At 33.8% G+C, this 72,089-nt stretch overlaps 2 protein-coding genes, 4 long non-coding RNA genes and 1 other non-coding gene across 10 annotated transcripts in view; 4 read left to right on the forward strand and 3 right to left on the reverse strand.

The window, feature by feature from the left end:
* The window catches only part of LOC108469502 (uncharacterized), a 1,942-nt gene extending 749 nt beyond the window's left edge, over positions 1 to 1,193 (forward strand). Inside the window, exons 2-3 of the long non-coding RNA XR_001869115.2 lie at positions 1 to 28; positions 858 to 1,193. The exon at positions 1 to 28 is cut by the window's left edge and continues 67 nt beyond it. This is a non-coding gene — a long non-coding RNA (uncharacterized LOC108469502). The remainder of the gene's footprint in view (positions 29 to 857) is intronic.
* Positions 1,194 to 15,919: 14,726 nt separating this feature from the next.
* LOC128279592 (small nucleolar RNA R71) lies at positions 15,920 to 16,026 on the forward strand. The gene has a single exon (XR_008269794.1). It is a non-coding gene; the product is annotated as a small nucleolar RNA R71 (small nucleolar RNA).
* Positions 16,027 to 19,196: 3,170 nt separating this feature from the next.
* LOC108469004 (guanine nucleotide-binding protein subunit gamma 2-like) lies at positions 19,197 to 21,598 on the forward strand. Of its 2 annotated transcripts, none has more exons than XM_017769880.2 (5): positions 19,197 to 19,405; positions 19,528 to 19,682; positions 20,855 to 20,907; positions 21,163 to 21,207; positions 21,302 to 21,598. In XM_017769880.2, exons 2-5 carry the CDS (start codon positions 19,557 to 19,559, stop codon positions 21,384 to 21,386), a joined length of 309 nt encoding a protein of 102 aa, XP_017625369.2. In that variant the 5' UTR covers positions 19,197 to 19,405; positions 19,528 to 19,556; the 3' UTR covers positions 21,387 to 21,598. The 2 variants fall into 2 exon arrangements, with proteins under 2 accessions (XP_017625369.2, XP_017625367.2); XM_017769878.2 differs by having other exon boundaries at positions 19,199 to 19,405; positions 19,525 to 19,682.
* A 229-nt stretch (positions 21,599 to 21,827) lies between these two features.
* Positions 21,828 to 24,487, reverse strand: LOC108468073 (uncharacterized). Of its 2 annotated transcripts, XM_017768929.2 has the most exons (4): positions 24,142 to 24,487; positions 24,019 to 24,046; positions 23,148 to 23,592; positions 21,828 to 22,899 (listed from the first exon to the last, which is right to left on the reverse strand). In XM_017768929.2, the coding sequence occupies exons 3-4, from the start codon at positions 23,547 to 23,549 to the stop codon at positions 22,150 to 22,152; spliced, it is 1,152 nt and encodes a 383-aa protein (XP_017624418.1). In that variant the 5' UTR covers positions 23,550 to 23,592; positions 24,019 to 24,046; positions 24,142 to 24,487; the 3' UTR covers positions 21,828 to 22,149. The 2 variants fall into 2 exon arrangements, with proteins under 2 accessions (XP_017624418.1, XP_017624419.1); XM_017768930.2 differs by lacking the exon at positions 24,019 to 24,046 and having other exon boundaries at positions 24,142 to 24,483.
* A 1,068-nt stretch (positions 24,488 to 25,555) lies between these two features.
* Positions 25,556 to 26,903, forward strand: LOC108469022 (uncharacterized). Its single transcript, XR_001869024.2, has 3 exons — positions 25,556 to 26,218; positions 26,336 to 26,398; positions 26,481 to 26,903. It is a non-coding gene; the product is annotated as an uncharacterized LOC108469022 (long non-coding RNA).
* A 24,098-nt stretch (positions 26,904 to 51,001) lies between these two features.
* Positions 51,002 to 51,535, reverse strand: LOC128296556 (uncharacterized). Of its 2 annotated transcripts, none has more exons than XR_008287181.1 (2): positions 51,335 to 51,535; positions 51,002 to 51,096 (listed from the first exon to the last, which is right to left on the reverse strand). It is a non-coding gene; the product is annotated as an uncharacterized LOC128296556 (long non-coding RNA). The 2 variants fall into 2 exon arrangements; XR_008287182.1 differs by having other exon boundaries at positions 51,002 to 51,102.
* A 2,250-nt stretch (positions 51,536 to 53,785) lies between these two features.
* On the reverse strand, positions 53,786 to 54,553 carry LOC108469389 (uncharacterized). Its single transcript, XR_001869083.2, has 2 exons — positions 54,313 to 54,553; positions 53,786 to 54,075 (listed from the first exon to the last, which is right to left on the reverse strand). It is a non-coding gene; the product is annotated as an uncharacterized LOC108469389 (long non-coding RNA).
* Between the last annotated feature and the right edge of the window lie 17,536 nt (positions 54,554 to 72,089).

Below are 72,089 nucleotides of genomic sequence, written 5' to 3' on the forward strand. Positions count from 1 at the left end.
TTTCGGCGACTAGGCGAGAGCACGAATGGTGAGTATTTGGAATCGCTGCTAGTAGACACAATTTATAGCATTAATTGTGAGCGTAGGAGTAGCCTAAACCCCTACTCTAAGTTCCAAGTGTAAGATTTCTTATACCCCTCGTTTAATTTGTGAAATATGTGATTGTGTGTTGTAGGTTGAGTATTAAGATGTGATAATGTGACATGCGAAATATATTTGTAATGGTTGTTGTGAATATGATAAATGTAGGCATGTTATGCATGTCAAATGACAACGATGATGTTGTGCTTATAATGTGAATATGCAGTGAATATGTAGTGAAAGTGTGCAAAAAATGGTAAGTGAATGAGTGTATAATTGTTGATATTTTGGCCTTATAGTTGGCATGTCATAAGATTTGTAAGTACTCCTTGTGTTGTGTTTTTGGGGCATTAAGGCCTGAGACATTTTTAGAGAGATAATGGAATGTGAGTTCAACTCCATTCACCGAGATATGTTGGTGTGTTGGAAAGAGTTAGCTAAATGCTACGCTTTTGAGATATGTTCGACTCATCAAGTCAATGGCGTGTTGGAGATCCAAGTATCCAATGTGTAGTGATAGAGCCCACTTTTATATTTCATAGCTCAAGTGTCAATTTGTCATAAAAATGTGATGTATGCTTGATTATGTGATGGTAAAGCTAGATGAGTTGGTAGACATTGTATGAGTATTTCAATATAACATTATAGTAAATTATGTAAGAATTTGTGATTGGGTCGTTTTCTTTTAACGCATGACATCATGTTTTTTTGATGGTTTTCCAAGCATTCACTAAGCTGGTTTAAGCTCACCCACTCTTTTTAAACCTTGCAAACAGTTAGCAATGCAGTATGAGCGATGCAGAAATTCCAAGGAAGTGATCCAAGTTAGGCTCAGTAATTTGAGTAAGTGATGTTATTATTCTTTTATACTGCAGAAATAAAGGCAATGTGGCTAGAATGTTGCTGAATATGCATATTATGTCTTGATATTTTGATGTGTTTATAGACTTTTAGGATTTGATGAATGTTTATCATTATTTTGTTGTATTGCTTTAGCTAGAATATTTGAGATTGAAAAGCTGATTTGGGACTAAAATTATGGTCATTTTGATGCTAGAGGATGTGTTAGTTGATGCATGATGAAGAGGTAAATGTTTGAGTGTGTATTATGCCATGTTTTGTTGTAATTTTTGCTATTTTATACTGTGGTATCCATAATTGGGGCATTAGTATCGAAACCCCCATATTGTAATGAATATGCAGAAAAATAGTAGCTCAATTTGGTATTGATACCAAATTTCGAGTGTCGATACTCAAGGTATAAATATAGAAACTTTTTTAATTGTATTGATAATTTGCTGGGTTTTAATTTTTGTAGAGAAACAGAATGCTAAAAAGGTACTGATTTTCTAAACAGTACCGATACCCTTTATGATAAATATCAATATCATCAAGTGTGTATCGATACCTACATGACTTGTTTGGCAATTTTCGTTAAGCTGTAACACCCCTAACTCGTATCCGTCATCGAAACAAGGTTACAAAGCATTATCAAACAAACAGAACAGTAAATCATTCAATTCATACATCAATGCAATACATATTCTGATTTCATTCAAATACATTCATAACGTCCTTTAATAGAGCCCTCGAGGCCCTAAAAAAATACAATAGAAACAGTCTGGGACTAAATGGGAAACATTTAGAAAGTTTGATAAAAAGTTAGAAAATTTTATACTGCAGGGGTCACATAACCATGTGACCAGGCTGTGTGGCTCATACAACTGAGACACACATCTGTGTCTTAGACTGTGTAACATTCGAAATAGGGACACACAGCCGTGTCTTAGCTCGTGTCTATTCCTATGTAACTCACTGACTTGGGTCACACGGTCAAGCCACATGCCCGTGTGCCAGACCGTGTAACTTTCGAAATGCAACCTTTAAAAACCTATAGGGGACACATGACTATGTCGCGTGGCTGTGAGTCACACATGGTTGAGACATACCCGTGTCTTAGGCCGTGTGGACAAAAAAAAAGCCAATTTCAAACCATTCATTTCACCCAAATCAACCTTGAACCTACAAGCCAAAAGCATCTATGAACAAAGCACCAAAACATACCAAAATATGCATAATAAGACCACTTTCAATATGCCATTAAAGCACCTCAAACACAATTCATCAAATTCACCCAAAACATATACATAATTGATCATTCATTTGGCATTTATATCTAATCTATTTCCATACCAAAACTTACCTCAAATGACCTCAATGAAACCTCATCATCACATACCAAGTTTGGTCATAAAACCTTGCATTAACTTGACCAAATAAACATCAACCATTTAACATCAAAGTACCATAAACATACCAACTACCAAGGTATGAAAATACCACTAATTCCACACTTTAAAACAACATTACAAGTTATAAACATTAACTAAACCTTAAACATAAGTTCACCTATACATGCCATTATAACCATGACCCAAACGTCAAAATCTATTGATATTATTGCTGAATAGTGTGATAGATCTCTAACGAGCTTCCAACTCGATCGATCTTCCGATAATCTGTAAAGTAAGAGAAAAACAACAACGCAAGCAATGAATGCTTAGTAAGCTTGTATAAACTTTAAACATAACAACATCAATTCACTAATTAGTATATTTATTCATATCATAGGTAAGTTCATCCATAACAAGCGTAATTTCTCATATATAAGTACATCTTTCAATTCATCAATCCCTTTTTCTTCATATCATATTTCAATAATGAACTTACCATTTCACTACATTTTCTTACCCGTTTCATTTGTATAATACCAGACATAAGCATAGACATCAATTATAATCTCAAGCTTGACATACGCCTAATCACTATCATCAATACACAAGTTAGTGCATTTATGTATACAACTCATTTGGAGACAATCACATGATAAACCATTTTATAAGAAAAATACACCTTTTGAATCATACCACGTTCTCATGAACATAAGCAGATTCTCATTTTTTTCATTTACCATTTCAATGCATATCATTAATATTAAACATGATATAATGTATACTTAAGCTTAACATAAACCTAAGCATCATCTATAGTCTCAACTGTTGAATTCATTTATGCTTAGATCAATATTCAATAAATAACAAATCTTTCAAATTCATGATATAGATTATCTTACCGAGATTTTCCATTTGAAGAACAACTTACAGATAAGAGTACATCGTCAATCCAACCAAACACACCAAATGCTCACACAAGCCAATCCCTCCAACACACCAATGCTCATAAGAGTTAATCCAACCAACACATTAATGTTCATAAGAGCTAATCTAACCAACACACTAAACAGAGAGTATAACACGAGAGTTCGCAACAAATTTTGAACCTCGGTTTACTCGAATAATATGAATATACATCACTCCATAGCCATCTCCACTACAATCCCCCGTAACACACTAAATCATTACTGTACTCTATCCCGCGTTCAATCTAATCTGAACATCAATTTTCAATAATATTTCTCAAATAATGATTCATTATCATCAATTGAATAGATACTTATTATATCATGTTATACAATTCAACAATTCATATAGATATTAAATTTTTAAACTGTACGAACTTACCTGGCCAAATCGCAGAAATGTCAAAATACAGGGGTTATTTGGTAATTTTTCATTCTAAATTAATAATTTCATTCTGTTTATAAATTTAGAAAGTAAAACAATGTATTTTATTCAATTTATAAATTTTTAATATTTTTACAAAATTGCCCTAAAATTTTACTTTTATTCAATTTAGTCAATGAGCCTAAAACATGCAAATTAACCATTTTTATTGAAATTTCTCAAATATTCATGGCATAACAAAGAGCCCATTTTTGAAATAATTTCACAACAAATACTTGTACTTCTATTATTTTAACAATTTAGTCCCTAATCAAAAAATTCATCAAAATTACTTAACAAAATACTTTTAAACATCAACCAACATTTCAAATTCATCATTTAATAACTAAAATCACTTAGATTCATCAATGAAAATATTAAATATCTTTAAAACCCAAATTTAGCTTGCATGCAAAGGAGGGATTTAGCCGCATGCTTAAGCTATCATCCACGGCTTTTTCATTCTTCAATTTCGACAAAACTCATGTAAAAAAAAAATGATAGCCTAATTGTTTTTGTTTCTAATATAATTTAATTTATCAAATAATCATTTTAATCTTGGTTAATAATTAAAATAAACATCAAATTCAAGCCCATAATTATCCACTAACTCCTTGAATGGTTTACTTACCATTTTAAGTCTATTTTGCTTTATTAAATAAGCTATTTATCACTCAAATTAAATAATGATCAAATTTTATATCTTTTACAATTTAGTCCTTTTAATTAATTAACTATCGAACATTAAAATTTATTAATGAAAATTTAATACAACCTTAATGAAACTCTATAAATATTTATAAAAATATTTATGGCTCAATTTATAGAAACGAGGTCCCGATACCTCATTTTCTAACACCACTTGACTTTAGGGTCTTACCACTTAAACTTAATAAATCGTTTATAATACATAAATTATCAATCAAAAACCTTTAAAAACCATATTTAACTCATAAATATTAAATAATAGCATTTACGAACTTACTCATCAGATTTGGTGGCCCTGAAACCACTGTTTCTGACACTACTGAAAAACGAGTTTTTACATAGGTGGTCTTAAAGCATGCTTCTAACTCGTTATAAGGTCATTTAATGTATGTTTAGTCATTTTTAACATCACCTAGGGTATTTTGGACTTAAAACTCCTATAATTGTTTAACTATGATGATGTTTGTATGTGAATGAGACGTGGTGTAATGTGTGATGATGTGATATTAGTGTAGCATCCTATTACTCAGGCTCGATGATCGGGTCGGGTATAGGGTGTTACAATACGTTAACTTATTCTTATATTAGAAAAGTATAATTATTTGTGTATATAATATGTAAAAAAATGGTGTTATATCAATAATGATGTTAGTAATTTGTGAAATTTGAATCAAATTAAAATGTCATGTATAAAATTACACGTAATTAAAGTTCATCTATAACATTGCATGTTAAACCAAAGTTCATTTATAGTTTTGAGATTTATCTATATTAAAATTATTATTTTACTAAATTATAATTACATTATAATGTTTAACATATCTAACATTATAATTAACATTCACTAATAATTTTATGATAATTTATTTGTAATTTTTATGATGAATATAAAATATCCTTAATTTAGTAAAATAGTAATGTTTAATATATCATTATTAGTAGACCGCCTATGGATCGAGCTAGATCCTAATAAAATTTTAGGCCCGTTTGATAGACCTAGGCTCGATTCAACCCAAAAAATGGGTCTAACTTTTTGCCCAAGCCTAGCCCGGATTATAGATGCTAAACTCGAGCCCGGCTAGTATAAAAAAGTTTTATGTTATTTTTTTATATAAAAAAATTTAAAAGTATATTACATCAAAAACACTAAAAAATGTTTCCCAACAAATTAAAAATAAATTAAAAAAAAGTCTTTATACTTAAATAACTAAGATAGGTGCAACTTAACAAACAAATGCCTCTAAAATAGTAACAAAATTAACAATAAAACAAGAGTTATACAATATCCAAACAATAACAACAAAATAGTAGCAACACAATAGTGAAATGACAACAAAATAGTGGGAAACAGCAACAAAATAATGAGAAAATAACATTTTTTTTTTGCAAATTCGGGTCAGGCCAGCCCAAGCCAAAAACCCTTACACGAGGCCTAGCGCGTCTTTTAAATGGATCTTTTTTTTTCCTAAGCCTATTTTTCGAGCTTATATTTTTGTCCAAACTCTCCCACTTTTTGAATGGACCTTTGGGCCGGATGGCTCGGCCATGAGCAAGTCTAATTATTAATAATATTTGAAATTTTAATATACATATAATAATTAATGGGCAAAATATAAGAATATTCACTAAATTATTGACTTGATTCTATTTTAGTCTCATAACTATTTTTTTTTATTTTATTACTCAAAACGAAAATCTAATAAATTGACTAATTCAAAATTTTCAAATTAATGATTTTTTTATTCTCGAATATCCAACTCGCCAATTAATTCTTCATAATGTCTTTGATAAATAAGATAGCAGCCGTTGACATTTTCCTAGAATTTTACGTAAACCTCTCTGAGATAAATAGTCTTTTTTGTGTAATTCCAAATATGAAGTAAGTCTTCATATCTTATTGTCGAAACTAACTATTTGCAATTCAACAGACCCTTGTTTTCTTCTTACTGAGATGAATGAATTTTTTACCATAAAACTAAAAACTTTCCTCCTTTTGTTGAATGTGAATTTAACTGATCAATAATAATAATACCAGTCATTTTGATATACACAATGATTTTAAGTTTGCTATGAACTTTATCATTTCTTTTTCAAATAAAATCAATCAATTCGGATTTCAATTTGATTTGTATATGGATAGAAAAGAGTGAGAGATTTCTACACAAAAAAAATTGAGAGTTCAAATAAGAGGATTTTATTGATTCATTTATCGATCTAATTGATAAACTTTTTGAAATTAAATATTTTAATCCTACTCCCCGTTAATTCTCCTTTGATTTTTCTTACAGAAAGTTGTTGTGGAATTTTGATAATTTTCTCAATTTTCCATGTGGGTAAGTAATTTTTCCTTTCTTTACTCTTCTTTCTTTCACTGAGTTTAGGCTCTCCTTATTTCTAATTTATTAATGATCACAGAAAAAGCTAGTACTGGTGGACTCGAACATAACCTGCAAGTTAGCAATGGGATTATTTCTACTCCTAACCAAAAAAGTTAAAAACTGTTACGTTTGGCAAATTACAACGAAAGATGAAGCTAAATCAACTCATTTGATGACAATATTTGAAGAGTGACAACAATGGGGCAAAGCATTGCCCACCGTCGCCCCCTCCACTCGACCTCATTCTCTCAACCCATAACAATCTCAAATAAATAAAAAAACCCAACCATTCAACTATCCAGAAACCCAACAATTCAAAAAAGAACCATACACATTAGTTGTCAGTAAAGAATGAGAGGAACACAGAGTGAGAAGCCTGCAGACACCCCAAAAATTCAGAAGAAATAAGATACAAAAGAAGAAAATCTAAAAAAGAAGAATAAAAGTAGAAGGCTCATCTCGGCAGCGTACGACGGGGGTGGCTTTAAAGCAATAGGACAATTCTATCATCAGAAGAGACCACTGACGACGGTAGTTTAGGGGGGCAATTGTTGGCGGTAGTAACAAAGGGGCAACTAGGTTTTTGATTGAAAAAAGTAGGAAAGAAAAATGAAAAGAGGTCGAGAGAGAGAGGTGGAGTCCGAGGACTTTTCAACGGTGATAAGGAGGCCAGCGATGGACGGCAGTGTTCGCGACGGTTGGAGAAGGGTGCATAGTTTGGGTTTCTATGGTGCAAGGAAAATGAAATAAGGAAAATTCAAAGAAGAAAAGCAAGGCAAAAGAAGCATGCCCAAAAGTAAACCAATCTCTCGGACTACTACGAAAAACACCATCGAATTTCAAAGTAGCACGATCTAATTCAAAAATTTAACCCAATTGAGCACGTCTAGCATATTTTTTCATAGTAACAGGATTATTATAACTCACTCCATTGAGTTTGCCACCATAAAACTCAACAGTTACACCTACTTGTTCGACACTATACTTTGATTCTGCCCTTCTAAAAGGGACATTTGCTTTAACAATTCTGTCTCCGTCTACCAAAACAACCAGAAATGTTTCAAAAAAAGTAGGCATACGACGTACAAAAAGTTCACGCCTGTCTTTATCTCTAAAGATAGGGTGCCCTAACCACCCAACGGCTATAAGAAGAGAAAAGAGAGGGAAAAAAGGAAAATGGCTAAGGACGACGGTGGCTTGAGGCGTTACTAGACAGTGGTGGCGATGGAAAAAGAAAAGAAAGGAAAATAAGATTCAAAATTCAAAAAAAAAAACACTTACGTGGAAAATTAAGAAAATTACATGGAAATTTCCAAAATTCCATATCAACTTCCTCTAAAATAAAAATTTTAAATGACTAAATCAAAAAATTAATAATTAAGTTACCAATAATTAAGTGACTAAAATAGAATGAAGTTAATAATTTAGTGATTATTTTTATACTTTACTCATAATTAATTATAAGTACATGTTTTAATTTATGTTTAACATTGGTTTTACTACTATTGAACTCACGATATTTGTTTTTGAACAATCTCATTATAGATTCTGAATATATCTTCTCTTTTTGACACAATACCTAAAACTACCCATAGTCCCTCCTCAACCCATAAATAAAAAGATAATGTGCTTCAACGCACTTGAACCCACGTCTTCCTGCATTGGTAATAATGTCCATACCAATCGAGTTAAGACTCAGTCAACTTTAACTCACGATATTTAAATGCAAACGGATTATTAATTTTAATGTTTCATTCTCTTCATATAACAAAATTTAAAATAAATTTTAATTGTTTATTTCTTAAGTCATTTAGAGGTCAAAATTTTCCAAAGACTTGTAATGCACTCAAAAACATGTTTCAAATGTGTTTTAATCTATCCAAATGTTTTTGAGTCATACCAAAGTGTTTCTAAGGTGCTTAAAGTGATTTTAAGGCACTTTGATAGTTCAGTCTCAAGAAAGGTAAGTTAGTAGCCAAACATTGCTCTAAGAGTACAAAATCTTGAGACATAACTTCCCAATAGCTACTTTTCAACCAAGTCTTGAGACATAAGTTGTGGGGACACTTTTTAAACTCAGATTTAATGTTTGCAAAGGTTAGATTTCACTCTCAATGGTCTCAAATGTCCACAAACTTGTTATTTGGCATAAATACTCATCAAGAACACTTCAAGACTAAAGAAAAACATATCCCAACATCAAAATCAAGAAAAAAACCTCAATTTTTTTATTTTTCCATTTTCTCTTGTACATATATCTAAAAGCTTATGGCTAGATCTTTTATCAGTTCAACTTAATTTTTGTAAACACGCACATTGTAGAAGTCTTTTTGTTTACTCATATCACCAATTATATATTGAGAGGGTTTTTAACTGAGTATGAAAAACTAAGAAATGTTATAGTTTAGCCATAAAAACTAAGAAAAAGATAATGTTATAAATGTTATACCTATGTATCAATTCTATTAATGAATTGGGAATTTTTTAATAATGAAAGTTAAGGTAGTGGAGTTAGGCAATTAGGATCGAACTACCATAAATTCATTATGTTAAGTTATTCTCTCATTCTTGTTTAATTTAGAATAGTTTGTAGAATTTTTAAATTTATCAATTCACTTCTCTTAATATTTATGCCCTAATATGTATACACAACATAATTAATTTTAATTTCATTATTATAATATTTAATTCTTAAAATATGTAGGAAAAAACTTTATGAAAAAATTAATATAATATAGATTGCTCTTGTAAAATATTAAACCCTAACCAAGACTTTATCAATTATATTAAGAAAAAAAAAGGGTGTTTGATTTAATTTGTTTAAAGAAAAACATCTTGATTTCTTTTAATATAAATAAATTATTATAAATATTAAATTCGACTTTAATTAAATAACTAACTAATCAAAATAAATCACTATCATAGGGTAACTATTAACACAACTAATTAAACTAAAAGTATTGCTCATTATGTTTGAAAACACATTTTAATTACAATTATTTTACAAAATTTGAAATAAAACATGGTAGAGAATTTGGTTTTTTAAATATTTCAGGAGAGAGTGCTATTTTCGTAATTTAGTAAAATGGCGACTTTTTTAAAATGTTATTGGTTTGACTCTAATTTTCAATTAAAATAAGGTTTAAATGTCAAAAAAACCATCATAAAATAATTAAAAATTTATTAAACCCTAATCAGAAATTATAATAAATTAAGCCCTTCATCAAAAGTTAGCAAACAATTAAGCCTTTGAATATAGCTTTCCATCGAAAGTATAATGCGGTGGTTGATATAGTGACTTAGATAAAAAAAAATGATGATATGAAGACTGACGTGCCATTTGATGTGGAGGGCTTAAATAATTTTTGTTTCTGTTATTAAGACATAATTGATTATTAAAATTATAAGATGATATGAAAAAGTTCAAAATTATTAGATTTATAAAAGAAATAGTAATTTTATATGATTTTAATAATGTTTTAAGAATTATATAATTTCATATAATTTCCCATTTTTATGCTTTTCTAATTTTTCTAACATTTTTTTATTTATAATAATTTATAATAACTTTTAATAATAATCTACTAATTATTTTTATTTTCTCTTACACTACCGATCGATGTCTCGTGCTAAGTTTTATATTTATGATTATCATACTTGAAAACTAACTATTATCACGATGAAGGCAATCGCACCTATCGAATAATAGTATAGTTTATAGCAAGACCGGAATGTTGAACCCACGGGAACTAAAAGTACTAGTATTAACTTTTTTTTTTATCTAGCCTAAAAATAAGAGGATTTGTTTTATCTAAACTAATTAACTAAACTAAGAATGCACAGGAAGTAAATTGGGGAAATACTTTTGAGAAAACTGATTGATTTAGACAACACCCAAGGGAAATTCCACCTGGACTTCACTTGTTATTTGACTCTGAATTAGACGATTTATTCACTTGACTTGATCCATAGAAATCCCTAATTTATATTATAATCTCTCTCGAGACTAACAACGTCTAACCCTAGGTTAATTAATTGAAATCTCTTTCTAATTAAAACCCATAGTGTTGCATTAACTCGATCTATGGATTCTCTTATTAGGGTTGACCCTAATCCGGTAGATTTATGTGTCCCTATGTCTAGGGGTGCAATCAACTCCGCTTAATTATGCTAGATCTACTCTTAGATAAGAACTTTTGCTCCTTTGAATAAGCACATCAATACTTGAATTAATATCCTGGAATATTAAAGCAAGAATTAAGAATACATAATTAAGAACAAATTAAATATTTATCATATAATTCAGAAAATAATAACAATATTCGTCTTAGGTTTCATCCCCCTTAAATATTTAGGGGATTTAGTTCATATATGTAAAAGAAAACATCTCATAAGAACAATGATAACAAAACATAAAGAAAACCCAAAAACCCCTGAAGGAAATTGAAGGGAGATCTTCAGTCTAAAAGAAGAATTTGGCTTCTGAGATGGATCAATCGGCTTTCTTCAAGTAATTCCTTGCCTCCTACTCCGTGTGTCCCCCTTAATCCTCCTCTAGGGTGTTTATATAGGCTTTAGAATGTCTCAAAACCCTTAAAAATGCCCTTTTTCAAATAGAATTAGACTTGGGCTCGACAGGGACACGGCCGTGTACCACGCCCGTGTGCAAGTGCTTTAAACCGTGTTAGAGCCTGTTAAATAGACACAGCCATGTGGTTTACCCCTGTGAGGAAGTCCAGGCTGCGTTGATTTCCCACGTTGACCCATTTTCTCCGTTTTTGGCCCGTTTCTCGCTCTTTTTACTCTCCTATGCTCACCTAAGTATAAAACATGAAATAAAAGGATTAGGAGCATCAAATTCCACAAATCTAATGATAATTCATCCAAAAATGTGCTAAGCATGGGATAAAAATATGTATAAATTACGACTTATCAGATACCCCCACACTTAAGTGTTTGCTTGTCCTCAAGCAAAATCCTCAACTCACAACCAAAATAAATTCTTTTCAACTTATAATTCTCATTAATAATGTCTCAAAATAATCCACACGCAGTCATGCATTGAAAATTTAACTAAAAGAACATTAAAGTTTCAAATAGTCAAAGTCGAGCATTTTAATCATAAAATTATAGTTATCCCCCTTTATCTAAGTAATTATCTTTGATTCCAAATTGACGATGGTTGACATCCTCACTAAAGTTTCACTCAAATCACTTAATGTGTTTAAGGTTCAAATTAAGCACTCATTAGTCAAACATGAAGAGTTATTACCATAGGCTTGCATGAAAATAGAATCTCCACCACTATAAATGAGATGATACACAAATCAAAAGGTCTTTGAAAGGTTGTAACGGGGCTTTGGGTTAAAGGTGTGGATAAAGGCCGAAAAAGAAACGGTTAGAATCGAGATTAACTTGATAAATTACCTAATTGGAAAAACAACTAATATCAATTGAATAAACATGAGCTTCATCTCAGAATATGGAATTCAATACTTAAGCTTATAAACAAAGAATTACTACTAATATGTATGTATATATGTTTTTTTTAAAAACAAGCATAAATGTGGAAAGTACATAATAAGAAATAATTCAGGGACTAAAAAGAACGAACCTAGCTAGGTAATAATTCAAGTTAAATCTCAATAAATAGGGAGTTAATAATCATGGGAAAAATTCTTAATGAATTAAAAAGGGTTAAGTTATGGGTTAAAATTTAGGTAAATTAAAAAAAATAGTTTGTTAAGCTCAAAGGGGTTCACTAAGGGTCAATTGTATAGGTAAGCTTTTTATGAGGAAAAAAATGGGTTAAAACCTAAGTGCCTTTATCATTTTAGTATATCAAATCAATGGTGTGGTCTCGACATATATAATCGATGCAAGTTCTAGAATAACAAATCAATGTTGACATACTCATGACCAATAAAATCAGTGAGCAAGAAGAATATATGCTCTAAAAGGCTCAAAATCTCATAGAAATTATAGATATTTGATGTCAATCTTGTAAATTCAGAACTTCAAGATAATACCTCAATTCAGGGAAACAACATAGTAATTTTAATTCTCAAAAGTTTCAACTAATCATACTCAATTCTCTAATGTCTTAAAGTGTAAACAATCAATGCACAATTACCTATGATTTAATTTAGAACATATCAATAAGAATCATAAATCAATCAAAATTTACTCTAATAATGATATGAGAAAATTATTTGAGAACAAGATTAAAATTCAGGGATTTTCTGATAATCACATAAATAACCTCCCCACACTTAATATGTACATTGTCCTCAATGTACAAAGATATATAATATCAATATAAAGATAATATCAAAAGAGGGAGAGAAGCAAAACTGCCCTGAAATTGTGGATGAAATCCTTGGATTAGTGATAGTGAGAATTATAGGTAAAGCTTATGAAAGGCATAATTCTGAGAAAGTAAACACCACTATGAAAAGAATTAAGGGATAATTCGATAATAACCTTAAGGATAAGCAGGGTTTGAAATATAACATAGAAGTCTTCAAAAATAAATAAGAGATAATGGAATTTTAAATAAAATAGAAATAAAAATAAAAATAAAAATAAAAATAATAGTAAAATAAGCACGCCCGTGTGCCCTTATTTCAGCTCGTATGTTTCATGGTTTTTCAAATTTGGGCGTGTCCGAAATTTGGCCCACGCCTGTGTTCATTGGGCATGTTGGTGTACACAGTCGTGTCACATGGTCGTGTCTTGCTTCATTCGCTTCTCTCACGCCCGTGTATATATGTGCACACCCGTGTTATTTTGACAGTTTCGACCACGGGTGGTGGGCACAAGCGTGTCGGATGCCCATATTAATTTTGCAGGATTGCCCATGGGCATGTCGCACGACCATGGCAACGTATCGAATCCCGTGTTTTGGAAAAAATTTTACTCTGTTTTCACACGACCGTATCGCACGGTCGTGTCGTAGCCCGTGGTGTGAGCACGACCTAAGGCACGCTTGTGTGCCTGGTCGTGTGGGTTTGGAAAACCTGTGTTCAAGGACTCGGTTAATGAAAAAAACTAAAATTTAAAGAAATCACACTGTTAGTGCTCGGGTTGCCTCCCGAGAAGCACTTATTTATAGTCTAAGCTCGACTTACCTCAATTTCGTGTGATTACGGTAGATTGAGGAGTTGAAACTCCTCACCTCTGCTATCAATTTTATCAAAATAAGGTCTGAGTCGAGTATTATTTACCTTAAAAGTTCTGAATACAGTATGTGTTACCTCGACTGTACCATGTGGAAAGATGTTCATTACCGTGAAGGGAGTCGCTCTATCTGTATTGTGTTCTAAAGTAGCAAATCGGGGGTCATTTTCATCTAACAATACTTTTTCCCTAACTTTAATTTGCTTTGTTTCATCCCTATTCTCATCATGGTGTCACTTCAATTTTTCGTATGCTTTCGGTCTCTGTGTACGCCATTCATCTAGTTTCTCGATCTGTAGCCTTCTCTCTTCATAGATGGGCCCTTTGTTGTTACTTGAACATGGCTTATGTATGCTCTTAGAACGTGTTTCCTGCAAATAAGGTTGTACCACATGATTAGTATTAGTAGCATGATTTATACAACCACCCTCAAAATTCGATTTGTTACTCAAATTACGAGCTTGAAGAGTGATTGTTTCATCACCCACACGAAGTGTGAGTTTGCCTGTACCAACATCAATAGTAGTTCTAGCAGTTGCTAAAAAAGGTCGTCTTAAAATCAAAGGTATGTTACTATCCTCTTCCATATCTAGAACAACAAAGTCTACTAGGTATATAAATTTATCGATTTTAACAAGAACATCTTCAATGATACGCCTAGGAAATCTAATGGTTTTATTAGCCAATTGAATTGTCATCCTAGTTTGTTTGGGTTTCCCAAGACCAAGCTGTTTAAAAATTTTATAAGGCATAACATTAATGCTCGCCCCTAAATCAGCCAATGCATTATTAACATCTAAGCTACCAATTAAACAAAGAATCGTAAAACTCCTTGGATCTTTCAACTTGTTGGATAGCTTATTCTGTAGAACGGTTGAGCAAACTGCGTTCAACTCCACATGCGACGCCTCATCCAACTTCCGTTTATTTTCTAAAAGCTCTTTTAAAAATTTAACTGCGTTTGGCATCTGCGAAAGAGCTTCAATAAACGGTAAGTTAATATGTATGTTCTTTAATAATTTAAAGAATTTACCAAATTGTTCGTCCGTGTGGTCTTTCCTTATCGCACTGGGATATGGTACGCGAGGTTTGTACTCTTTACTTACCGGTTTTCACTTATTGTGGTCCACCTTACCTTTACCTTTACTTACTACACTTTCTTGCCTCAGTTCGGGTTCAGGTTCAACTAACCCTTTTTTATTTCGAACAGTAATCGCATTAAGCTATTCCCTTGGGTTAGATTCAGTATTACTTGGCAAACTACCTTGTGGTTGTTCAGAAATCAGTTTGGCAAGCTGGCCTATCTGAGTTTCGAGCCCTTAAATCGACGCTTGTTGATTCTTAAGTGCGGTTTCGGTATTCTAAAAATGAGTTTCTGACACCGAGATGAATTTTGTTAGCATCTCCTCAAGGTTCAACTTTTTTTCCTGTTGGTAAGGTGGTTGCTGAAAGCCTGGAGGATGTTGTGGCCTTTGATTTCCCTGGCCACCCCATAAAAAGTTGGGATGGTTCCTCCAACCTACATTATAAGTGTTACTGTATGGGTTATTTTGAGATCTAGAATTATTATTACCCATATATTGAACTTGTTCCTCCTCGGTGCTAGGGTTGAAGGATTGATATTCTGTGTGTACTCCTCCTCCATTTGAATCGCACCTCATCACTAGATGTACCTGAATAGAACCATACAAACCATCAATTTTTCTATTCAAAAGTTATACCTGATTAGAGAGCATAGTGACTGAATCAACGTTAAAAACGCCGACTGCTTTCGTCGGTTTTGTCCTCATTACTTGCCACTGATAATTATTCAATGAAATCTCTTCTATAAATTCATAAGCCTCTTCAGGTGTCTTATTATTAATAGTTCCACCAGAAGTTGCGTCAATCATCTGTCTAGTCGAAGGATTCAGGCCGTTATGAAAAGTTTGAACCTGTAGCCAAAGTGGTAACCCATGGTAAGGGCACCTTCTCAATAGATCCTTGTATCTCTCCCATGCATCATAGAGGGTTTCTAAATCCATCTGCACAAAAGAAGAGATATCATTCCTCAACTTAGCCGTTTTAGCAGGCGAAAAATATTTAAGTAAAAATTTTTCGGTCATTTGTTCCCAAGTTGTGATTGACCCTCGTAGTAACGAGTTTAACCACTATATAGCTTTGTTCCTCAACGAAAAGGGAAACAACCAAAGGTGAAGGCATCGTCAGAAACGCCATTAATCTTAAAAGTGTCGCAAAACTCCAGAAAATTTGCCAAGTGAGTGTTTGGATCCTCGTCTTGCAAACCATCAAATTGAACAAACTGTTATATCATTTGAATTGTGTTAGGTTTCAATTTAAAATTATTTGCAGCAATAGCAGGTCTAACTATACTCGTTTCGGCTCCTATTAAAATAGGTTTAGCATAATCATACATAGTACGAGGAGCAGGATTCTGATTTATTGGATCTACGGCAACCATAGGAGGAAGCTAATTATTCTGATTTTCAGCCATCTCCTCTGTTGTATTATGGATATAGTCCTCTTGTCCTTCCTCTATGTTTCTTAGGTTTCACCTGATTTCTCTTCGATTTCTGCGAGCTGTACTTTCAATCTCACTGTCAAAAAATAGTGGTTCTGACGGGTTTCTTCTAGTCATAAACTATAAAAACCTGTCAGAAGAAAACAAACAAAAATTTATTAAAATTAACAAAACTAAGATAAGATTTAAATTGCAATAAAATAAATGGCTAAAGTAATAAAAATTAAGCGTTCCTAATATTTTAGTTCCCCGAAAACGGCGCCAAAAACTTAATGTGCTGTCTCGTGATAAGTTTTATTTTTATGATTGATTGTACTTGAAAACTAACTATTATCACGATGAAGGCAATCGCACCTATCGAATAATAGTATAGTTTATAGCAAGACCGGAATGTTGAACCCACGGGAACTAAAAGTACTAGTATTAACTTTTTTATTATTATCTAGCCTAAAAATAAGAGGATTTGTTTTATCTAAACTAATTAACTAAACTAAGAATGCACAGGAAGTAAATTGGGGAAATACTTTTGAGAAAACTGATTGATTTAGACAACACCCAAAGGAAATTCCACCTGGACTTCACTTGTTATTTGACTCTGAATTAGACGATTTATTCACTTGACTTGATCCATAGAAATCCCTAATTTATATTATAATCTCTCTCGAGACTAACAACGTCTAACCCTAGGTTAATTAATTGAAATCTCTTTCTAATTAAAACCCATAGTGTTGCATTAACTCGATCTATAGATTCTCTTATTAGGTTTGACCCTAATCCGGCAGATTTATGTCGCCCTATGTCTAGGGGTGCAAACAACTCCGATTAATTATGCTAGATCTAATATTAGACAAGGACTTTTGCTCCTCTGATTAAGCACATCAATACTTGAATCAATATCCTGGAATATTAAAGCAAGAATTAAGAACACATAATTAAGAACAAATCAAGTATTTATCATATAATTTAGAAAATAATAACAATATCCGTCTTAGGTTTCATCCCCCTTAGGTTTTTAGGGGATTTAGTTCATATATGTAAAAGAAAACATCTCAGAAGAACAATGGTAACAAAACATAAAGAAAACCCAAAAACCCCTGAAGGAAATTGAAGGGAGATCTTCAGTCTAAAAGAAGAATTCGGCTTCTGAGATGGATCAATCGGCTTTTTTCAAGTAATTCCTTGCCTCCTACTCCGTGTGTCCCCCTTAATCTTCCTCTAGGGTGTTTATATAGGCTTTAGAATGTCTCAAAACCCTTAAAAATGCCCTTTTTCAAATAGAATTAGACTTGGGCTCGACAGGGACACGGCCATGTACCACGCCCGTGTGCAAGTGCTTTAAACCGTGTTAGAGCCTGTTAAATAGACACAGCCATGTGGTTTACCCCTGTGAGGAAGTCCAGGCTGCGTTGATTTCCCACGTTGACCCATTTTCTCCGTTTTTGGCCCGTTTCTCGCTCTTTTTACTCTCCTATGCTCACCTAAGTATAAAACATGAAATAAAAGGATTAGGAGCATCAAATTCCACAAATCTAATGATAATTCATCCAAAAATGTGCTAAGCATGGGATAAAAATATATATAAATTACGACTTATCACTACCATACATTATATTTAGTCAATTCTTATCAATTGTCGTCATATTACCTCTCCTCAATCAAAATCATCATTGACCACTATCTTAAGCTATCAAACACTAAGCACATTGTTAAAGAAGTGGCTCGAAATCCTATACTAAGTCCAATAACCATCATAGGTCAAACTCTCCCATTAACTTTCAAAATACATGTTTTTAATTTTTTTTAAATTTTTTTACCATTTTAATAATTTCTCTATAATTTTTAAAATTTTTATAATATTTTCATTATTCTTTCATATTTTTATTAAAATTAATTTCTCTATATTTTATATATTTTTATAATTGTTTTATAAATTTTATATTTTTATATTTTTTTGTTTTTATAATATTTATAGATTTTTGTTTTTATAATATTTATAGATTTTTTATAAATTTCTAATTTTTATAATATTTTGATAATTGTTAGGCTTAAATAATTTAAAAATCAATTAAGCCCTCGTAAAATAATTAAAAATAATTAAGCCTCCACGTCGATATTTTTCCACGTTAGCTGTCACACCATTATTTTTTCATGCTAAACTATCATTCTTCTACCTGATCATCACTTAACAGCCCTTCAAAAGCTTTAATGGAAAATTATATTTTAGGAGTTCAATTGATTGCTAATTTTTAATTAATTTTAATTTTTATTAAGGGTTTAGGATTTTTTAGCATTTAAGCTTAAAAACAAGTAAAAGATTCAATTCTTAAAAAAGAAGAAGAAGAAGAAGAAGATGTGCAGGTAAAGGTTGAGGCTCTAGGTCTTTGAATACTTAAATTTGAGTTCCACTCTATGCAATTATCATGTGTGAGTCTCTAGTCGAATCGTATACAGTTGCCATGAGTGGGTTTTTGTCTAGTTGTATTTAGGTTTTTCCATCTGTTTGTTGTATTAATTTGGTCCTAATTTGTTATTGCTCAAAAATATTATGTTATAGTTATAATTGCATTGTATGTGGAAATTTAATTGGGCTTTAGCTTAGTTGGTATTCAAGCACGCATTTTCTTCTGATTTAAGTGTTTCAAGGATTATAGGTTGAAAATAAAAAGAGATGGGAGTAAATTTGAAAATATAGAAGAGTATAGGGAGTGAGGGAAAGTTAAAAGCATTTTATTTTTAATTGCTGGGGGGGCAAAGAAGTGGAAATGAGGAAAAGAAGAACAGCTTTCGAAGAAAACAAATAGTAAACGAAGAAAAGTCGTTTACTCGTTTCCGTTTCCAGAGTTTTTAGAGAGAAACAGCAAAAAATTAGAATTAAAAAAAGATCAAAGCCTTGTACGACAAATTCAGATCTGCAGGTTTGCTTCATTGCATTCAAATTTCCAAATTCTACAAGAAATGAAATGAAATGAAACAAAACGATCCGCGTCGTTTTCGGGAATGAGCAAATTGTATTGAAATTTTTGAATATTTGCAGCAGCCATCAGGTAAGCGAGAGCGAGAGCAGCAATGGAGTCAGAAACGGCGTCGTCGGCGGATGAACAGCAAGCGGCTGGTTCAGCAGCTGATACTAGAGGCAAACATCGGATTCTTGCCCAACTCAAGCGTGTCGAACAAGAATCCAAGTTCCTCGAGGTTAGCTTCTCCTTTTCTTTTTTATTCTTTTCCATTTAAGGTTTGCTCTATACTCTTTGAGAATGCCGTTAAGAATTTTGACTTGGTCTGTCTTTTGATAAATTTAAGGATTTCTTTATAAAAAAAAACGGAGCTTGAATTTTCCGTAGAAAAAGTCTTAGAACATGTCAGGAGAAGAAAGTGCAAGCTTTTTCATAAGCTTTTCTTCTTAAGATAATAGAAAAAGGAAGCAAAAATTTTTTAGATTCTTGTATTGGATTATCCATTTAGTTGGTAAGTTGAGCTAAGTAGAGGAACATAGTGATGGCTTAGAGTCATTGGAAGGGAAAGCTAAGATCCTTGTAGTGCAACTATTCAAAGCAGATCTTAAAATTGGGTGTTTAATAGTTCTTCTTTTACTGGCGATCCCAATTCAATAGGCTTTTGATCATTTTTTGGATCTTATACTAGGATACTGTAATTTCCTTTTTTGCTAATTTGTTGCAAAAATTGGCCAAGATCTTGCCGATATGCGCTGCTCATCTGTTTATACTGATGCTTGAGAAGTCTGTCTAGGTGGCGGAAGAAGTTCTGTATCAATCTTGCTATGGCGGCTCTACTTGTGGAAAGTGCTAAACACTGTTTGTTTTGTTGTTAATGAATTAGTCTTTTTGGCACCGTGAACACGATAAGCCAAATGTCTTCCTATCTAGTGCTTATTAGTGGTGGTGGAATCTGTGTGTGATAGGCAAAAGAGCTTTCTTGAATTAGTTTTGACTTGTTCTTGGTCTTTGCTAAGCTTCACTTTGATTGGTCATGCTTTTCCATGAGTTGCATAAAGAAACTGTTAGCAATGTTTGTGCACTTTCACCACATAAAAACCTCTATGGTGGCAGCTATTGGCCTTTGATTATACTATCCATTACTACTCCACATGAATAGATTTCCATTTAGAGTCTGATAATTTATAATGCCCCTTTTGTTCCTATGTTTGTGTGGTATTTAAATGATGTGTGCTATATCAATGGTTGTAGGCCATTGGTTCATAGACACTGGTATTGTCCCATCCCGTTTGCACTTATCTTTTGCTGCAGGCAGATGATGAATTTGGTTTTTGTATCAGTGTAAAAGACACCATATTACAGCTTTGTATGTCTTATGTTTCTCCCCCCTCTTTATGTATCGTTTTCCAGGAAGAGATGGAAGAGCTTGAGAAAACAGATAACGTGTCAACCTTGTGCAAGGAGTAAGTTTTAAGAAATAAAATTTTCTTTCCCATGAACTTGCGAAACTAGAAACTGTTACTTGTCTGATTCTAAAGCATTTTCATTTATCAATATATTTTGCTGTTGGACAAGATTTTCCTGATCTAAGTATTTGCTCATCAGCTGTCGGTACACTTCTCATGGTATCGACATACTAGCATGTTTGGCATGACGCTTCACGCATATATTATATGGTAACTTGTTTGACCCATATTAGCATCGGCCTTTTTTTACAGATTGCTGCTTAGCATGGAGACCAGACCTGATCCACTACTTCCACTGTAACTACTAAAACTTGTCTTGTTTTTGTATTCTGTTTTAGATAAATTTTTTTTCTCTAAACCTCTAATGCTTGGATTTGTTATTTGATTACAGAACAAATGGTCCCATAAACCCATCATGGGATGTATGGTTTGAAGGGCCTCAAACATCACAAGGTTGCAGATGCCAGATTCTGTGATTTGAAGGCAATCTAACATTTGTTTTGTTGCCAAGATATGTTATATAACATACATGTTTAACATTTTACATCTCTCAATTGTTAACAAATATTCAATTCACTCATGTCCACATTGTGCAATACCAAAATTTTGGGATGGCTCAAACTGAAATGTAAAATCTACTCTCTTTTTATTTAATGTTGAGATGAAATTTGTAATATCAGATATATAATTTACTCTTCTTTTAATGTTTAAATTATGATTTCCAACTATCTCTATTCGATTTTTAAAGGAATATAAATATAAATATAAATATAAAAACATTAATTAAAATATATTACAAAAATAAAATTTGGATTAAAATCTTCATATATTTTCATTCTTAAAAGTACAAATAAAAATATCTATTATATATATATATATCATGTATAGTATACTAAAACTGAATTAACCAGACAGAATTATCGAATCCAGTCCTCATTTGAATTATCAAAAAATAGGAATCCGACGTTTTTTTTTCCTACATATGATCTTTTATTACAAAACAAAATGAAATTTCTTCAGCCAAATCACCCTTATAATAAGACATGAACTCCTGCTATTGGCTCTAAGGCCTAAGCTTCAACATGTAAAACCTCAATTCCTCCATATACTTTACATGTTATGTACACCTGAAAGGTTTATAACGAGGAAGGTTAAGGTGCCGCCACCCACCTGCAAGAGAGCCTCAAAGCAATTAAATCCATATGCCGTGACAAGACATATGAGACAAACATGACCGGATCATAAAACGTGAGCAGACAAAAGGTGTCTCAACTGGAGTAGGTGTTCCCCATCTGAAATGTTAAGGGAGAGGCGGAGATTTGTTAACAATGCCTCCTGCTCCCAAGTTAAAGGACCCGAAGCATACAATGCCTCTACTGTCGACTTGTAAGCACGAAGCTCTAGTTCATGGATATTGATGACTTTTTCAACAGGGGATGAGGGTAAGTCTCTTTTGCCACACAAAGATGGGAATGACGACTTGGCATCGGAATGATCAGATGTGTTTTCCAACGGTTTAGGAGAAAGTCGGCCACCAGCAACACCATTGAAACTACAGCTAGCAACTGAGCATTGGTTGCTATTTTCAGTATACTGAACAGACCTCGAAGAATGATATACACAGTATGGACTTGCGTCTTCCATCCTGTTATTCCTTTTAGTCGATTGCTTAATTAATGTTTCATCAATCCCTGCATTCGGGTAAGAAAAATCATCTACCTGGTTAAACCAAGGAAGTGTTCTCTTAAGAGGTGATTTCCTAGTCTTGAGGTTTCCTCGAAAGTGCTTCTCAATGTTGCATTTTTCAGATTGATGTGCGTAGACTTTATGTATGACATTATGAGCCCTGGTCTTATGTTGTCCCTCTCTATTCTTCTCTTTAGACCGCAAAGCTTTGTTCATAAGTAATGGAGTCTTGAAACGCAAGCCACTGGCACAGTACGGAGTTTTCGCTGTAAAACTGTTGGCCAAATCTTTACTTTGAGCAACCTGCAATCACATGTAGGCTGATTCAGATATATTGATAATACGGAAAAAAACAACTGCAGCTCAAGCAAGAATCAAGTTCATATCATAAAGAACAATGTGGAAGGCAACAAGAAGATATTTTCTTGAATTCATTCGAAACGACTTATCACGAGTTATGCTATGCTTTATAGAGAGAGAGCTCTAATAAACTTAAACATTTAGAAAAGAGAATTTAGGTCCAAAGCACGATGAATGCAAGGGGCATTTACCTTCCCAACCACCATCCATTTGTTACCATGCCAAGCCTGCCTAACCCTTAAACTTGACACATGGAATTCTTTAAGTAGGATGGACCCAAACAACTTAATGACAAATGAATCATTGTTCTTTAACACCTTTGCAACCTTTCCTATCCTCCAACACTGGATATCGAACACCTCAGCTACATCCCCGACTGCCCAATTCTTCCGGTTTACATATGGAGGCAATGGTCTAACGTCCTTCCCTTTCACCGTCTCCACCACCCTTCTTCCTTCACAGTCTGTAAACAGTTTGTACCTAACAATATAGTAGTCACCATCTGCTGAAAGAATATTACCAGTAAACCAGGAACCACATGGATCATCTTCTCTTCTCAAAACCTCCACCAAGTTCCCTTTTCTGAACTTCATTTTTCTTTTGAACTCTTATTATGCTTGATCCCGAAAAACAAGACTGAAATATAAAACAAAATTAATACCACTGATATTGTGATTGCTAAAAGAGATCTAAAAGTGATCCTGAGTCGAGTGGAAAGGAGCTCAATGCCAAGCAAAATTTTGAGATCGAATCTTGTGAATGGAAAGAAAACAGTGGAGAGAGTTTTATCCCGTTTTGGGGGTCTAATTCCCAAAACATTCAATTGCCAAATAAGAAAATTGTAATCTTCAAGAACTCCATGAAGCTAGTTTATATAGAGATATAATCAAATCTAATTAGAAAAAATAAGATTGATGCTACAAACAGGGAACATTCTGCAACCAAACTCAAATGAACTCATTCAGCCAACAGTTTTCAAAAACATCAATCAACCCATGGTTTTGCAATCCTCAAAAACACCCAGAAAAAAGAAACTGAAATAATTAAAAAACTAGCACTTACCCAGAATTGAACATCCTAAAATTATGAACTATAATAAGACAAAAACAAAAACAAAATTAGAAATTGAGAAGGAATTCCAATTCAATTCAATTGAAAACTTTTAATTAATTGAATGGGACTGACCTGAGAGTAAAAGTGAAGAAATGAAAACGAACAGGACGCAGTTTACTTGCGGTCATGACCACATCCTTACGCAAAATTGGTTTATTTTGCGCTCTCTTTTGATTATTATTTAAGTAAAAAAAAAAAACCCTACTAATCAAAGATTAACTCATTTTTGAAGAAATAAATGATGGGGATAATTCATAGTTTTAGACAAAATCTTTGCCATGTTGGACCATTGATTTCATTACAACCTCAGCATCGACATGCCTTATGAGACCATTAAAAAAACAGGTCTTTAGTTCCTGTACAAAATCAAAGAATACAGAATCATGATTAAGCATAAATTCCATCATGATTATTTGGATTTTGATTATATTATATTTTTTAAAAAAAATCCTTGTTATTTGAAATTAATGCTACATAACTAGCTTCTTGTCTTTAAACTTAGAAATAGTTTATAGTTAAAAATTACTTCAAAGCTTGACAATAAGGTCATTTCCTATAAGGGCATTTTGGACTATGTTGCATATGTATGACGTAAGCTGTAACCGTAACATAAAATAACAAATGCCCTTATCATATCTTTTCCATGGTTTTGAAGATTTTGAAATTCCATCTCTAAATAAAATGAAATTACCCCTTCTTAAATTTTACATGTGCCCGTAAGTAGGGCTAAATAGCTAATTAAAAAAAATCTAAATATCATTTTTAATCCCGTTTAATTTTATTAAATTTGGCTTATTATAATTTAAATATATTTCAACCGATTTTCGGTTTACAAAATAAAAAAAAATGATATAATAATAAATTTAATTCTTAATGTTTATATTTTTTTCAAGTGACTCTTACTTTTTAAAAGCTAAATTTAGCCATCAACTTTCAAAAATAGTTGTATCATTTTTTTCTAAAGGAAATGATGATTAAAACATTAAATTTTAACATTGTTGGCGTGATAACTTACATGTCAACCTATTCATGGGCCAGGCCATCTAGTCTAGTCTGAAGGCCCGTTCGAAAAATGAGAGGATTTTAGGTCTCGAGTAAGGCTTTTTTGGCCTAAGCCCGGCCTGAATATGCAAAAAAAAAATTGCATTATTTTTCTATTTTTTATTATTTTATTGCTATTTTATTGTTGGCTTTTTCACTATTTTGGTACAATTTCACAATTATGTTGCTACTATTTTTTTGTTATTATTTGGATATTGTATAAATTTTATTTTATTGTTAATTTTATTACTATTTTAGAGACATCTGTTTGTTAAGTTGCACATATCTTTTTTACTTTTTGCAAAATAGACTAGTATATTAATGAAAGAAAAGATAGGAATGGGCTAACAAAATTCACAGGCCCACCAAAAAATGAAAACAAAACCCAATAATGGTAAAACCTTAAAATTATTACCAAAGAAATAGACAAATTAAAATTAAACAGAAAATTAAAATAAACTTCCAATCTGATAACAGTTGGAGTCCAATTAGCATTTCCACAATTAATGCACCGATTCCAGTCCCAGAAAAGCGGTTTCCAAAATCCCACTTTCCTGTTTTCTTTCTATGCATAGACCCCCTATCAAACAACCCTCAGTCAGGTTCCCTCATTCTCCGTTGATCCACCTCCAATGTTCGTTGCTCAGGGACTATTCCGATCAGGTATGCTCACGCTCCTTTCATCGCTTCTCTAGCTAAGTTGTGACCGATAATATTTGCAAATTTGTATGTATGTTGAAAGGTTATTTGGTGAAAAAATTGTTTTTGCTGCTGAATGTTCCATATTATATCCCCAATCACTGATTTGTTAGTCTTCTCTGAGTTACTTTTTTTTATTACTAATATCGAGTCTCCTTCAATGATAACTGATGCGAACCCCATCTATTTTCCCATAAACATTGCTTGGAGGCACACAAGGGCCTCTCCTGCAAATGAAGAGGCCACCTCTCCGTGAGCCACTGTTTAGAATGCGAGGACCTCCCCCGAAGCATTTCTAACCACCACCCCTAAGACTGATTTTACCCGAGAGTCATCAAAAGCAGTGTCGAAATTAAGTTTGACAACAGAACCAACTGGTAGCCACCAAACTATGGACTCGTGCCTCGTGGTAAAATCTCGAACCTCATACCCCTCTAGTTCCTTAATATATTTGTTTATCCATGCAACAATTTCCAGGCCCATACTTTTCTTTCCTTCATGTAATCATTTGTTTCTGTCTGTCCAGATCGCCCACAAAGGGTAGCAAAATACTCGACATTAAATGCTTGAACTACTCTTGAACACCCAGGTAAGCCACTCCTAGTGTGACAAAATCAATTCTGTTAATACCCATTCCAGATTCAAGCTAATCCAAACTTCTCGCCTCACAGGGCATTCTTCGAAGATATGGTCAATGTTTTCAGTAACTGCTCCATATTTGGGACATACTACCACCGAGAGCAATCTCTTGCACCAAAGATTAACAAAATGAGGATTAAAATTTCAAGAAAATTTCCATAATAGGATTTTAATTTTCCTTGGAATGTGAATATTCCATCATTTTTTGTAAAATAAATTAGCCTCAGTTTGTAAATAATTAGGAAGAAAGCCATGTAAAAGTTTATAAGCACTTCGCACAGAGAATTCTTTAGAGGCTTGCCCCTTCCATACCATGAAGTCCGCATGAGGTTCCATTGCTAAGGGAATTCACACAATTCTGTTTGCCTTTTCTCTAGAGAAGGTAGAATAAATAAAATCAGACTTTCATTCTCTCTTTTGTTCATCAATAAGATCTGCCACTTTACTTAGCTCAATGGAATTCCTAATTGATTCTGCCTTATAACTTATAGTTCCAGGGAGCCACGCATCAGCAACAATTGAAATATTCTAACCTATTCCCACCTTTCAGCAAATCACATATTTCAGCAATCCTTTAGCTACCCATACACTGTTCCAGATATATGAAGGTAGTTTTCCTAACTCAAAATTAAGAAAATTTGTATTTGTAAAATACTTAGCCTTTAGAACTTTCGTTAATATTGAATCTGGATAATTAAGAATGCGCCAACCTTGTATAGCTAATAATGCAACATTGAATTTGGATAAACTACGGAATCCTATACGCCCATTCTGGAACTGCTCCAATGAATCCCTTTTCGCCTTTATCCTTTTTGCCACCAAAATTGAGCCATTATGCTGTCCAATTCCATACGCAAGGACTTTGGAAGTAAAAAATAGGTCATAGTGTAAGTGGGTATAGCCTGTAAAATGGCTTTAATAAACCCTTCTTTACCTCTTTGAGAAAGGAATCTCAAATTCCAATTCCCAATCCGTTGCTTCATGCGATCCTTTAAGAGTTGAAAAGAAGCTTTTTTATTTTTCCCCACAACAGTCCCACAACATTTGGCAAACCAAGATATATTTCCATATTATTTGAATTTCTCACCCCAAGAATATTGAAAACAACTCACCTAGACTTCTACAAAGTGTTGCTACTATAAAAAATCGTTGATTTGTCGTAATTGATGCTTTGCCCTAAGCATCTTTCGTATTCCCTTAGGATTGATTTCAAAACTTATGCACCCCTCTTGCTACCTTCTCCAAACAACACACTGTCATCAGAAAACAATAAATGAGAAATCGATGGACCCCCTCTACTTGCTTTTTCTCCTTTAATCGACCCATCCATCAAGGCCATCGTTATAAGCGCATAAAGGCCCTCACTAAACATTAAAAACAAGAAAGGACTAAGAGGGTCCCCTTGTCTAATTCCTCTCGCCGGTTTAAATGTCTAGCCACTTTTTCCATTAATAATTACTGAATATGAAACTGAAGTGTTGCACTTCAATATATTTTTCACCCACAAAGTATGAAATCTCATCTGTAACATCATAACTTTTAGAAAATACCACTCCACCTTATCATACGCTTTGCTTATGTCTAACTTAAATGCTGTAAAACCTTTCTTCCCAACTCCTTTTTGTCTAAAGGTATGAAGAATCTCATAGGCAAGGAGCACATTATCCGAAATTAATTTATCCAGCACAAAGGCACTTTGGGCACTATCAATGCAATTACTTATTATACTTTCGAATAAATTCGCAATCATTTTGGCCATTATTTTATAAAGAACATTACATAAACTAATAGGTCTGAAGTTTCCTAAGTTCATTAGATTAAAGACTTTAGTTATAAGCACAATATTAGTAAAATTACAACGATCCACAGGCAGACCTCTGTTTAAAATCCCCAAGCAATAGTCTGTAACCTTGCCGCCCAAAATATGCCAAAATTGTTGAAAGAATATAGCCAGAAAACCATCCTCCCCCGACGTTTTCATAGGACCTATCTCCTTAAGAGCCGTCACAACCTCCTCCTTCATATAATTCGTTATCAACTTCAAATTTTCTTCTTCAAAAATACATCTTTCAATCCCAACAAGGATATAGAAGAGAATAGTTGTTAAAAATAATACCTTGCAATTTCCTCCATCTCTCCATCATCACAAGTCTCTCTTCCATCGTCATGCCTCAAACTATGAATGGTATTCCTTCTCCTTCTTGGTAAGGTATAATTATGAAATAAATTTATATTTTTGTCCCCTAATTTCAACTAGTTTACTCGAGCCCTTTGTTCAAATTTGTATTTTTGTCCCCTAATTTCAACTACTTTACTCGAGCCCTTTGCTCTCAATACATCTCGTTTTTATCAATCTCCAGATTAAGATGTACTCTAGTATCAATCAATTTAGCCATACTCTCATCAGTTCTATCTTGATTTAAGAGAAACTCTATTTTTTCTGTCAATTCCTTCTTACGCCCTTCCTTCTTCTATCTAAGCCCAGTTACCTATCTCATGAGCCCACTCTGTAAAACCTTCAACTTCTCTAAGATATTGCCTCTACCTGATTGCCACAGTCGTCTGACCTCATCCGCACAGTTTTCCTCCTTAACCCACCACCTCTTAAATCGAAATACCCTTTTAGACATGAGCTTCAATCCTATATCTATATCAAGTAGAAAGGGATAATGGTCAAAAAAAGAATGCGGCAAATGGTAGATTACTGCTGATGGAAATATATTCCTCAATTCTAAATTTTTTACACCCCTATTAACCTTTTCACAAATATTAGTCTATGACAAATTCCCTTTTTCCTAAGTAAACCAAGTACCCAAGAAACCAACATCCGTCAGTTGACACTTCTCCAAAACATCACTAAACTCAACCATCCTCCTCTCTTCTCTTGGCGTGCCACCACCTTCTCAAAAGAATAAAAAATCTCGTTAAAATCTCCACAAACCCTCCAAGGTAAACCTTGGAGTCGACTCAAGTTTTTTAGCTTTCCCCAAGTAGCGCCTCTATTTTGTGCATAAAGGGAGTCATAAAACCTTATAAACCTCCATTCCTTTCCATCATCATTTTCCTTCAATGTGACATGAATGTGATAAGCCAAATAACTTTTTAAACAAATATTTGTATTATCCTTTCATGCCAAGCGTAAACCTCCTCTTGAACCATCCACTGCAATATCAACCCCATTTAGAAAACCACACTTCCTCCTAACATTCTCCATTCATATCTTAGTTTAGTCTCCATGATGAAGACCACCTGGGGATTGTACAGTTTAAGCACATACCGAAACTTTCTAGTAGCCCATAGACTCCCCAATCTACGAACATCCCAACTAAAGATTTTCATTGCGACTACCCGACTTGCCCCTTGGCAATCGCTGATATAAAGTGACATTTTTCCAACATCTTCTTATTCACCAAGGACCCCATCTCTTCCCCTTTCATAGATTTATCACTCTCCATTTTGGGCCTCTTTTTCCCATCACCACCTTCTATCACACACATGATTGAATCTTAGTCCATTTCTACTTGACCTTGTAAATTCAATTGAATCCCATTGACATCCAGATTTCGATTAAGGCTCCCTTCTAAATTCATCCCTCATATAGGATTAATACGACCTCCCAACCTTCCTTCATTCTCTTCCTTCCTTTCACTTCTACCCAAATCAGACACTTTATAATTATTCCCTCATCTTGTCTCTCCCTTCTTTTCCCTCAACCATACACTGCTCATCTCGAGAGATCTTCTAGATTGAGCTCTTAGTGAAAGGTCTCATCCCATCTCAACTACTTTAAACCCTAGATCCATCTTCACTTGACAAAAAAGAATCGCCATGACCTATTCGACCACAAAAGAAACAGAACAAAGTTAACCGTTCATATTTAAAACTGACATACGAATAAGCCCTTGGATGAAACTAAAACTTTCTTCTTCCTTCTCAAAGAACGCCTCACGTCCAACTAGTTCCTCATTCGAAGATGATTTTGCACCCATCTACTTAGATTTGTGCCATCATATTCTAAGAACTTTCCAATAAAGTCCCCCATTTGTCTCACCAACGCCTCAGAGAAATACCCCATAGGCACATCGTGAATTTGAACTTAAAAATTTGCAAAGATTAGAGGCACCCTCAGCGGATCTTCTCCCTCTCCCAAATAATAAACCAACTATAAAAGACTGTTAAAGTCCATGGAGATCCTTTCAACACACTTTCAAGATCCATTCTATGAAAAAATCTAAACAAAATTTTTTTCTCACCCAAATCTAAAATTTGGACCCCTTTAACTAGATGCTAGAGATTAGCCATTGTGCTTCTCATTGCTAGGAAGTGTTTAACACTTGCGATTAAAAAATAGCCTACCAAACAAAAATCCTCTTCCGCAGAAACTAGATCCGACTCTCTCTGCACTTGAACAACCTCCTCTTCTTCATCGTCCAATGATAACCCAACAAAACCTCTTTCCATTCCCCTATTTCACTCAGACAAAAAGTCCCCAAGTTTAAAGAGATCAAGCGATTAATCTTGATGGCACCACCCAAAACTTAAAAAAAAAAACCACAAAAAACAAACTAAAACCCTAAAAGAAATAAAAACATGCTAGACGCAACAAACAGAGACGTGCAAGGAGAGCAGACAAAAATCACATTCTAATAGCGCATTTAAGTTGCACATATCTTAGTGTTATTTAAATATACATATATTTTTTAAAAATTTATTTTCAATTTGTTAGGAAATATTTATTTTAACGTTTTAAGTATTTTTGATGTATTATATTTTTTTTAAAAATAATATAAAAAATTAATAGGGCGAGTCCAGTCGGGCCCGGGTTTTAGTATTTTTATCCAGTTCAAACTTGAAAAAATTTTAGGCTCATTTTTAGGGTTGGGCCAGGCCCAGGCTTAGCAAATGGGCCTAAAATTTTTGTTTTGCCTAGCTTAGCCTGGCCCAGCCCATAGACACCTCTACTTACATCTCATGTGCATATCATGCTAAAATAACACCACTTGTCTTATATGTCACGTCAACAAATAATTTAAAATGTAGGATAAACTAACTAGTTGGTCACCCTACTTTTAAGACGTCACTCAACCGTTAAATCTGTAATGGAGGTTAATTGTACACGCCACATCATGTTCACACTTTCATTTTGGCCACCCAAAAAAATATCATTTTTTAAAGTATTGATTGGGGTAAAATTAAGAATTTAAGTGAAAAAGTGGTAGAAATTAAAATAATGCATTAAAAATGGTCAAATTGTACTTGTTTATCACGTTACTAAAAATTCTAATTTTATTTCAATATTGAAATTTTAAATTTCAAAACTTAAAATAGATTAAATAAATTGTTGAAAAAATTATCCTTTGATAATGTTAATCGATTTGTTACCGTAATATCGAAATTAATTAAATTAATCTCTTTCTAAATTTCTAAATTTTATATGATGTTTCCATATTATTCTTAATGAAATCAACTTGATAACTCATTTAATAATTATTTACGAAATTTAAATTTCTTTTGATTAATTAAATTAATTGATTGTTTTTGTTTGGGTAAAGAATGATGAAAAATTTTAGATTTTGTTTGATATGGAAGATAAAATTAATTAATTTAATTAATTGTAAGAGTTTTATTTGCTTTTAGCTTAGTATGAAAAACTCGAGATCATATAATCAAAAGAAATTTGAGTTTCATGTACAATTATTAAAGATGATTTATTTGAGTTGATTATAATTTCAAAGTATAAAATATAAAATTGTAAGATTTAAAAGGATGCTAAATTAATTTAACTAATTTCAACATTATAGTAACAAATCGGTTGACATTATCGGGGATAAAAATCAATAACTTATTTAATTGATTTTTATGTTTTGAAATTTAAATTTTCAGTGTTGACAAAAAAATTAAAACTTGAAACGAAGAAACAAGTACGATTTGACAAATTTTAAAGAATTATTTTAGTTTCTATCGTTTTAAATTTAACTCAAAATAATAATAAAAGTGAAATTGATAAAAAATATAAACTTAAGGGGTAAATTTGACATTATGCCTAAAAATCTAACAATTATTTGAATTGAATTCTATTTTTATCTAATTTATAATTAATTTTAAACTTTTATAATATAAAAAAAGTATGAACTAGTGAGTATAACTTTAAAAATTAGTTGAAAACTATTTTCTATTGAAAAAATGATTAACCAAATCAATTAAAATCGGTGGAATTCTTTTCAATTCGTTTACCTTTAATATTCAGTTCTGTTTCAATTAGATTTTTCAAGAACCAAAATATTGCAGGGTTTTCCAACAATCGAGTCCTTATCTCCTCTATTCATAATTGATAATTATGTTTTGATTACCCGTGTCTGTTGGATCGAGTGGTAAGTATGACTAGCTGGTAATGCAAAGAAATTGAAAAAAAAAAATTAAACGGTTACAATTTGACAAAATTAGAATCTATCTTCTAAACGATTACGATTTGCCAATATCAAAATCTGGTTTTTAGGAAACTAAATCTACAAATTTACCGTTTTGCCCTTTCAAAAAACAGTATAAATAGGAGGTCATTCTCCTCATTTTTCATAAAATACAACAAGAGAAAAACAAACTTCTCTCTTTCTTCTGTTTCTAAATTCTGGTGTTTTGCAAAATTACACAAAAGGGAAATTCTATCTAGGGGATTGAGTTTTAAACAGGACCATCTGTGACCCCTCCAATCTTTCTTACGAATTGAACCTAGTGTGGTTTCGTCGGTTTTCTTCTACCTTATTTTTTGATCATTCCGATCAACTACTTTTGTTTTTTGGTTTTAATTCCTTTCAAGAAAAGCAATATCAACTGTCTTCCATCGTTTTTATTCGGGTGTATGAATATTGAAGTACTATGTTAATCTTGGAGGGTTACCTCCACTACACGATTACGCCGACCAGGGCAAAATTGTTTCTAAGGTAATGGTTCATCCAAGACACAATGCTTGCATTATTTATTTACACTTAGTTTGGCTTCTTGTTAGCACTAACAATTTTTCTTTACAGTATTATATTTCTAACAATTTATAAGCAAATTATACTACTATTTAAACATGAGAATCATTTCTGTTTCCCACTGTTGGAACCAATGAATACTCTTACAGGTAATAAGCTAGAGTACACTTGAGGATCGTTAGAGTAAGTGAAGTGTCCTATTGAGGCAATCAATTTGAGGGCACTAAAATAGTACAAGAGTATGCATAAGTAGCATAGGAGCAGTTGCAAGCTTCATCTGTACTGGCCAGTGGGTCATTGCGATTAACATGGGCTTGGAAGGCTTAGCGAGATTGAGTGGGTTCGAAGACCCTTGAGTTCAAGATGGGTCAAAGGTTCTTTGAGTTTGAGTAGGTCTGATGACCCTTGAGTATGAGTTGGTCAAAGGTCCCTTAAGTTTGATTTGGTTGGAAAACCCTATGAGATTGTACGAAGAAATAAACGACGTGCCAGATTTTACGTGAATGAGTATTAAAGTCTAAAATTGAGATTGAGATCGACCTAGTTCAATGGTGTCGGGTGTATTGCAGTTGGCCAATATGGCTGTGTTTGAGGATGGTTCGATAATAGCTGAATTAAAAGTAAGACCATTATTTGTTCAACAAATTTGTGATGCCCAGAAAGTTGATAACGAGTTGATAGAAGCTCAATGTGATTTAAATACTGATTTAGAGTTTCGAGTTGATGTTGATGACTGTTTGAGATTCAGAAACCGAATATGGGTTTCGAGGAATTCAGAGTTGATTCAGATGATTTTGAATGAAGCTTACAGTAGTTGGTTGTCTGTTCACCCAGGCAGTACGAAGATGTATAATGATCTGAAACAGCTTTATTGGTGGCATGGTATGAAACAAAACATTTCTAACTTTCTTTCGAAATGCTTAATTTGTCAACAAGTAAAAGCTGAACATCAGGTACCTTCTGGATTACTTCAGCCGGTTATGATACCTCAGTGGAAATGAGATAGAGTTACTATGGATTTTTGTAACCGGTTTACCGTTGACACCGAGCAAGAAAGATGCAATCTGGGTTATTGTGGATAGATTAACTAAGTCAGCTCATTTTGTTTCAATACGTACAGACTACTCTCTTGATAAGCTAGCTGAATTGTATGTTTCTCCAATTGTGAGATTACATGGTGTGCCTATATCTATTGTTTCGGATAGAGATCGAGGTTTACATCGCGGTTTTAGAAGAAACTGTAAAAAGCTCTAGGTACGAAATTACATTTTAGTACTGCTTTCCATCCGCAAATAGATGGTCAGTCTGACCGAATCATTCAGATACTTGAGGATATGTTGATATATTGCATTCTCGAGTTCGAAGGTACATGGGAATGATACCTACCTCTGATTGAATTTGCGTATAATAATAGCTTTCAATCGAGTATCAAAATGGCACCATACGAGGCTTTATATGGTCGTAAATGTTGTACACCATTGTATTGGACTAAGCTCAGTGAAAATAAGATACACGGGGTCGATTTGATCATAGAGATGGAACAGAAAGTAAAAGTGATTCGTGAAAGTCTGAAAGCAGCATCAGATCGTCAGAAATCATATGCCGACTTGAAACGTAAAGATATAGAGTTTTAGGTCGAAGATAAAGTCTTCTTGAAAATCTCACCGTGGAAGAAAATACTCAGATTTGGTTGTAAAGGTAAATTGAGTCCGAGGTTTATTGAACCGTATGAGATTATAGAACGCATTGGCCCGGTTGCTTACAGACTGTTGTTGCCACCTGAGTTAGAAAAGATCCACAATGTATTCCATGTTTCGATGCTTCGTAGATATCGATCTAATCCTTCACATGTGATTAGTCCATCTGAAATTGAGATTAAGCCCGATATGACGTACGAGGAATAACCGATTCGTATTCTGGCTTAGAAGATTAAAGAGTTGCGAAATAAGAAGATTCCGTTAGTTGAAGTATTGTGGCATAAACACGGAGTTGAGGAAGCAACGTGGGAGCCAGAGGATGCAATGAGAGAACGTTATCCAAACTTATTCATCGGTAAGATTTTCGGGGACGAAAATCCCTAAAGAGGGAGAGTTGTAACAGCCCGATTTAAACCCTAATCAAAACGGTGGTTTTGGAACCATAAATTTGAGTCAGAAATATATTTTAAAATTATTTTCTGTGTTTATTTTGTGTGAATTTATATCTGTGAAATTTTCGTGATTTAATTTTATTGTTTGGGTGTCCGATTAAATAAAATGACTTAACTGCGTAAAAGGGAAATTTGGTGGTTATTTCTAAAAGGGGCCTAATTGCTATTGGCTTTATTAATGGGAGCCTTTAAGTTGTAAATAGCCCACTTACATATTAGTTGGATGGTATTAGGCTTATATTATAAAGTTTTTATATTAATTCATTAAGGTTATATATGTAAATTAAACTTTAAGTTATAATATGTTATAATATATATATCATAAAACATAAAATAAAGTTAACATAAGTATTTATATTATTTTGCTTACCGAATTCAAATAAAATAAAAAGAAACTAGGGTTCGGTTGCTTTCAAGCTCAATTAAGGTATGAGTTTAGCTCAGTTTTTGATAATTTTTACGTTTTTGAGTGCTTCAAGTACTATAAAACCCATTCTTGAATTTTTTATTTTGGCGAATATTTCGAGTTAAGCCATTGTTGAGAGCTTGTGATTTTTTTTGTTTGATGATGAAATATGAAAGATATGTTTTTTATTAACATGTTTTGTATTAGAGTTTTTGATGATTTTGAGTAATTAGGACTAAATTGCAAAAATAACAATTTCAGGGACTAAAATATAAAACAAATGAAATGTATGGATTTGTATGGGTATGGATAAAATTCGGCCCAACATGGGTATATTAAAATTCTATATATTTTGTGTTTTGTGCAATAGGGACTAAATTGTAAAAAGTGTAAATGTTAGGGGTAAAATGGTAATTTACCCATTTATATGTTTTTGGACTAAATTGAAAGAAAATATGTTTGAATGAGCTTAATTTGAATATGTTTAGATCACAAACCAAAGAAATCGGATTTGGATCGGGGGAAAATGAAAGTTGTCAACTAGCTGCCCTATTCCGTTTTGTATCATCCGATGTAAGTTAATAAGCAAATAGGTGTACTAAATTTAAATTAAATGCTAAGTATATATGCTGGAATGAAATATATGAAATTATGTATGCTGTGGCCGAATGTGAATAAGTTTGGCTGCTATATTTCTGAATTCGTTTTGACCGAGTTACAACGTCCGAAAGCCCCATATGAACCTTAGGAATAGTTAGGATACATATGTCATGACATAGGATTCCGATTTATGTGTGCGAGTAAGACCATGGCATCGATATGTGACTCTGATATATGTGTACGAGTAAGACCCTGTCTGGGATAGTGGCATCGATCTGTGATTAAATGTAAGACCACGTCTGGGACGTTGGCATTGTACGATATATATGTGATTATCCGAGTGTCCTATCCAATTTCGATGGTTCATCGGGCAAAGATAAGTTGTGTTCGAGTGTGTAAAACGAGCTAAATGACCAGGTATGAATTAACTTGATGTTTACTTAAAATAAGGTAAGTGTGTAATTTGATACTCATTACAAATAGTGTGTACTGCAAATGAGGATTATATGTGAACTAGGTATGTGTATTCAACCTTGTTAATATTATTGGAATGAGTCTTAATTATATGCATGGGAATTTATGTATTCGGTCACATAATCAATATATGTATATGAATTTATATGGTGACACGTGAGCTTATGTTATTGTATGTATGTGAATTAGATTTGTAATGACTATTTGGCTTTGGAAATTAAATGCTAATATGTTAATTAGGCTATATAGACATTCGGTCAAGGTGATATTTATAATGAATATATATACATATATATGTATAATCTGAACTTATATGTGCTTGGATTTAAATGTGTAATGATAATATAATGAGGTTCAGTTTAATTAAGTTGATAACATCGTTGAATTGTTTATTTGCTTATGACTTACTAGGCTACAAAAAGCTTACTCTGTGTATATGTGTGTTTTTGTTTTATAGATTTTGGATCAAGTTACGAGCTCGGGGATCGTCAGCAAGTTTGTCACACTATCTACTATTTTGCTACCTTATAAGCTAAACTCAAATTATGGCACGTATAGGTTGGCTTTGGACTTAGTTATTTTGAAAATGTATGTATATTGGCCATGCGAAAATGGCTTAACTACCTTGCTTGATTTGGGTTTCGGTTTAGTTATAGTTTAAGTCTATTTTAGACATGATGTCATGGGCTATGAATAATTATAAGTTGTATTATGTGATGGTACATTAAGGTTGTTTTATGACTTTGTATGTGGCATGATTGAATCGGTCATAAGTATGTTTAGTTAGTTTGGAGGTGTTTCATACTAAGATAATATATATATATATATATATATGTGTGTGTGTGTGTGTGTGTGTGTGTGTGTGTGTGTGTGTGTGTGAATTTGCTTAATATGCTTTGACTTAATCTCGTATGTTCTTAGATATAATGTTTAATGAGCTTAGATTTAAGTATTATAATTCGGTGATGAAGGTTAACAAGTATTGAATATGTTCCATGATTGTTTGGTCAATTTTCTGGCATGTATTCACGTGTTAAGTGTGGCTTTAAATTTTGTGTAAATGCGCACTAGGTATATACATGTATTAATAGCATGTACGACCATGTTATATTGCACCAGTGATGCACATGTGATTTCTTATTAAATTATGTACTATGATTTCTACTAGTTTATTTATGAGCGTGAGCAGAGGTTAATATTTGTGGTTAAATGGTAGCTTGATGATTTAGTGAATTATGCATGAACTGGTATTAAATTATTATTAGGGGTCGAAAATGATTTAGGTTTAATGGTAAAATGTGTTTGAGTTCGGTGACATATGTTGTATCTCTTATACATTGGTTGTTTATTAAATCGTAAACATGACTTGCTATAAAGTTTTATTCAGATTTGTTAAATGCCTTTAATTGCATATATACATATGATCGAATAGATATAGTAAATTTTACTAATGCATGAAATATGAAATTCACATTGATTAATATGATAATGATGTACAAATGAATGCCAAGTTTTGGTATTGAAATTTGTTCCATAGGTAGTACAACATGTACGTGTGCAGGTTTTTTTTTTTATAAAAATTACATTGACATTCCTTTAACGAAGTTGTTGGGTTGTTATATGTCCTATTTATAAAAAAATATATAATTCATTATATTATATGCCAGAATATGTTTTAAATATGTTATCATTTAAATGATACGAATTTTTTTTAGGTTTGATATTTGATAATTTCACGAGCAATGATGTGTTTAAAATTTTGAATTGTTAAAATGAAATGCTTAAAAGTATGAACTGTGACATGACCAGTAATACCTCGTAACCCAAGTCTGTCGATGGATACGGGTTAGGGGTGTTACATTCTGTATTTGTAGATTTAAGAAAAAAGAATGATTTTTGGAATCCTTAAAAAGTTTCAAAATGATAATGGATTCTGGGTTTTAAAACCTGAATACCTTCGATTTAACCGGTATATTTGATTGTCATGCTTAGCTGCCAGGACAAAGAAGGCTCTAGCATTCGGACAAGCTAAGTTGGGTAAGACGAAATATAGCAAGTGAATTTTTGTACTCCATTTTAGGTGTTTGTTATTTGAATGATCTGTTCATATGTTTGTTTTGAGTTCAGGTTGAATTCTATGGTTGTATGTGATCACAGTGAAGGAGTATGCTATGCATGTATAACGCTGTGGAAATATATAGATTCTTACAAGTTGTTCTCTAATGCCAAATATGGTTGTTTATTGATGTATAGATAAGTGGCATACTACATGTTGCAATAATAAGTGTAATGATATGCCTGAACTGTATCTCTATAAAATGCGGAGTACGGAGGGAGTTACTTTAACGAGTTAGTTGAAGATAGGAAATTTGGCGTAATCAAGGAATATGCGGATTGAAAGGGGATTTAAGGGCGTTTAGCGGCATCGTGGAATGGTTATCTACTGGCTCTTCGGAGCAACACCGTGTAAATGGTACATAGACCTATGGGGTGACACTGTGTAAACGGTATACAAGTCCTACGAGGCGACACTATGTAAACGCTATAGAGGTCCTTGGGGGTGACACTTCAAAAGGTAAGAGGTTCTAGTAGAAGTGTCTTAAGTGTGGTCTTATATGAAAAGAAAGGGTGTTTCCTTCAAAGTATCGGCAAATAAGTATCCTACATTAAGTGTCTGTTAGAGTTGACCTATAATCCATTGTGGACCATGAGGTAATGAAAATGTTCTTTAGGTTTTAAATTCTAGGTATTCATTGATAAAGGGATCGCTAGAAAAGTGGGAAGCCCACCAAGGGCAATCTTAAGAAGAATGTCTACCAAGAATTATCTTAGATGGAATATATTTCAAGGAATATTAAAGAGGATGTCTACCGAGACTATTTAACGCTGAGAAGTCCACCAAGGACTAACTTAGGTGGAATGTCCACCAGGAATTAATAAAGGAAATGGTTGTCCATCAAAACTATCTAGCATGGGGAAGTCTACTTAAGACTATGAAATGTGGAAGTTTGGCACGGAAAATCTAATAAAAGAAGTGGTTGTTTGGAGTATCTTAGTAGATGGTATAAAGTGGGAATATCCTATGGGATTATTTTTCAAGTAAGAGTTCATAAAGAAAAATGGTGTTTATCTATCAACCAAATCTCATGTTCAAGATCTAAATGAGATGTTAGTAAATAGACCCTCCTTTAAAGAAGGGTCTATGCACGAGCTAAGTCATAAGAACATAAATTATGGGGTAATACAGTAGGTCTATATTGATTTTAGTGTGGAAGGAAGAGATCCGAGTAAAAGTTTACAAAGGTGGCGATGTATCTGTAAGTCTACCAAAGGTAGCCGACAATCTGAGTAACTGCTTATGAGGTTATCTTCGAATAAGTCAAACCAGCAAGGTAAACAAAGTTTTGTTATAAAGTTGGACAATGTTAAGTCACAAATAGGAGTTAGAAAGATGACAATTTTACCTAAATCTATTGTCGTGTTCGGCAACTATCCATTCAAGAAGAACATGTGGGTGTCGTCTGTGCCAATCAAACTACGAAACCTCTTATGTGATATAGGGAGTTTAATTATGTGTATTATTCATTTATTCATGAGCTTTAATTCACTTGCGAACACTGTTGTATAGATTCTCACTAAGTTCTTTCAAACTTACATGCAATTTTTCTTGAATGTAGGGTTAAGGGATGACTCAATGAATGACCATGTAGAGGGACCAAGCCAGACACTGTCAAGTTCACGCTAATGGAGTCATGATTGTATCATGCATATAAAGGGGTACCCTTAGAAGCTATGCCTTGAGGTTCAAATAAGTGAACATTTATTAGAATTTTAAATTTCAAGTCATTGTACATATATAAACATATACATGTTCAATATGGAAAATTGATTGTAAGAACCTTAGTATTGGTAGGAAGTTTATTTATAGTTATATTTCGAAACCTATTGAAATTTAAAGAAATTAGATAAAAGTTATGTGATAAATATGAATCAATTCTGCCATTATTTTATTTGTAATAAATCAAATTAGAATTTTTGTTAGTAATTTGGGTTAATTATAATACTTAGTACTCAGACTCGGTGATCGGGTCGAGTATAAGGTGTTACAGTTTTACAAATAGGTATGTCATAACTTTGGGTGAAGCAACTATTTTTTGGAAATCTGCTAAATAGACGTTTATTACTCACTCCACGATGGAGTCAGAGCTTATAACTCTTGACAGAGCCAGGTAAGAGGCCAAGTGGCTTAGGAATCTACTTGCAGAGATCTCTTCATGAGAGAATGGAGTATTTTCTTTGGAGTTCGTGAGGTCTGAAAGGAACCTAATTGATCCACTAACCAAAGGGTTACGTACGAAAATGGTTCTTGATTCATCGAAGGGGATAGGTCTCAAAGCCTAGTGGCTGAGGAATTCATGGTGGATACCAAACTTAGTTCTCTAAGTCCAATGTGGTCAAATGAAACCATGAAAAAGCTCATAGTGTTCATTCTACCTATCTCTATAGCGAACGATGTACACATAAGGTTGAGTTATCACTCTTAATAATTTCAAATCTCAAGATTTAAGTGGTCCTATTAAGACAGTCTTAATGAATTCACTGACAGGTGAGGTTGAGTTTATTACTCTTAATGTCCCAGAGTTTGGGAAGCCATATTGAGACGGACTTGATGAATTCATTGAATTTAAATTTTAAAGGACGAGTTTAATAAATGCGCTTAATGATTTCATAGTCCTGATTTGGGTGGTCTATATTGAGATAAACTTGATGAAATCACCTATGTAAGTGTGAAGGACTAGCCACGTTCTATGAATGAAATTGGGCAGTCTTTCTAGAGCACTTACCAGTATCCTGAGGTGTATTGGTTAAAACTTGTTGATCTATTGTGGAACATCAATTGGATCTAAGATTTGTTATGTGTTATGAGTTAACCCCTATCTTAACAAGTTCAAGATTTGTTCACTTGTTAAAGAAAATAATCACTCATTTGACTACGGACTAGTTCAGATCCACAAGATACTAGTGCTTAAGCGACTAATTTCGTCGTTGCTCCTCACGTTTTACCTTTTTTTCATGATTACAAAAATTACTTTGCATTAGTGGAGGAATGTTGGTAATGCAAAAAAATTGAAAAAATATATTTTTAAAGGGTTACAATTTGACAAAATCAAAATCTAGCTTCTAAACAGTTACAAATTAATAGAATCAGAATTTGGCTATTGAAATTTTTTAAGAAATTCAGGGTGAGTTTGGATGGGAGGTGCGTTTAGCTGCGGTTAGTGTAAAAACAGCGGTGGCGGTGAGATTAGATACTGTAGTGATACTGTAGCGTGAGACAAAAAGTAAGCTAAACGCACCGCACCGCAGTCAATCGCCCATCCAAATGAAGCCTGAATCTGTAAATTTACTATTTTACCCCTTCAAAAATAATATAATTAGAAGGTCATTCTCTTCATTTTTCATAGAATACAACAAGATAAAAACTTCTCTCATCCTTCTGTTCTCTACATTTTGGTGTTTTATGAAATTACACAAGAGGGAAATTATGTTTAGGAGATTGGGTTTTAAGCTAGATCGCCTGTGACCCTTTCAATATTTCCTAATAATTGAACCTAATGTAGTTTCGGCAGTTTTCTTCTAGTTTATTTTTCGATTATATTTTTTACCAATTGCTTTTGTTTTTCGGTTTCGATTCCTTTCAAGAAAAACAATACCAATTGTGTTCCACCTTTGTTATTGGGTGTACGAATATTAAAGTATTGTGTTAACTTTAGGGGAGACGTCTATTACACGATTATACCGATTAGGGCGAATTTTCTTCTAATGCAATGGTTCTTCCACGACACTTTGATTACTTTATTTATTTACACTTAGATTGGCTTCCTGTCAACGCTAACAGTTTTGTTTTACAATAGTATATTTCCAACATGACTAAGTAAAAGAAATCGAGAAATTGAAAGATTGAAAGATTGATTCAAACAGATAGTATGTGGACTTTTTTACAAATTAAAAAAAAACTATGATTAATCTAATTAAATTATATTTATATTTAATTTATAATTTTTATACTGTAAAAATATGTTTTATATTTAAAATAGTGAAATAACTTTAAATTATAATATAAATGATTAGAGATAAATCACAAACTGTACATAAACTTTGATCCAATATGTAATTTGATACATGAACTTTCATTTCGTTCAATCATACACATAAAACTTTTTTTTTTACAGGAAACATATAGGTTTTATTAAGGGGGATAAAAAAAAAAACAAGTTTGCAACAGTTTTTGGCTTAAGACCCAACAACCCACAAAATAGCCTAAAAATAAAATGGAAAAACGAAAACGAAAAGCCTAAACTAAACCTAATCCCTTTCTTTGTTACTATCCCAATTTAATATTTGGCCTTCCTAACTCCTCAAAACATTTTAATACATTTTATTTCTAAGATTACTTTTCCCTTTCTCCAATGATTGAATGGGCCATTCTTAGAAGATCAATCGCCTTTATTTGCCTATTAAGCATTTCCTGATTTGGTTAACCTCCTCTTTGCTATCTATACTACTCGACCCCTACTTCATTTCTTCTTTTTTTATGTGGCATCATGCTTTTCTCTTCACTATCTCTATTGCTCAACCCTTATTTATTTTCTTTTTTCAGTGGTAACATATCTTTCCTCAATTGTTTTTATCTTTGCCGCTTCTCCTCCGTTTGGTTTCGTTTCGCAGCCGAGACAATAGTTTCTTCTGTAAATCGATGTTGGCAGCCAACAGACCCAACAAACTTTATCTTATCGCTATCATTTGGTTTCATTTAGCATTCTTAGCTCTAGTGAAAGGAGCTTCTTTTTGTTGAGAGATGTTGGTTGCCATCAGACCCAGCAAAGTATTTCTTTCTGATTCTTCCTTCTATCTCGATCACCAGCAGATCTGCTTCTATTCATACGCCTCTTATTCGCAGTCTATCCCTCTCCACTACGTCAGCCACCTACTCTAGAATTTCAGTTCCCAAATAAGTGTACCTTTCATCTTTTAAAGTCTTTCTTGCTAAAATGTGTGCCACCTTATTCCTGGATCTTGGCGTGTAATTAAACTTGCATGTTTGAAAGCTTTTACGTATTTCTTTCAAATCTACAACGTAAGCCATTATTAGTGATCTATCTGGTTTGTTTGCTTGTAGTTTTTTACATATTTTTCGAGCATTACCTTTTACGGTTAGATCTCTTAGCCTTATCTCTGCTCCCATATTGACAGCTTGGATACATGCAAGAGCTTCGATAGCACCTACCAAAGGTATATAGTCATTTCTGATTGTTCGGATTCCAATCGCATGTTCACTTGAGTCTTTAGCCACCAACCCTGTACATGACATTAGCAAATGGGCTTGATAGGCAGCGTCATAATTTTCTTTTACCGTTGTTCGTTGTTGAGGCTTCTAGCTATTGCAATAAAATTTTCTGTTACATGTTTTCGCACTTACCTCATCTATTTTCGCAATATAGGCCATGAATTTTTTTGCTATCTCCTTGGCTGTAAGTATCTTTTTTTTTTTTTTGTATATTAATTTGTTTCTTGTTATCTAACTAACCCACAGAACACGTCACTTTCCTGTACACTTGTTTGGAATTGTTCGTAAAGAGGCTAGTCGTTTAGTTTTGATAGTTTAAATCTGAGCTTTCTTGAGACCATTGCACATTTTATTCTTGCCATGTTTGTCTTGTTGTTTAGTAGTCCCTGAAGACATGTTAAACAGTTTATGGACCATTAGAACATCTGGGGCACTCCATCATGTTGGTTAGGCACTTTTGGTAGAGGTTATGAAAGTGAAGAGTTTAATTTTTAAAAATTCGCCAATTTGTAATTAGGTTAAATATAATATTAGTACCTGAACTTGTCAACTTCTCCCAGATCGGTATCTATGGTTTTTTTGTTCCAGATTGGTACCCAATTTGTTTTTCGCCTACTGGTTTGGTACCTGAGCCTAACGTTAACATTTTGCTGATATGGCAGTACTAGCCACTCGTGCACTGCCACATGTTGCAATTCCAACACCCCCTTTGATCCGTGTTTCTTTTTTTTCACACGACCCTTTGGAAGTTTTTATTTTAATTTTTGTTCCTTTAAAGTTATTTTTCATCATCATCTTCATCATTTTCTAACATTTTTCTCTTTCGTTTTCTCTGCATTTATTTTTTTGCCATCATTTTTAACATTTGCCCTCTATTTCTCTTTCATTTTTCAACATCCTTCATTTTTCCCTATTTTGTTTTCTATTAAATTTTATCCTCTTTCATTCCATGTTTTCTTTCGTTTTCTTCAATTCTTATCTCCTACGTTTTCCATTTCGTTCACGTCTTCACCATGACTTCTTCTACGAACAAAAAATCAAATTGGTAGAGAAGTGTTGTGTACTACCATTGCGGGTTAAATGTTCTCGTTTGCAACGCGTATACTCCAAAGAACAAAGGGGAAAAAATTTCTTTGGGTGTTCGAACTTCAAAGAGGTTAATTAGGGTTTATGTTTTTCATCTACCATTTTGTTGCAATTTTGGTTTAAGATGTAATCTTAGTTTTTTAATATTATAGTTTTTGTTTTGTTGAATGTGATAAATGAATACCGAAGGATGGGATTTTTTTCAATGGGTTGAAGGTAATAGTTAGGGGACGAACTCAATTACTGAAGAAAAAGGATGCATAATCGATGAAATAATGCTAGAAAATAAGAATTTATTGAAGCGAACAAGAGATTAAGACTTGAGAACGATGAGTTCATATTGACGAAATGTGAAGAATACGATTGAGGGTAACTCGTTTAGAAGAGAAGATAAAATTGTACTAGGAAAAAATGTCAAGGAACAACAAATTAATGGTTGCTTATAAGTTGTTGTTAATTCTATAATGGATGATGCTTTTTGGTTATTTTGCTTATAGATGGTGAAATGTTGTCCATATATTTGCATTAGTTGTAAAGAATGCATGAATTGAATAATGTTATTGTATAATTTATTGTAAAAGTATATACATATACGAAAATTGGCATCAACAAAATCAAACCATCCATTACCACCATCATATATAAAGGATAAATATAAATTGCCTATCAAAATATTACCATCAGAATGATTCAACAAAATTAAATCGTCCATCAAAATGATCCAAAAAAAAAAGTCCATCACATGTTAACAAATTAAAACCATCAAATTAAACATGGATTGACATCAACTATCTCCATGGCTTATGATTGTACTTGGGTGAGATTTTAGACATAGCCTTTTTTATGTTTCTACTTTCTTGAGTCCCACCAATAGTGTCCTTGTTGATGTTTCCCTTCATTTTATTGGTGTACTTGGTTGGTGTAGTCACCATGGTTTCCCTCTCATGCCAGGCTACAATGCATAAAACAGATAATTAAAAAACATGTCACCAAAATACAATAAACAGTTTAAGAATCGACTACTTACATTCAAAATTGGCATCTCTATCCTCTCATCGGTGTATAACTTAATCTCTTGCATAGCTTGTTTTCCCCTGCTATGTAGTCTTGTAAGTATTTGCTATGTTGAAAATGTTACAATGGTGGGAGGAGTTAGCTGTGTTGAAAAAATTGGTGATGATGCAGATGCTTAAGATGCAACAGTTTGAGAAAGAGTTGGTAGAGCAAGATCAAAAAGAGCAGGTGGAGGTGTACTCTTTAAATTTAAACATGCTAATAGTTCTCAAATTAAACATATGTTGCATTAAAATAAAATTCTTAAGACAAAGTTACACTTATAGTAAATGAAGTTTGACAGCTTCTGGAGTTGTGTCCAACCATTGAACACTTATGGCACTCCCTCTCCTAGATAGTTTACTCCCACTCCTCTCTCCCCCTCTTTTTTGACTCTTTTTTTTTTTGGTCTCCCAGGAATTTTTCTTGGAATAGGAGGTCAATTGGTCTCATATCAGTTTTCAACCAACATTTCTCACTTGGGATAGTAGACAATACAAAGCCATAAAATCTTTCAAACACATATTTTTTAAACCCCTTATATACAAAATTAGAAATATCAACTTTTTTTCCACAGGATGGCTGCAACAGCATGTGAACATGGGATGCTAGTGAGATACTATCTCCTACAACTACATGACCACTGAAAGAAGTCAACAACTACTACATCACCAAAGTTTGCCACTTCAAACCCTTCTACTCCATTCCATTTAACATGACAATATGAACTCATTTGGATACTCTTGTGTAACTTATCACATATCTTAGGATATAATTTATCATTCTAATTTTTACATTTGGCCAAATTGTTTACAATCCTCCCCATAACTATCTAATTTCTTCTAACATGGAAATTATCTACATTGATCTAGATCCTAAAATTATTGCATTAAATGACTCGATAAAATTGTTGTCAATTGCATCTCATATAGACCTACTAGAAAAAAAAGGCCTTTGACCATTGCTCAGGATCAGTACTAAGTAAACTCACCTTGGCACTATGTTTGATTAGTCAATCTTTTCGATGTGATCTTCAAAGTCAATAGTTATGTATATTTGCAGGCTCCCTAAAATGCTTGTTGCAGGTCTCTTCCAGGATTTTCTTTCCTCCAGCTGGCATATAAATGCTTTACACAGACTCTGTGCTCAACCCTTGGCAACAACTTAGAAATCTTCTTCATCAGTCCCTAAATGCAAACCAAAACAAAGGTATTAGATGGTTGGTTTAATAAAGTAAGCATAAAATAATAAGAGTGATTTAAGTAATGTCTCTAACATACCTTATGTTTATCAGTCATAAAAGTGAACCCAAAACCATCACCAATTTGCAAATCTGAAATAAGATTACTAAGAAACCATGATATTCATTGTCCCCAATCTACGAACGTTTCAGCTTATGATATTCATTGTGTTCAATCAATCTGTCCCTTGGCAGCCAAAGATATATTGTGCTTTATTTTTTAGTACATGTCTCACTTCCTTCCGACTTTTCTGCCCATCTAACCTATTGTTTGAAATAATGGATTGCCTTGGCCTTTTCTTGCATTCCACTCCCTCAATGGGGTTGTCTTCTGAGTCGTGTTCTATTAGATCTCCTTTCGCTCCTTCTAACATCCCCTATTACCTCATACTCTTTTCTAGATTCAAATCCAACAGTAAATTACTTTTCCCCTTCTCATCTGCTAGGTTAATGTCCCTTAATTACCTGCTAGAAGCATTCTCCATAGGAAATTGATTTGGAAAGCTTGGCTCACAATCCACTTTTATCCATGCGCTCCTTGTTGTTATGACCCTTCTTCTCGAAGCTCGAAGCGAGATATCCCATCCTATCTCTGTTTCTTTGAAATATTTCCTTAATCAGACAGGACAAAAACTATCTCTGTGACCCAATAAGCCACATAAAGAGTATAACAAAGTGAGTTTTTCATATTGGAACCTGACGTATGTATAGTTCTAAGGGGAAAGTTGGATTTTCTTTCGACGTTTCAACAAAGTTCTAACATCTAGCCTAATCCTAATCTGCAAATAGTCTCTAAACCCATATCCTATTTGTTTTGTATCATTTTCTTCAAATGAACCTATAAATTTTCAAATTATATGGCAACGTTCTTGAAAAAAAATCCTGGTGGGAGATCATGAACTTGTACATAGAGGAGATCATGAACTTGTACATAGAAATAATTGTAGATTAGTGTTACTTTCATTGGATCTTCATTAGCGCCAAGATGTTGAAAAACTAAAATGTAGTTGTTGTCCATGGAACCCCTTTAGTCATTCTGTCAATATCTACCTTGTGATAAAACCTGAACAAGAATCTTTTCTCACCCTGGTCTAAAATCTGAATACTTCTTATTAGGTTTCATAAATTCGCTAGCATGTTCTGCATTGCCGGAAAGTGAACCACACTAGCCGTGAGAAAGAATCGACTAGACATAGATCGTAGTCCAGTTGTTGCAGGCTGAAGTCCCCATATAACTACCATGCCTCTTCTTCCTCATCCACAATCTGGAGCCCTGTCAATACCTTTTCCATAATGAGCTTTTAGGTAACGATTCGTTGTGGATTATGCAGATTGGTGCAATCGATAACCCAAACCTAAATCAATGTGTTATTTCGTGTAGGTAAAAAATTGAAAAACAAAAAAGTTGAAACCTTAAAATAGGGATAATCAACATACCAAACAGCTCCAAAAGAGAAATTAGAATCGTAGAATCCAAATCATCAATCCCAAGAAACAAAATACAAAATAAAACAAACCTAGATAAAAATTGGTGTGCTACTTTAGCAGACAAAATGTGCCAATCGACAAACATTTGCACATAAAACTTTTATTGTGGTTCAAATGTATACATAAAACTTTGATTTTGATTCAACTATATATATATATATATATATATATATATTTAATGAAATATATGCATCAACTTATTTATATGTATGCAATATGTAAACGTAAAATGGTTCTATATTGATAATTGTATTAGTGATTTGTGAAAACTGAATCGAATAAAAATTTTACGTATAAAATTGTACAAAATCAAAGTTCATGTGTAACAATATAAGTTTAATCAAAGTTCATATATAGTTTTGAGATTTATCAATATGTATATATATATATATATATATATATATAAGTGTTATTGATTTTCTTTTATTTACTTAAAAACTATTTTCAAAATGTATTTATGAAAAGACAAAAAAATTATCAAATAATGTTCAAAATCAATAAAACAAAGCCCATTTTGTAAAATAAAAATCAAAACCCAAATTTAACTAGAAAAGTTAAAAATCAGATCAAATTATCAGAGACGACTCGAGAAAAAAACTCCATCGAATTGAATCTAACTCAATTCTAGTAATAAAGAGTTCAATACCTTCGAATTTATTATTGTAGACAAAATTCCCCACCTCTAAATTTAATTTGGACTTGGGATACTAAAAATCTATTTATTAAAATGTCAATTTTATGGCTTATTGTTGGGCTGCTTTTTGTAAGCTGGCCTTTAATAGATAGCATCGACCCAAAAATGAAACATTACATCCTGATGATTGCTAAGCCCTGAAGTCTGAACAACCCCAAGCATTTAAACTGCTATTGATATGCCCATAAACAAGATTAATAAAAAGCATTTAAACCCAAAATAGGAGTCCTTACTCAACCGGCATAAGTATTGTTGTCAATGTAAGAAGATATAGGTTAGAGTGCGTTGAAATATATTGTCCTCGTATTTATGAATTGGGGAAGAATTATTGATAGTTCTAAATATTGTGTTAAAAAATTAATTTAATTTGATTTTATAATAAGTAATCAATAATTCTTTATTTCATTTAGTTAAAAAAACTTAGATCATCTCATTTTCAGTTCAATAACGATTTTACGAAACATTATTGAAAATCAATTTTACGAATATTGGTTAGTTTATGAAATTTACTCATGCTATATATACAATTTATATGCTACAACGTTTCAAATTAACTACCATCTAAATAATTTTACCAAAGTAAGTCTATAATATAACTTTGAGTTACCATTGTTAAAAATAAAATATACATAATATAAAAGTTATCCATTATTTTATTTATTTAAATTAATTTTTAAATATTTATGAAAAATATTTTAAAACCCCGTCAAATAGTGATCAACAACCATAAAACAAAACTTATAATGTGAAAATAAAGTCCAAAATTAGAATGGAAATTTGACATCCGAGTCAAGTAATTATGGTTTGGTTATATCTGGTTATCTTGGTCTATCGATTGGTTATGGTTCGGAAAATGAAAAAAAATGATTATATTAGTAAAATTCAAATTTTGCCCGGCCCAAATACTCAATTGTACGAAACGGCCCAAATCACTAAAAAACAAACTCAAAAAAATGAAACTAACTCAAAAATAGACCCAAATTAAACAAGCTCGATAAGCTCAGATTTTTGGAATTTTGGAAACCCTAAGGTTCCCATTTGCCTCGCGCCGTAGCCACCAGCAGCCACCACGCACGACCCCCGACTCGTGCATTGCTCGCTCCACATCCGTGCGCTTCGAACCACGTTCAGCATACCTGCAACTTGTAGAGGCAAAGAAACCATTGTAAAACTAGCTATAAAAGGCCACAAATACTCTTTTTTTTTTTTTTGTTACGGAGAATACAATATATACACAAAAATCGATTGCAAAGAAACAAAGGCAAAAGAAATTTAATAGGTGATTCTTGATTGTTCTTGTTTATTGAGTTCTTTTATTTATTTTTGGGTGTGCAAAAAAAGTAATGAAAAGAAGAAGGAAGGCAGATCATTTACCAAACCTCCGTGGGCACAGTCAGAGTTCTCTTCCATTGGCGAAATCGGCCCTTGCCTGTGCACCGTCGGCCACCGTATGATGGTGGTTCGATGGCTGCATGTTTTAGGATGAAACCCTAGCAGAAAGGGTTAGAAGGGAAAGGCATTGGGTTTTCTAAAGGTTTTTTTATGTTTTAAAAAATATATATAAAAATAAAGGTTTTAGTTTTAATAGCATTTGGGGAGGGAAAGTGATAGCTTGTGCATTGACAGGCTGGATCCGCGCATGTTCCCCTTAAATGGGTAATTTATGCGTCCAGTCCTTCTTTTTTTTGCGCCATCTTTAATCTGTCCCTATTATGTTCTTTTCATTTTTCCCAAAGGTTTACGCGCTGTTTCAATTTGGTCCGTGCCTAGGCAGTGCTTTTTGTGATTCGGAACATTTGCATTTTTAATCCTTGTTCTTTTGTGCGCATCTTATTTCGGTCCTTAGTTCTGTTTTAATAGTTTGGTTTGTTCATAAATTATTCATCTAATTTTGCTTTCATTTCAATTGAGTTTTTAGTTTTTTTAATTATTTACGAGTTATTCATCATTTTTTAACATATTATTTTAAATTATTTATTTGATTTCACATTGTCTTTATTTTTCCCTTTGATATTTTCTTTTTATTTTAGTATAATTTATTTATCTTAAAATTTTCCTTTTGAATATTCGTTAATTCAAATATTATATTTTCTTTTTTTGTATATATTATTTATACTAAAGTATTTATATTTCTTTGTATAACCCAAACCTAAATCAATGTGTTATTTCGTGTAGGTAAAAATTGAAAAACAAAAAGTTGAAACCTTAAAATAGGGATAATCAACATACCAAACACTCAAAAGAGAAATTAGAATCGTAGAATCCAAATCATCAATCCCAAGAAACAAAATACAAAATAAAACAAACCTAGATAAAATTGGTGTGCTACTTTAGCGAGACAAAATGTGCCAATCGACAAACATTTGCACATAAAACTTTTATTGTGGTTCAAATGTATACATAAAACTTTGATTTTGATTCAACTATATATATATATATATATATATATATATTTAATGAAATATATGCATCAACTTATTTATATGTATGCAATATGTAAGCGTAAAATGGTTCTATATTGATAATTGTATTAGTGATTTGTGAAAACTGAATCGAATAAAATTTTACGATAAAATTGTACAAAATCAAAGTTCATGTGTAACAATATAAGTTTAATCAAAGTTCATATATAGTTTTGAGATTTATCAATATGTATATATATATATATATATATATATATAAGTGTTATTGATTTTCTTTTATTTACTTAAAAACTATTTTCAAAATGTATTTATGAAAAGACAAAAAAATTATCAAATAATGTTCAAAATCAATAAAACAAAGCCCATTTTGTAAAATAAAAAATCAAAACCCAAATTTAACTAGAAAAGTTAAAAATCAGATCAAATTATCAGAGACGACTCGAGAAAAAAAACTCCATCGAATTGAATCTAACTCAATTCTAGTAATAAAGAGTTCAATACCTTCGAATTTATTATTGTAGACAAAATTCCCCACCTCTAAATTTAATTTGGACTTGGGATACTAAAAAATCTATTTATTAAAATGTCAATTTTATGGCTTATTGTTGGGCTGCTTTTTGTAAGCTGGCCTTTAATAGATAGCATCGACCCAAAAATGAAACATTACATCCTGATGATTGCTAAGCCCTGAAGTCTGAACAACCCCAAGCATTTAAACTGCTATTGATATGCCCATAAACAAGATTAATAAAAGCATTTAAACCCAAAATAGGAGTCCTTACTCAACCGGCATAAGTATTGTTGTCAATGTAAGAAGATATAGGTTAGAGTCGTTGAAATATATTGTCCTCGTATTTATGAATTGGGAAGAATTATTGATAGTTCTAAATATTGTGTTAAAAAATTAATTTAATTTGATTTTATAATAAGTAATCAATAATTCTTTATTTCATTTAGTTAAAAAAACTTAGATCATCTCATTTTCAGTTCAATAACGATTTTACGAAACATTATTGAAAATCAATTTTACGAATATTGGTTAGTTTATGAAATTTACTCATGCTATATATACAATTTATATGCTACAACGTTTCAAATTAACTACCATCTAAATAATTTTACCAAAGTAAGTCTATAATATAACTTTGAGTTACCATTGTTAAAAATAAAATATACATAATATAAAAGTTATCCATTATTTTTATTTATTTAAATTAATTTTTAAATATTTATGAAAAATATTTTAAAACCCCGTCAAATAGTGATCAACAACCATAAAACAAAACTTATAATGTGAAAATAAAGTCCAAAATTAGAATGGAAATTTGACATCCGAGTCAAGTAATTATGGTTTGGTTATATCTGGTTATCTTGGTCTATCGATTGGTTATGGTTCGGAAAATGAAAAAAAAAATGATTATATTAGTAAAATTCAAATTTTGCCCGGCCCAAATACTCAATTGTACGAAACGGCCCAAATCACTAAAAAAAACAAACTCAAAAAAAATGAAACTAACTCAAAAAATAGACCCAAATTAAACAAGCTCGATAAGCTCAGATTTTTTGGAATTTTTGGAAACCCTAAGGTTCCCATTTGCCTCGCGCCGTAGCCACCAGCAGCCACCACGCACGACCCCCGACTCGTGCATTGCTCGCTCCACATCCGTGCGCTTCGAACCACGTTCAGCATACCTGCAACTTGTAGAGGCAAAGAAACCATTGTAAAACTAGCTATAAAAGGCCACAAATACTCTTTTTTTTTTTTTTGTTACGGAGAATACAATATATACACAAAAATCGATTGCAAAGAAACAAAGGCAAAAGAAATTTAATAGGTGATTCTTGATTGTTCTTGTTTATTGAGTTCTTTTATTTATTTTTGGGTGTGCAAAAAAGTAATGAAAAGAAGAAGGAAGGCAGATCATTTACCAAACCTCCGTGGGCACAGTCAGAGTTCTCTTCCATTGGCGAAATCGGCCCTTGCCTGTGCACCGTCGGCCACCGTATGATGGTGGTTCGATGGCTGCATGTTTTAGGATGAAACCCTAGCAGAAAGGGTTAGAAGGGAAAGGCATTGGGTTTTCTAAAGGTTTTTTTATGTTTTAAAAAATATATATAAAAATAAAGGTTTTAGTTTTAATAGCATTTGGGGAGGGAAAGTGATAGCTTGTGCATTGACAGGCTGGATCCGCGCATGTTCCCCTTAAATGGGTAATTTATGCGTCCAGTCCTTCTTTTTTTTGCGCCATCTTTAATCTGTCCCTATTATGTTCTTTTCATTTTTTCCCAAAGGTTTACGCGCTGTTTCAATTTGGTCCGTGCCTAGGCAGTGCTTTTTGTGATTCGGAACATTTGCATTTTTAATCCTTGTTCTTTTGTGCGCATCTTATTTCGGTCCTTAGTTCTGTTTTAATAGTTTGGTTTGTTCATAAATTATTCATCTAATTTTGCTTTCATTTCAATTGAGTTTTTAGTTTTTTTAATTATTTACGAGTTATTCATCATTTTTTAACATATTATTTTAAATTATTTATTTGATTTCACATTGTCTTTATTTTTTCCCTTTGATATTTTCTTTTTATTTTAGTATAATTTATTTATCTTAAAATTTTCCTTTTGAATATTCGTTAATTCAAATATTATATTTTCTTTTTTTGTATATATTATTTATACTAAAGTATTTATATTTCTTTGTATATTATTTATTTTAGATGGATCTATATATTGCTTTGTATATTATTTACTTTAACTTTCTTTTCACATAATACTTACTATAAAATTAATATGTATATTGTTATTTTACATATTATTAATTTTTGTTTTTTTGTGGCTTATTTCAAACTTTTACATGCATCACTTATTCTAAGACTCTTTTACATATAATTTGTTCTTAAACTGTTCTTATATTGTTAATTTCCAATTCCTTTTCTTTTCATTATTTGACTTGACGTTGTTTATAATTATTTGAGAAATTTGGTACATTTTTCATTTTTATTTTTGCTTCATATACATATATTCTTTAAATATTTTTTATTCGTTAGTTTTAACTTAAATGTTAATTTTAAAATAAGGTGGTTGCAAAATTGTTATTATTGAGTATTTTGATTCGTATATTGGCACTTTTATCATTGTCATGCATTTGTACAATGTTGAACTTACATGTTATTATTTCATGCTCAATACTATGCTTATTTCTTATTATCGCATTGTGGTTCAAATTCTAACGTGTTTAGGCAATTTTTAATTGTTTCATTTTTATCCCAAACAAGCCAAATGAACACATTTTTAGCCGGATTTACAATTGTTTTTTTCCAAAAATAAGGCAATATTTTGTGTTCGAAAATTCGAGGGATCGTGCCCTAACGTGTTGGGTTTTGATTTTTCGTTTGACCAGGATAACTAAATATCCTTGCGAAATTTCATCCATGTTTTCTTAAATCAAAAAATAAGGTAATGTTTCGTTTTTGGAAATTCGAGAAATTGTGCCCTAACGTGCTGGGTTTCAATTTACCGTTTGACCAAATAATCGAATACCCTTTTAAATTTCGTTGCGTATTTTGAAAATCATGAGGTGATCTCAGTTTTTGGAGGCTTAAAGTATCGTATCCTAACGTGCTGGACGTGGTATCTTACTCCTTGGAATGAGTGAATCTTAAAATCCAACTCGGGTTGTTCACATATTTTTTAAAGGGATCGTATTTTAACATCTTTCTTCAAATTTTCAACATTAGGACATTAACTAGTCAATTGGTACCAATTTTGGGCGTCACGATGGTGCTAACCCTTCCTCGTGCGTAACCGACTCCCAAACCCTTTTTCTCGATTTTCGTAGACCCAAAATCATTGTTTTAATAAATTAAAATATTTTATTAAAATGATTAAGGTGATCCGATCACACCTCAGAAAAGATCAGTGGCGACTCCAAACTTTCATTTTAAAAAGTCGATCCCCATTTTTCAAAAAAATGGTTTCGATAGCTTGGCAACTCCGCTAGGGACCAATAAGAGAGTCAAGCCGTAAAATTGATTACTTAATGTCCTTTTGTCGAAAATTAAAATTTGGTTTTTAAACATACGATTCTCATTTCATTTCATTGGTATTATGGTTTACATCATTTTATTCATATTTTTGTGTATTGGGTTTTTATGTCCCCTCGCATTACATTACATGACCGTTGTGGTCACATCTTTTAAATGGGAGTGAGAAACTATGCCTTCGTGAGGTTTTCACCTCAACATGGGCTAGTGAACTGCTTTCGGGATACATCTGTACCTATGTCTTCGTGAGGTTTTCACCTCCGCATGGCCATAGAGAAATGTATTCCCCTAAACTGAACTCGATCCACATGAGCCTATAATAGGTGAGAGTTGAGGAATCTGCTGGTTCAAGTACCCCTTTCTTATAACCGAGCCACATATAGTGAACTCTATAAGCTCGCCTTAGGTAGAGCCACTCCAAACCCTAGTGGTTACCCAAGTAAGTGCTCTATTTGCTATTTATGTATTTGTACTGCCGTGTTTTCTTTTGTTTTGTTTATGACTGCATTGCATTGCATCATCATAGAAAAGATGTGTTGATTTATGTTCAGTTGCTAAATGGAGAGTTTTTTTTATGGAAAACGGATTTCTTGATAAAGTGGATTGTAATACGACCGCCCGACTATGGTCTAAGTAAACACAACAAGAGAGAAAGCTGATAGTTCGTGGAGGAATACACGACTTTGTTTCTTTGGCCGGGGATTCAAGTCGACAAAGATTATTCGAGAGCCATCAACTTCCTTGAAGAAGCTAACGAAGCATTGTGAGGAAACGTGAGCAATGGGTTGTGGCCTGGATTAAGCAAAAAAGGAGTGTGGGGGCATCTATTGGAAGTTTTACGAGATTTGACCTTAAGAAAAGGGATCGGTGTCTTCGCTTGGAATATGTGGGCAAGGTTGCATGTGTAATCCGTTTCATGTAAAGAAATTTATTTTCTAGAAAAGTTCTTCTGATGGCTGTCGATTCCACCAATATAAACCTACACCTAATTTTCAAATTAAAGCAGTATAGGGAGTAGGGTCAATCCCACAGAGACTGAGTTTACTGAAAATTGTTTATCTCTCGACCAGATTTATGTCAGGGCAGTTGTCATGCCAGCGATGTTTGGGGGGATAAAATATGAAACCTGAAATAAACACAAAAAAAATGTAAAAAGTAAAAGATGAAATAAAAAAACAACGAAGTAATCTGAAAAAAATCAATTAAACTTAGCTCAGCCTTAAGCACGGGTTTTTCCGTCTTTGACCCGATCCTCGAAATTAGGTGAACTCCTATTTTCTAATAAGCTAGTTATAGCTACCAAGGACGCCTCAGACACTAACTCTTCCTTGTGTAAATTAGTTATGGAACGTCCTATAACTAACCCTTACCGATCGAATAACCTACGAAACGTTCGTGATTTAGAACTCCGGCAGCTTTGTGTTCTAGAAGAGCCTAGCTCGAACCAATGTCCTCAAACATTCGGGACATTTAAATTCATTTACTACTTCCCTCGACGGAACCAAACAGCAATCCCCACTTGGCACGCCAATGTGTTCATGAAAAACCAATTAGACAGTCGATCCTTTCGGAATTCCAACTGGACGTCTAGCCACACTAACTCAAACGATGTCTTTTTTGACTTAGTATTGACTTGACTTTGTGAGTTGACGAAGTCATACTCTTAATCCGGAGAAATAATAAATATCGAAAATTGGGAGTTAAACAGCTCGGGTTCGTAACTCACGGGTTTTTGACACGGTTAACACCGGTTTAAAGCTGAAAGGGGTTTAGTGTGGCATGAATTTAATCATGCTTGAAGGTTGTGGATTGTGTTTTGGCTTGGTGTGAAGGATGATGGAATTTTGGAAAGGAAAGGAGACTTGGAATGCAATTGAACCAATTTTTGGAAAAACAAACAATTGGATTTGAAATGGGCAGAATGTTGACGCCAACTTGAAAAGAAAAAGAGAAATCCTACTCCAAATTGAAGTGGAGAAAGACAAAGAAAACAATTCAACTCCAAATAGAAATAGGAAAATAAATATTTGATTGATTATTTTCAAATAACAAAAGGCCCCTATTTATATACATGGGGTTTACTAAAAATAGATTAAATTAATTAATATAAAATCTAAAATAATAATAAATTTAAAATAGGATTTTCTATTTTTGGCTTTTTACAAAGTCAAATTATTTATGTGTCCTTGGCTTCCTCCATTTTTTTGATTTGGCCCCATTTCCATGATTTTCTTCCAATTTGGCCCTTTTCAGCTTGCTTTTGATCAATTGCATTTCTGACAAGAATTAAATCATAAAAATACTAATTTAGCAGGGACTAATTCAGAAATAAACTGGATTAAACACAACAAATTATGCAAAATAATCATGTTATCAAATCCCCCTACTTATCTCATGCTTGCCCTCAAGCATATTGTTCTTTCAAACATTAGAATTAATTCTACAATTTATTGAAAATCGAGCCTCTTTTCTGCATCCATACTAAACGTAAACAACACAGGCATAAATAATTAAATAAATGCTCAGAATATATAGTTTAATCAACAAGACAAGTGTCATAAAATTTGAAATATGCGAACTAGATAATTTCATTAATTTGAGTTTGAATCCAGTAAATTGAAAGGCATTATTAATTAACTATACTTTTAGAAAAATAAATTAGACATGGTCAAACCTTTTTACACGAACTAGGATGACACCCCAAGCACCCTATCCCGGTTACTCAGTTCAAACAGTCTTTATTATTGGGCTTTGTTAGCGGAATGTTATTAAGTTATCGACTTGTCACTCGAACCTTTTTACGCGAGACGAGATGACAACCCAAGCACCTCACCCCGGTTACTCAATCCGGTCATGTTTTTGAAACTTTCACTCATAACTTGAGCCTTTATTTATTTACAATTTTTTTATTTTTTCATTTTTTAGTTTTTCATGCACAAGCAAATATATCTTTTCAAACAATCAATTTCATGAAAATCTAGCTACATATATCAACCTTAAAATACAAGTGTTGATTAATCTATATACAATTGTCCAAGTTGATAAGTATGAGATTAAAGGCTCAATGTCAAATAAACTGTTGAATGAATTCAACGCAAGATTGAACATATGCAGAAGAGAAACATGCAGCAAAAACCAATCAACCATCCATGCATACTTACTATATTCATCAATTCCCCGTACTTATCTTATGCTTGTCCTCAAGTATATGTCATATTATAGCAGCTCAAATAAATAAAATGAAAAGTTTAGAGTACTCCCCATGTGTGTCTTCAATGATTTTGTCGTTGGGAGGGGGGAAACGAAGGTGAAGTAAGCCGACGTGGTGGAGGAAAGAAACGTGGAATGGAGTTGTAGTGTAGGGATGTTCGGCGTAGGCGAAGAAAAGAGAAGCGACGGCGATGGTGAGGTAGAGTGCTGCGACGGCGGAGAAAATGGCAACGGCGGCGGTGAAATTTTTTTGAGGGGGAAAGGGTTTGTTTGATGACGATGAAGGTAGAAAAGGGATGTAGGGGTTTGGGTGTTTTATTTTCTTTTTCTTTCTTTTTTCTTATTTTCCTATGGATTTTCGGTTGGGCCTAGATGGGTATTAGGTTAGTTGGGTTATTTTTGTTGGGTTGGTATGTGGGTGGGTGTTGGTGATTTAAATGGATGGGTATTGGGTTTTGGTGTTTATGAAGGTTAAGTAATTTGGGCGTTTTTATTTGTCACCAAGTAAACATGTCGTGCCTGCGCCACCACTATTATTCGACTTCGAAAAAAATTCATGATCTCCATTATGTTCCTGAAAACATCAAATTATTTGATTTAAATAAAAAATTATTTATTTACACCCTAAATTTACTAAAACTTAAAATTAAATAAATGAAAAGAAATTTGGGTTGCCTCCCAAAAAGCGCTTTTGTTTAACGTCATTAGCTCGACGACCTGTTATTCAAATTTTGGTCTCATTGAGAACAATCTCCTCAACTGTGTGTGTTTGAAAATTCTCGAAAAAGGGTTTTAGTCGTTGACCATTCACCTTAAAGCACTTTTGTGTTTCTTCGCTTTGAATTTCCACTACACCATTCGAAAATAAATTAGTAATAATAAATGGTCCTATCCATTTGGATCGAAGCTTACCAGCGAAGATTTTTAAGGTGGAGTCGTATAGGAGAACTTTTTGTCCTATTGAAAACTGCTTCCTAGTGATGAACTTGTCATGAAACGCCTTCGTCTTTTCTTTATAAACTCAAGCATTTTCATATGCATCATTTCTGATTTCCTCGAGTTCTTGGATGTCTAATTTTCGAGATTTTCCTACAGACTCCATTTCCATATTACACTGTTTAACTGCCCAAAAAGCCTTGTGCTCTAACTCGACCGGAAGATGGCACGGTTTAACAAAAACAAGTTAATAAGGTGACATGCCTATTGGTCCCTTGTAAGCTGTCCTATAAGCCCAAAGTGCGTCATTCAGTCTCAAACTCCAATCCTTCCTGTTAGGTTTAACCGTCTTTTCCAGAATAGACTTAATCTCTCGATTTGACACTTCGGCTTGCCCATTTGTTTGTGGATGGTAAGCAGTGGCAATTCGTTGAGTCACTCCATATTTCTCCATAAGTGCACTTACGAGCTTATTGCAAAAATGAGTTCCTCTGTCACTGATTAATGCTCGTGGAGTGTCATACCTGGAAAAAATAGAACTTTTAAGAAAGTCAACTACGGACTTAGCATTATCATTACGAGTGGCCTTTGCCTTTATCCACTTAGAGACATAATCAACAGCTAAGAGTATATAAAAATTATCGAGAGAAGAAACGAAGGGACCCATAAAGTCGATGCCCCATACATCGAAAATTTCACAATTATGAATAAGAATAAAAAGCATATCATTTCGACGACTAAGGTTGCCAACTCTTTGGCTTTTTTCACAAGTTTTACAGAATAAAAAGGCATCAAGAAATATGTTTGGCCAAAATAATCCACATTCGAGAATTTTGTGTGCAGTGCGTTTAGGTCCAAAGTGCCCTCCGCATGCATAAGAATGACAAAAAGTTAAGATAAACTGTATCTCTGGTTCTGCTACACACTGTCGTATTACCTGATCCGATCAATGCTTCCAAAGGTAAGGATCGTCCCAAATGTAATATTGTGCATCATTTTTTTATCTTATCTTTTTTAGACCTTAGTAATTTTGAAGGAATAGTACCTGTAACGAGGTAATTTACTATGTCTGCATACCAAGGATGAACTGCATTTGCTGAAAACAGGTTTTCATCTGGAAAGTTGTCCTTTAATGGTATATCGTCTACTGGAATCTGTAATCGACTCAGATGGTCAACTACTAGGTTTTTACATCCATTTTTATCCCAAATTTCAAAATCGAACTCTTGTAGGAGTAGAATCCACCTGATCAGTCGGGGTTTTGCCTCCTTCTTCCCTATTAAATATTTCAAAGCTGCATGATCAGAAAAGATAATTACCTTAGTTTCCAATAGGTAAGATTTAAATTTATCTAAAGCAAACACAACAGCTAATAATTCTTTCTCGGTGGTAGTGTAATTGCTTTGGGCAGCATCCAAAGTCTTCGAAGCATAGTAGATAACATGAGGCTCTTTCCCTATTCTTTGGCCAAGAACAACTCCCACATTTTGGTCACTCGCATCACATATGATTTCGAACGGGAAGTTCCAATTTGGTGGCTGCACTATGGGAGCGGAGACCAATTTTTGCTTCAGTACATCAAATGCGTCTTTACAAGTCTGGTCAACTTCAAATTTTTTATCCTTTTGTAACAGATTGCAAAGCGGTCGCGCGATTTTCGAGAAATCTTTCATGAATTGTCTGTAAAACCCTGCATGGCTAAGAAACGAACAAACTTCCCTCACTGATGAGGGGTAAGGTAACGAGTTAATAATATTCATTTTTGCCTTATCGACTTCGATTCCTTTCAAGGAAACTATATGACCCAAAATTAATCCTTTGTCAACCATGAAATGGCATTTCTCATAATTTAAAACAAGATTAAATTCTAGGCATCTTTGTAATATCTTAGCAAGATTATTGAGACATTCGTTAAAAGAGTTACCGTATACCATAAAGTCATCCGTAAAGACTTCGATGATTTTCTCGACGTAATTGGAGAATATGCTCACCATGCATCTTTGGAAGGTGGCCAGAGCATTGCAGAGTCTAAATGGCATTCGTTTATGCGCAAACGTTCTGAAGGGACACGTGAAAGTCGTTTTGTCTTGATCCTCCAGAACCACTGGAATCTGGAAAAATCCTGAGTACCCATCGAGACAATAATAATGGGTCTTATCGGCTAATCGCTCGAGCATTTGATCAATGAAGGGGAGTGGAAAATGGTTTTTCCGGGTACCTGCATTCAACTTCCTGTAATCGATGCAAACCCTCCATCCATTCTGGACTCGTGTAGGGACCAGCTCTCCTAACCGGTTTTCCACCACTGTCACGCCAGTTTTCTTGGGTACTACATGAACCGGGCTAACCTAATCACTGTCGAAAATCGGGTATATCATTCCAGCATCTAACAGTTTCTAGATCTCCTTCTTTACTACCTCCATCATGGGTGGATTAAGGCGTCTTTGAGCATCTCTCTTTGGTTTTGTGTTGTCTTTGATGGAAATTTTCTGCATACAAGTGGATGGACTTAGCCCTTTTATGTCGGCTATCGTTCAACCAATAGCTTCCTTTTAATCTCTTAGAACTCGAACTAGACTTTCCTCCTCGTCTTTGGTTAACTTGTTTGACACTATCACCGGTAAGGTGTCTTTCTCTCCCAAAAAGACGTACTTAAGGTGGTCCGGTAATGCTTTAAGCTCTAAGGTCGGTGGCTGTAAAACCGAAGGCAACATTTTATTTTGGGAAGGTAATAGTTCAAATTGGTTACCTCGATTTGTCAACGAAGGTTGCGTTTCCAAGTGATTGACAATTTCTTGCAACGGATCTTCAATTACTGCTAATTCTTCGAGATGATGTAAAATATTCATATCAATGTTTCTGTAAAGGACAGTTTCCAACTCATCAAAGTCATGATATTCGGAAAAAGATTAAGTTAAACAATCTAAAATATCGATGTTAGAAATATTTAATAGTGAGTTAGGATGACCCATGGCCTCGTAGACATTGAATTTCACGATTTCGCCATCAAACTCCATAGTCAGCGTCCCGCTTCGAACATCTATTTTTGTGCTTGCGGTACTTAGGAACGACCTTCCAAGCAAAATGTAGGACGAATTAGTTGAATTATCATTTTCCATATTAATAATGTAGAAATCTGCAGGGAAAACTAATTCGTTAACTTTAATAAGGACGTCTTCAAGCAACCCTTCGGGATAGACGACTGACTTGTCCGCCAACTGGATTATTACTCCTGTCTCTTTTAAAGGACCCGCGTTAGTCAGCTCATAAATAGAATAAGGCATAACATTAATGGAAGCCCCTAAATCACATATGGCTTTCTTAATGCCTACATTACCTATCTCACAGGAAATAGTAAACATACCTTGGTCCTTGTATTTGGGCAGAACTTTCTTTTGCAGTACTGCGGAGACATTTTCTCCTACATTTACTCTTTCGTTACCTATTAACCTCCTCTTGCTAGTACATAATTCCTTGAGGAATTTTGCATAAAGAGGGATTTGTTTGACAGCGTCGAGTAAAGAGATATTTACCTCCACCTTCCTAAATGTCTCGAGGATTTCTTTTTCTTCATTCTCTTTCTTATCCTTTGCAAACCTCCCTGGAAAAGGAGGAGGCATCACAACTGGTCTCTGAATTTTTGATTCTGGCCTGGCTGTTGGATCAGAGATCTGCTTTTCCCATTCCTTATCTTGCCCATGACTATTGGCTGGAACTTTTTCCAGAACCTTTCCGCTATGAAGAGTTATTGCACTGGCATTCTGCCGAGGGTTTTGCTTTGTCTAGGAAGGTAATTTACCTTGAGACTCCAAGCGATTAACTACCATCGAGAGTTTACTAACTTGATTAGTTAACTCTTTTATTGATGTGCCTGTCACTGTTGATATTTTACAGCATCGGCGGTAAGTCTTTCCATAACAGTTTCTAGAGATGTACTCGGTTTGTGTTGTTGTTGTGGTGGTAGCAGAGGTCTCGGTTGGTATGATGGATTATATCGGGGATTAGCTTCGTAATTCAGGTTGGGATGATCCTTCCACTCCAGATTGTAGGTGTTGGAGAAAGGATCATAGCATCTTTGTGGAGGTCCCGTAAAACCTCCGACAGCATCAACATGTGCCTTTGAATTGTCGTTAAGGATTAGACACAAATTCGTCGGATGTTCAGATGTAGTACAAATTCCATATAGTTGGGTCAGACTCTTCTTTTCTGTAAGCAAAGATTAAACAACATTCGTAAGCTTATCCAATTTATCTTCTAAAGATGAAACGATTACCCTATTAACCCATCTTATCGGTTCCGAATTCAGCCGATACTGCTGAGAATTTACCTCCATGGTGGATATTAGTTCTCTTGCCCTTTGAGGGGTTATATTGACAAGCGCCCCTCTACTAGCAGTGTCAATCATCTTCATTTCCATAGGGAGCAAACCCTCGTAGAAATATTGAAGAAGTTATTGTTCGGTCAACCTATGTTGAGGACAACTTGCACACAATTTTTTGTACCGCTCCCAATAGTCGTAGAGCGATTCACTCTCCATTTGGCGAATTCCCACTATGTCCCTTCTAAACTTAGCTGCTCGTGACGCAGGGATGAATCTATCAAGAAATACACGAGATAAGTCATCTTACGTTGTGATAGAACCGGAGGGTAAGTAAAATAACCATTCTTTTGCTGTATCAACTAAAGAAAAAGGAAAGGCCCGAAGTTTGATTTCATCTTCGGGTACTCCTTAAGGTTTCATGCTTGAGCAGACCATGTGGAATTCTCTCAAGTGTGTGTATTGATTTTCGTTTTTCAAAGCCTCGAAAAGTAGGTAAAAGGTGAATCAAACCCGACTTCAATTTGAAAGGGGTTCCTCTAGTTGGATAGTTGATGCATAACGGTGTTTGCTCGTTGGGAGCAGCAGCTAGTTGACGAATGGTTCGGTTTCCCATCCTTTCTGGTTCACCGAGGTTGCCTTTTGTTTCAAAGAGTGGTTCGATCTCAGGTTCAACCTCTTCGACTAGTTTCCCACGTCGAATTGCCTCTGCACGAATTACGTCGCTTAACTTGTCAACGTCGGATTCTAAGATCCCTTGTCCTAGCTCAACTCCTGCTTTACTTGCACGTTTAAGAGCTTCTATCTCTTTTCATTGTGCTCGCGCCAATTTCTCGATCTTTAGGTCGTATTGGAGATCTCCAGATGAAGATTTGGTCATGAAGAAGATTTAAACAATTGTAATTGTTGCCAGTCCCCGGCAACGACGCCAAAATGATGGCTGTTGATTTCACCAATATAAACCTACACCTAATTTGCAAATTAAAGCAGTATAGGGAGTAGGGTCGATCCCACAAAGGCGGGTTTCTTGAAAATTGTTTATCTCTCGACCGGTTATGTGCAGGCGGTTGTCATGCCCGCGATGTTTGGGGGATAAAATATAAAACCTGAAATAAACACAAAAAATGTAAAAAGTAAAAGATGAAATAAAAAAACAACGAAGTAATATGAAGAAAACTTAATTAAACTTAGCTCAGCCTTAAGTACGGGTTTTTTTGTCTTTAACCCGATCCTCGAAATTAGGTGAACTCCTCTTTTCCAATAAGCTAGTTATAGCTACCAAGGACGCCTCGGATACTAACTCTTCCTTGTGTAAATTAGTTATGAAACGTCCTATAACTAACCCTTACCGATCGAACAACCTACGAAACGTTCGTGATTTAGAACCTTGGCAGCTTTCCATTCTAGAAGAGCCTAGCTCGAAATAATGCCCTCAAACGTTCAGGACATTTAAATCCGGTTACTACTTCCCTTAACGGAACCAAACAACAATCCCCACTTGGCACGCCAATGTGTTCACAGAAAACCAATTAGACAATCAATCCTTTCGGAATTCCAAATGTATGTCTAGCCACACAAACTCAAACGACATCCTTTTTTACTTAGTATTCACTTGACTTTGTGAGTTGACGAAGTCATACTCTTAATCTGGAGAAATAATAAATATAAAAAATTAGAAGTTAAACAGCTCGGGTTCTTAACTCACGAGTTTTTGACGCGGTTAACACCGGCTTAAAGCTGAAAGAGGTTTAGTGTGGCATGAATTTAATCATGCTTGAAGGCTGTGGATTGTGTTTTGGCTTGGTGTGAAGGATGATGGAATTTTGGAAAGGAAAGGGGACTTGGAAGGCAATTGAACCAATTTTTGGAAAAGCAAACAATTGGATTTGAAATTGGCAGAATGTTGACACCAACTTGAAAAGAAAAAGAGAAATCCAACTCCAAATTGAAGTGGAGAAAGACAAAGAAAACAATTCAACTCTAAATAGAAATAGGAAAAGAAATATTTGATTGATTATTTTCAAATAACAAAAGGCCCCTATTTATATACATGGGGTTTACTAAAAATAGACTAAATTAATTAATATAAAATCTAAAATAATAATAAACTTAAATAGGATTTTCTATTTTTGGCTTTTTAAAAAGTTAAATTATTTATTTGTCCTTGGCTTCCTTCATTTTTTTGATTTGGCCCCATTTCCATGATTTTCTTCCAATTTGGCCCTTTTCAGCTTGCTTTTGATCAATTGCATCTCTGACAAGAATTAAATTATAAAAATACTAATTTAGCAGGGACTAATTCAGAAATAAACCGAATTAAACACAAGAAATTATGCAAAATAATCATGTTATCATCTTCTAATGGAATTGAATTCAGAATTAATGCCTCTATTTTTTTTTTTGCATTCATTTCATGCATTTGCATTACATCGCATCATGTACATTAAACTTTACAAAAGAATCCTAATTAATTAGAAATCGTGTTATAATTATCCTGGAACATCACTACTACATATGGAAAAAAACTAAAGTTATGGATTAAAGGTTGGAAAAATTGGAACAAATGTAGAAGGAAATGCAGGACCGGCTGCAACTACAGATGCAAGAGCAACTAGCCAAGATTCAACAGGATATGAAGGATTAGATGTTAGAATTGCAAAAGAACATGATGAATCAATTAACCCAGTTACTGCTTGAAGGGCAAGAAAAAGGAAAAAGCCCTATGGACAACCCCGGGGATGACAGTGAGGACCCTGTCTATCCACTAGGTTTCGCCCGAATAAATACCCAGCGCAACCCAATGTATATCCACCTAGGGTGTCCGTCAATATCAGTTCTCAACATTAAGTCGACATTTTGGTATTAACACACTTCCCTACAGGCTCAGGCTCCGGAGACAATCTGGTAAATCTCGGTGTCCTTGATCTGGATGACATGGTGGAGGTAAAAAAGAAAAAAAAAAGGAACTCCCAAAGTAACTGGAAGAACGGTATAAATGGCTGGAGGAAAAGTTCAAGGCGATAGAAAATGCTGATGATTATCGTGGAATTGACGCCAGGGACCTGAGCTTGGTTCCGGACTTAATACTTCCCTACAAGTTTAAATACTTGAATTTGAAAAGTATAATGGGACTAGCTGTCCCGAAGCTCACATCACCATGTTTTGCAGATGAATGACTGGGTATATCAATAATGGCCAATTATTGATTCACTGTTTCCAAAAAAGTCTGGTTGGGGCAGCATCCAAATGGTACAACCAATTGAGCCGTACCCAGATCAATTCATGGAAGGATTTAGCACAGGCCTTCATGAAGTAGTATGGTATGTGATGGATATAACTCCTGATAGGATCACTTTACAGAGCATGGAAAAGAAACCGAATAAGAGTTTTCGGTAATACGCCCAAAGGTAGAGGGAGGTTGCCATACAAGTTCAGTCACCTCTCCTAGAAAAAGAGACTACCTTACTTTTTATCAATACTCTGAAAGCCCTATTCATTAACCATATGTTGCAAAGCACTACTCTGAACTTTTCAGATATAGTAATGTTCGGTGAGATGATTGAAAATACGATAGTGAGTGGGAAGATAGATGCGGGAGAGTGCGCTAAAAGGTCAACCCCGAGGAACAAGGGAAATGAAGTGACATCGTGAGCATGCCTTCCAAATTAGTTAACGTAGGCTCATCGAGAGCTGTAACCACTAGTTATCAAGACTCTTCAAGGCAGGAATCCAACTCGAGGCCAAATAAAGAAAAGCTCCAATTTATACCAATCCTGATATCATATAAGGAGTTGCATCAGAATATTTTCGATGTGCATGTGGTGTCTCTGTTCTATTCGAAACTCGTATAACCTCCATTCCCAAAATGGTACAATGAGAATGCCCAATGCGAGTACCACGCGGGAATAACGGGACACTCAATCGAAAACTACACTACATTTAAAAAGTTGGTCGAAAGGTTCATTGAAATGGGAATTGTGAAGTTCGACGATTCCTTATAATCTAATCGCTCTGAAAATAGAGTAAATACAATATTTGAAAGTGGGGGAAAAAGGGTTGAGATGCCTTGAATAAGTTAAAAGGGGAAGGAATATTGGGGAATCTAAATGACATATCTGAAGAGAGAATCAGGGAATAAAAGTTTCCAAATCCCTACATACTTGGGAGTGTTTTGAACAATGGGACTGTGGAAGAGATCTTTATATTTTTAGAGCTAATCTAGAGTAATATTCAAAACACGCTTGTTGCTTTAAGCCTAAAGGAAATAAGAATCCTTCTGTGAAATATGCTTGTGTCCAGAATTTTTATTTCAATAAAATGCATCTTTTTGAATAAATATTCTTTCATTCTTTCCATTTCATAGTATACATTCTTTTGTTCTTTGGACTGTCTTTTAAATATTCTTTTATTCTTCATTCATGATCATATCATACAAATTATCATCTTTAGAGTCATTTATTCTTTAGAGATATGCATTTGTACCTACAATAGGTCCCCAGATATCAACGGCATGAGCAACGCTGTAACTGACTCCCTTTTGGGGTGAGATATGTGTTTAAGCGGACCTCAAGACTTTGAAGATGATAGAGATTGTAGCCTATGTCCTGATTTTGTTAAGGATGGTAGAGCAAGATGAAAAACAGATCCTACTCTACAAAAGGTTAGTGAACATTGTGAGCAAGAGGTAAGGATCGGAGCCTGCATTGCCACGAAGATAAGGCAAATCGTCATTGAGTTACTCCAAGAATTCAAAGATGTTTCCGCATAATCATGTCAGGATATGCTTGGGATATTAAGACCTGTGGACACTAATATCTATACGGTGTTAGAAGAACACATGTTAATAATTTCATAGTAACCACACTAACCATGAGGTTTGGGTACTATTGATCCACCATGGAAGGGGATTGTATTAGCTAGACCGTATTTAGGGAGACAAGATTCATATGCCTCATTTATTTCTTCACAGGCTTTCTCTATGTGGGGCATGGATGTTATCAGACCATTCTCGTCTAATATGTATCGATTCATCTTGGTAGTCGTCGATGACTTCACGAAGAGGGTGAAGGTCGCTTCATATGCCAATATTACAAGGTCGATAGTCATCAAATTTCAAAAAAAGGGTGCCGACAAGTAATGTTAGAAAAGATCATGTCAAATACAACTGCATAATATCAAAATCTTGCAGTCTATTCAAGGATCAAATGCCATATCCTAGTACCAACAAAGGCAGCCAAAAAGAAAGAAACAAAAAAGAGAGAAAAAACAAAGACAAAAAACAACAAGAAAAGATTGTGGAAGGTGACTGAGACTTGTAAAGATTGACATAAAGAAGTTACCATTTACCCTATATACTTATCAAACATCGGCTAAGACCTTCATCGGGGTAACATTTTTCTCATTAGTTTTAGAAACGTTTTGTCTATTATTTCTTTTCTCCGAGTCTTGCCAGAACTAAAGGTTGGATGAGGTAGAATAGATCCAATCCCGATATGATCTGTCAAATCTGAAGGCTATTCGTCATGGTCAAATGTACCAGAAGCGAATGATGCGAGCTTACAACAAAAAAGGTTCACCCCAGAGTATTCCATAAGGGGGACTTGGTATTGAAAAGGATCCTCCCTATGCAAAAAGATTTGAGAGGGAAATGAATGCCAAACTGAGAAGGACCTTATGTGGTAAAGAAGGCTTTTTCTGGAGGGGCACTGATATTAGTCGAGATGGATGGCAAGGACCTATCTAATTCGATGAACTCAGGTTTAGTCATAGTTAATAGTTTCAAGGAAAAAATAAAAAAAAAAAAAGAAAAGAAAAAGAAACATGAGAGGCCAAGGCGAAAACCCGCAAATGGCGCATTGAGACGAAAGGGGATTTGAGTTGAAAACTCGAAAAGGGCAGCTCAAATTTGGATCAAAGTGGGGCATATAGTAGTCTTGCTATGCCTAAATTAACAATTAAGAAGTATGCTACATCTTGGGGCATCGACAGAGTACTCCGGATTTCTTAAACACATATTAAGCTCAAAATGATCCTCAAGAAGTTTGTACAGAGAAGCTCAGGCTGCGATATCTGGGGCACATTACTTTCATTTTACCCATTTTTTCTATCTTTGATTATCTTATTATTTTCAAGATACATCCCAATAAATTTCCTTCTTAATTGCATTTGCTGTCATTGGCTAACTCATTTGCTTCGAGCTATGCTTCTGGTCCATTGTTATGATCTTTTTCGAGCATTTTGCATTGAAATAATGATTAGTGGACTAATAATACTTTTATAAAAGGAGTTTTTCATATTACTCTGGAAGCTTCTAAATAATACAAGAACCTGAAACTAAACTATTGTTTAGAACTTACCCAATTTAAGGGTTGGAAATATTTGAGTCCAAATTGAGATTATCTCTTTGGACTTTCAGTCAAGATATTGGTTGAACAAGACGACAGGATATCGCGTCAATAACGAAAATGAGCGATGTTAACCCGAGCATAGGTGGGGATCATTCTCGGGAAAGGAAAATGATATTCCTCATTCATATAAATATCAGGTGCACACATCTGGTTATGACACCCGGGGAATGGTGTAATAGACCAAATTGATGGAAAGGTTCAGATCTTATACTCTTAGGTTGCAGGAGAGGGTTTGAAGATGGTACGTCTTAGGTCTTAGAGGTATAGTAAAGTGGACCCTAAAGTTACAATGGGGCAAACCAGTTGAGCAAAACGGGTTGTTTCTACGGGTTTTGTTGGAAATGCTAGCCAAACGAGAGGGCAGCGTAATACGTCAATAATAATGCGCTGATGAACAACGAGCGATGATACCTTAAGCATTTTTTTTTAAAAGAGGGGATCATTCTCATTTTTGCATTCATATGTCATTCATAACACATCTAGTTAAGAGCATTTGATTCATTTCGATCATAGCATCCTAATTATTTGACATAAGCATCACACCTAGTTGGGAGCATTTGATTCATTTTGATCATATCATCCTAATTATTTGCCATAAGCATAGATACATGAAACCGAGTCTACAAGACATGCCCCAAAGAACGGTGTAGTAACATCGGTGAAGTCAGATCTTATCTCCCTGAAGTTGCAGCGGAATAGATCGAAGATTACAAACCTTATCTCCCTGAAATTACAGTGGAGCAGGTTAAAGTGACAAGTCTTATCTCCCTGAAGTTGCAGTGACTTATTTCCCTAAAG

This window comes from Gossypium arboreum, chromosome 8 (genome assembly GCF_025698485.1).
Source record: "Gossypium arboreum isolate Shixiya-1 chromosome 8, ASM2569848v2, whole genome shotgun sequence".
Lineage (NCBI taxonomy): Eukaryota > Viridiplantae > Streptophyta > Magnoliopsida > Malvales > Malvaceae > Gossypium > Gossypium arboreum.

Excerpts from the sequence above, each read along its gene's own strand:
- LOC108468073 (XM_017768929.2), bottom strand. The coding sequence starts at position 23,549 with ATGAAGTTCAGAAAAGGGAACTTGGTGGAGGTTTTGAGAAGAGAAGAT. Across the intron at positions 22,900-23,147 it reads AATGGATGGTGGTTGGGAAG|GTTGCTCAAAGTAAAGATTT; the intron begins GTAAATGCCCCT and ends ATGTGATTGCAG.
- LOC108469004 (XM_017769880.2), top strand. The coding sequence starts at position 19,557 with ATGGAGTCAGAAACGGCGTCGTCGGCGGATGAACAGCAAGCGGCTGGT. Across the intron at positions 20,908-21,162 it reads GTGTCAACCTTGTGCAAGGA|ATTGCTGCTTAGCATGGAGA; the intron begins GTAAGTTTTAAG and ends CTTTTTTTACAG. Across the intron at positions 21,208-21,301 it reads CCTGATCCACTACTTCCACT|AACAAATGGTCCCATAAACC; the intron begins GTAACTACTAAA and ends ATTTGATTACAG.